General features: G+C 40.4%; 2 protein-coding genes and 1 pseudogene across 2 annotated transcripts; 2 read left to right on the top strand and 1 right to left on the bottom strand.

Moving 5' to 3' along the window:
- The first annotated feature begins 25,622 nt into the window (after positions 1 to 25,622).
- On the top strand, positions 25,623 to 57,318 carry LOC149018642 (uncharacterized). Its single transcript, XM_089152800.1, has 4 exons — positions 25,623 to 29,369; positions 55,743 to 55,883; positions 56,157 to 56,235; positions 56,306 to 57,318. The coding sequence occupies exon 1, from the start codon at positions 25,973 to 25,975 to the stop codon at positions 28,997 to 28,999; it is 3,027 nt and encodes a 1,008-aa protein (XP_089008926.1). The 5' UTR covers positions 25,623 to 25,972; the 3' UTR covers positions 29,000 to 29,369; positions 55,743 to 55,883; positions 56,157 to 56,235; positions 56,306 to 57,318.
- A 3,444-nt stretch (positions 57,319 to 60,762) lies between these two features.
- On the top strand, positions 60,763 to 61,890 carry LOC149018641 (protein IRX15-LIKE pseudogene; annotated as a pseudogene).
- Positions 61,891 to 62,893: 1,003 nt separating this feature from the next.
- LOC149018640 (uncharacterized) lies at positions 62,894 to 63,322 on the bottom strand. The gene has a single exon (XM_089153932.1). The coding sequence runs from the start codon at positions 63,320 to 63,322 to the stop codon at positions 62,894 to 62,896; it is 429 nt and encodes a 142-aa protein (XP_089010058.1).
- Between the last annotated feature and the right edge of the window lie 8,767 nt (positions 63,323 to 72,089).

Genomic DNA, 72,089 nt, shown 5'->3' with positions numbered 1-72,089 from the left:
ACCAATCAGGATCGCAAGTCCAAAATAGGGAATTGAAGGCTCAGATCAAATCCAAACATAAAGGGGTTTTGCATACACACCAAGTGACTTACCTAGTAGGTAGAAATGCCTTCGAACCAAGCCAGAGAGTACTCCAAGTCTATCAACTAATTATTTCTTCATCAGGGTGTAGTTTCCATAAATGGAACATTGTCATCAACTCTCATGGATTCAAAGCCAAACACCAAGTCTTCAATTAGGATGGCCCATAGTTGACTTCTTGCTTTACTTTGGGTTGTCGGACCTACAAACAACAGGATTTCCGGGTCAAGGTTAAGGCTGGGTTTAACAAAAAGTCCGACAATTACCAGAATTTCCAAAATTGACCATTATAACCCTGTTGGTCGACTGGCCAATCGACCAACCATAACAGCAACTCCATAATTGGGATTTGATGAGCCTAACTTCAATATCTTTGGATGAGCTTCATACCACATCTCAAACAACTTACCTAGCATTGAGGGATGTCTTTAAACCAGGTCCAACTAGGCTTTAGGCCCTTCAACCAAGTTCTTCTTCATCAATGTGCAATTCAACTCCAAATCAAGTAAGGTTTCCATAAAGGAAAACCATCATCAATATCCATGGGTTTCAGGTCAAACACCATGTCTTCTACTGAGATGGTCAACAAAGACTTCTTCCTTCACTTCGGGACTTTGGGATCTATACTAAGGGAGATGTCTGACTTGACTTGCTAGGACCTTCCAAGGATAACAACATGGTACTTAACGTCCAACTTCAAGGTCAAACATTAAACAAGCCCTTCTTCACCCAAAACAGATAGGGTGTCCAGGATAGGTTTGGGCTGGATTTCACAAACATGTCAAAATAAACTATGAATTATGCTAACACATATTGATAGCTATCTGATTAAGAAATTGAGTCGCTGCAAATCATAACTTAATAAAAGCACAATATTACAAAATGAATATTGAAGAAAATAAGAAAGTTATGATTAGACAACATAGATGATGATGCGTCCAAAATCTGCTCAGCCCTTGGATCTCCACGTAGTGTCCTGCAAAACAAAAGCGTCAGATGTGGTCCGACCGCTGGGGTCGGGAGTCCACCTCCGAAGGCTAAGTCGGCTTGATGAACTTAATCACAAACGGCTCGCTAGAAGCACGGAGCTAATGAATGAAGAAACGGGAAAGGTGATCTAGATAGCAGGACGCTGATAGTTGAGGTCTATCAGTATGTATCTGAACCTGAGTCTCAGATAGTATTCTCCTTGATCAATTGATCCGTCCCTCACCTTGTATGGTAGTGGGGTTTATATAGAGTGTACCTTCGAATCTCCTTCGTTGGATGCACTCGAGCCTTCTTCGGGTAGTCGTTGGATCTTATCAATAAGATCCGTTGAGCGATAGACTTCTACTGGTTTGGGCTAGTAGAGGACTCCTGAGATAACTGATGAACACATTTATGTGTGAAATCTTAAGGCATAAAGCATGCATTTTATACACTTAGAATGGAGTTACCTTGGGTTTTATGTTGTTTTTGCAGATTTTAGGACTTTTCAAGACTTAAGCAAATATTTGGAGTTTTGGGCTTGAATCATGCTATTTTACTCGTCAAGAAGTCCATTCAAATTCTCAAATGCGAAAATGGGCCTGATCTGGAGCATGATGGGCTAGAGATGTGTGATTACGGGCCAACTCCGAAATATTGAAGAGATAAAGAAGGCAAATTTGATCTACGGCTGAGATTTTAAATCAAATCTACAGAGATATTATTGAGAGAGTCCAGATGGAAAAGAGTCATTGCATACCTCAATATCTTATTTTCTATTTAGGATTTGATTAAAGAAAGAAAAAGAGGAAAAAGAATTATATTCAGATAAGGATGAAGCAAAAATCCCGTTTTTGAATGCCTCAGTCCAGTTTCGATCAAACCCTTCATCGAACGGTCATCCGATGTCCGATCGTGCTGATTTTTGGAGGAGAGCTTCACGACTACTTAAACCTCAAATCCAACGGTGGGATTATGCATCTGATCTCTCTAAGTCGGCGCGATTAGTACGTCAAAACCCTAATTGGATGAGTCGATAGAAACCCTGAGTTTTATTCAAATTCAGCCGTGCTTCATATCTCATGTAAACTCTATAAAAGGAGAGCCTACTCCATCAAAGGAGAACGTGTCTTAGAGCTTAGTAGAAGCATTCTTTCTTCTCTCTTCAGTTTATTTATGTTTTCTCTAGTTTTCTTTGCTTGCATTAGTGAGATTTAAATTTCTAGATTCAATGTTTAGGTTTAATCTTTTTATGTAATGCAATTCAAGTTCAAGCTTCAAGTTCAAGATTCAATTTTTTTAGATTCGTTTTTCTCTCGGGTCTAGCAATTGCAGATTTAGATCATTCTAGATCTAGATCTGGTTGTTAGGGTTGGTTGAGATTCGAATCGTTTGTTCAATTCGCAAGTAAGTAACCTTCTTTATTAATCTTCTCTCCTCCCTCCATTCCCGCTTCTATCTACCCCTCTATATTCTTAATTTAGGATTTACTTTCAGCATTATCATTATTTATTGTTCTGCCTATTCATTCATAATCTCGGACCACATAACCGGAGCAAGCCTACAGTCGTGCCTCTGCTTCTGGTGACGGGTGGTGTTGCATCTGCATTTTAGTTATTTCCTTTTCCTTTTATTGCTTTGTTTATTGCTTTGTTATTTATTTTCTGTTATTTACTTTCTGCCTATTCATTCATAATCTCGGACCACATAACCGGAGCAAGCTTACAGTCGTGCCTCTGCTTCTGGTGACGGGTGGTGTTGCATCTGCATTTTCCTGTCTTTTATTTATGCATTGATTGTGTTTAATTTATTGTTCGTTTCAATTCGATTGCATTAGACGTATAGATTAGGATCGTTTAGTTTAGTTAATTAGTTAACAAAAATTGAATCATTCCACTCTCGCATTACTATTAAGAAGTTGAATTATAAGTGGCATATCTCCCTGAGATCGACCCGTTAGCTACACGATACCGTGCGCTTGCGGTTACTTTTAAAATTCACAAACAATAACCGTTAGGTTATGCGATAGTTATCCCTTTGATGATGATTATCCGCAGCCGTCAGTTTGAGTCTGCTGTCATCAGGGTGATTACCCTAATCCATAAGTAAGATTAGGGCACGCTTGCAACAGTATAATCTTTCTTCTTCAGCAAGCCGTCTTCTGGATCCGGTTCGCTCGGAAGCGATTCGGTTCTCTCCTTCTCGACCGGGGTCGAGGGTCGGACCAGGTATGAACCCGGTCTGATCATAAACTCTCCATATCACGAGCCCCCCAGACCAAGCGTTCGGTCGATCCCGAGGGCTTGGTTTTTAACTGGGTTCGTCGTCAAGTGATGATCTCTGCGTGCTTCATTAAATGTCATATCACATTTAATGCGGTGGTCACTTTTCCTCGAGCGTTGTGAGTGTAAGGCCACATGTCTCCGTTGCAGTTGATCTGTCGTGGCTCACGTCATCCAAGCGACGGTTTCCGAACGCCTATTTCGGATTCGTGAGTTCAAACTTTCAAAACGTCTTTGAATCTTGATCGTCAATTTTGCATCAATCTCGATCGTTCAGATTCCCGAACACTCGTGCGGGAGTTTTAAAAGCGGTTCGTTGTCTTCGTAGGTTTCATTCTTCCCGTCTGGAATTTGAACCTTTGTCGTCTACTTCGCGCCTTCCCGCTCTCAAGCTTTCGTCTCACCGAATCGGTAAGTTTACTTGGTCTTTTCTTTTTGTAGTTTATCAAACGAGTAATGGCGGACGATAGGGCTTCTTTAGTACCCCATGTTGGTGATAGCAAGTGATGCTTTTGCTTATCCTCGCCCCCGAACAATGGATAGTGATAACAAAACCCTAACCGTCCTCTCGCAGGAGTTCGCTGAAGTTTCTCAAAAAGGTTTTGAAAGAAAAACTGAAACTTCTCCCGTCCTTGTCGAGTCCGGATCTTCCAAGATCGTTGATTCCTCTAGGCAACCTCAAACCTCCGGGTCCAATAGTGGGCACCGGCTCTGTTCCCTCCATTTATAATGGAGAAACTCTTCTTTCCGCTGTTCAAGATTTTGACCTTCCTTCCTCATATCGGTTAGGGCTCCCCACCCCGATGAGAGGGTTGATTCATCCCTTTCGGGTGAATTTTCTCGTACATAGATGCACCGGAAAGCGGGGTTCGCTTTCCTTTTTTAATCCTTTATTTTCCGCAGCTTTTGAATCACGGGAACATTTGTCCCGGAATGCTCCTCCCCAATAGCTGGCCTCTCATCGTCGGCTTCTTGGGTTTGTGTTTTGAGCTTGGCATCACGCCATCTCTTTCTCTTTTTGTACATTTTCATGTTCTTTCTATCTCCCATCCTCCCGGATGGGTTTTTCTTTCCAAACGCAATAGGGCTGAACTTGATTGGAGGGGCAGCATCCTCGCCAAAGGAACTTGCCCTTCTAACCACAAAAGATGGCGCGAACGATATTTTTTCTGTCGAGCGCCTCCATCAGATCTTAACTTCCCGACCACCTGGAGGAGGTTTACTTCTTCGTCCGAAAGTAACCGGGGCCTTCCCTTATCCAAAGAAGACGAGGCGGCCATCTTGAAGATCAAATCCATTCCGTGGTATCAAGAGATACATGGATATGAAATGGAGTATAACTCCATCCTTCAAGATCTTGGGGCTTGGCTCATTGTGAGCTTCTAACCATCATCCTTTGATTTGACTCAAGTGAAATGTCTTGAATTCCGATTCTTGTCCTTCTTCTTTGCAAGTGCCTCCCGTAACGAACCCCGAAAGCTCATGGGTAAAGGCCGCTAAAGCCGTTGTGACAGCCGAACAACGATCGCCCAGGGTCTTGACTGCAGATCAAAAGGCTTCTCTTCCCTCTCTCGACCCCTCTTACAGGGGTATTAGGAATATCAGGCCTGTAGCTGATGTTTCGGGTAAAGGGAAGAAACCAATGGTGGAAAGGGCTACCGTCTCCTCCTCCGTCCAAACCAAGAGGAGGCATGACACAATTGATGCTCCCTCCAACAAAAAATCCAAAGCTTCGACGGATGGTGAGGAAGTCTTCCTTCCCCGGTGGACCCCGAAGATGACCGACAGTGGTCACTCGGGATCCCGAGAAAGCTGCAGAGTGGAGCTCTCTCAGTCTTGCTCCTTCTGATCGCCAGGAGTTTGAAGCCCTGGATGACACCTCCCTTGTGAGTCAATCCACAAGGTAACGGTTTTCTTGCTTATTTATGTTTTCATAATTTCTTATGACTTCTTCTGATATCTTCTGTCTTCCCAGGAATGTTGTGTTGAGCTTTTATCAACACATGGAAGCATTGAGCCGTGTTGGTCGCACCAGCTCCTTGCTACAAACTTGTGAAGAGAAATTGGCCAAGGCCAATTCCGAAATAGACCACCGACCGCAGCCATCTGAGAGCTGCAGAAAAAGTATGAGGAAGAAGTGACCTCCCTCAAGGAAGCCCTTGAAGCTTCAAGAATTCGTGTCTCTGCTGCCGAGTGCGAGGCCAGGAAGCAAAAGGCAGCTGCCACGTTGTTTGGTGACCGCCTTGAAGTTAAGAGTAGGGTTCTCGAAGATCATCTGAAGTTGGCAATCCCTAGCAAGCCTGAGCATATCAAGCCAAACCTTCGGAAGGAGTGCATCCGGAAATACCTGAACAGCGTACCTTTCTCCGAATTGCTAGGTTTCTACAACATTCAAAGCTTACCGCATGGGGCAGAACGACGTTTGGGAGCAGATCTTTGGAACGATCCCTGACTTCGACACTGCTCCTTTTCGTGAGGTATGCCACTCAGAGGTCTTCGGGAAAGTTGGTATGGATCTCCCAGACTGGGCCCAGGGAGTAGATGATCTTTTTCCAGCTGACCCTCAATATGAGGCATATCTAGATGACGAGCCGGCACTTCCAGAGGAGAAATCACAAGCCGAGTCTCAAGTTGTTGCTGTAGAGGATTCAGCCGATGATATTCTTGAGGAAGGCTCTTCTCAGGATCCTGAGAAAAGTCATCCCGACCAGGGTCCCTCGGGCAACAATGAAGAAAAGGCTTAGGGTGTTGCTCTTTTGTAAAGATGTACCCTCATTTTAATGAATAGACATTTCTTTACTCATGTTGGTCTCAAAATTTCCCCATCTCTTGCCGAAGTATTGCCTTGAATATCAAAGTATTAATGATAAAACATATCACTTAACTCTTCATTCCTCGCCGAATAATGATCTTGTAGAAATATTGTGAAGATACGTTTCGGGAAGATGCGTTAATCTTCCCCACTACTTCATTTATTGCAAAGTCCGCACGTTTCCCTTCTGCGAAGTTCAAACGTCTTCTTGCTTTTGTGTACCATTCACTGTTTCCAATGAATCGGAAATACCTCCATTATTTTAATGGTAGTGCGACGATTGGAGGTTTCTCTGCACCAGGTGCTCGCTTCCACATGTTCCCAGGTGGCATCCCTTCAACCGTCGATCTTGCTTTTTACGGATTTCGAAGCGTCAATTCGATCTGGGTCGTCGGTTGTCCTTAGCCTTCAACCTTCGTCTTATACCTGAGGCTATTTAAAACCTTCGTGGGTACTCTCCATCTATCCTGACTTCTGCAAGATAGATTTGCTAAAGTGCCAAAGCAACCTTTCGTCCTTCGGCCTGCCTCCGTATTCCTCGTACTTCGACGACAGCTCTATCCATTTCTGAACAAGTGAATTTTTTGATTTCTCATCTCTTTCCCCACTTCCCCCCGAAGTAAATTGCATAGTAGTTATACTTGGGGTTTAGTTTTTGGTCTGTCAGATGCTTTAGAAAACTAGGGTTTCCCCATTGTTGCTGTCGTTTTATTTCTCGTACCGATACGGCTGTTCGTTTTTTGTATAGTGGCTCCCAAGATCAACCCGACTTTATCGAGCAAAATCTCGCAAGAATAGCGTTCCGTCGGTGGTGATTGGGGCCAGTGCGGTGGTTTCAGTTAGTGAATCCTCCAAGCGTAAGGCGATCACTGGCGGTGAATCTTCAAGTCGATTCCCGCAGCTTCGTTGATGCCGTCCCCTGCGCCTCCATTGCCCGAAGTGACCGCTTGTCTTTCCCAGGAAGATCTTGATCACTCCGTTGCCGATGGTCCCGGCGGCAATCCCGCTGGTGAGCGTCCTAGAGCCTGTTGGTGCACCCCACCCCGAAGGAGACTCTTCGGGCATCCGAGGCAACTATGTTGGCGTCCGATGAAGGTGTGGCCCAGCAGTGCTGCTCCTATTTCTAACTCTAGTGCTTGTTTGGCATCCTCCTCCTCTCCTTCCGAGTTGGAGGATTTTGCCACCAGGAGCGCCGTCGGATGACAAGTGATGCAGCTCATCCTTCTCTTGGTGTAGTTCGTCCTTCTCTTGATGTAGCTCATCCTTCTCATCCTTCGCTCGAATTAGTGTCAAACGAGTTTGACAAAGCGTTGGAATGGTGTACCGCTGCTCGAATGACTTCCGAGAGCGCAGCTTCTTTCCAAACTTCCGGATGAAGTCTTTACGAAGTCACCGGTGATGTAAGTCTTTCTTCATTTTCCTTTGATTTTGAAAAATTACTTTTCTCGCTCCTCGCTAACTCGAAAGTTGTTTGCAGGAGTCTTGTTGGTAACTTCCACAACCAAGTGGAAGCGGTTTGCTAGACTCGGTAGGTTGAGCAATGAAGTTTCTAGGCTTCGGGGAATCTCTCGAAGCTAAAGATGTTGAGATTGCTCGCCTTCGGAATCTAGCTTGGGAGGTGGCAGGAGAAAAGAATTCGATGATTGGTCGTCTTCGGTCAGATTTGGATGATGCCGGGGAGAAGATCCGGCGACTGAACGGACAGTTGGAAAGTCGGGGAGCTAAAGGATCCGAAACATTACCCGAAAGGCAAGCCGTCGTTCCTTTGCCCGAATCCCTTCCAACCGATGTTCGCAGAGCCTCGTGTCTTCAAGTATTTACACAAGAAAGCCTTTTATTGATATGTTGAATGCTTACAACTTGCGGGTGTACCGGGATGGTGAGAATGAAGTATGGGAATCAATACTAAGGAAAGATCCTCATTTTGATACTACTCCCTACAGTGTTGTTTGCCATCCGAAGTATTTACCAACCTGGGTATTCCTCCTCCCGACTGGACCAAGGATAAGATTGATCCTCCACCTTCCGATCCGGATATTATGCAATATCCGGAAGATTCTCCTGTTTATTCTCCGCTGGAAGAAGTCAATTATGACGAGCTTGTGCTGAATGCGAGTTTGGTCGAGGACCATTCTTCTCCTGGACAAGTGGGCAAAGAGTATGAAATTGCAGAGGATTTTCCGAATATTGGAATATTTTTGTAATCCTCATTTCTTCTCCTCTTTCTTTGACTCCTCTCAATGGTTGACTCATATGTTTGTTCTAGCAAAGTCGCATCGATCTTGTATAACTTGTTAACAACACCTGTAATGACCTTCTTCTTTGATCGAGAGATTGTATCCAGCTCTTGTAATTGTTTTGATACTGGCCTCTTTGGATCTTCCCAAGAAATAAGAAATTACTTTATCTTGAACTTTGCTAGCCACTTGAATCGTCGTTGTATTAGGTCTTAGTTGTCTGAAACAATGCCTACACTTAAGGATTTCCGGAGAAATACAATAAGTCTGAGAAGGAACTCACTCGGGTTTTAAACCGATGCCTTATACTTAAGGATTTCCGGAGAAATACAATAAGTCTGAGAAGGAACTCACTCGGGTTTTAAACCGATGCCTTATACTTAAGGATTTCCGGAGAAATACAATAAGTCTGAGAAGGAATTCACTCGGGTTTTAAACCGATGCCTTATACTTAAGGATAATTCAAAAATTCAATAAGTCTCGAAGGAACTTACTCGGGTATTAAACCGACGCCTTGCAAAAGGAACTCACTCGGATTTTCATCCGATGCCCCGACTTAAGAAAGTTCGAAGATTTTCCATAAGTGTTGAAGTGTTGAAGGACCCACACGAATTTTCATCCGATGCCTTATAGTTGGATCTTGTTTTTGAATGTGGTGTATGATGCCCCCCAATCAAAAAATAGTTTGTTGAAAACCAAAAATTGCATTGATTGAGTTGAAAATGATTACATCACGAACAAAATTGAAATCATCTTCAAGGATAAAACTTTTTGAGATGCCTAGCATTCCACGAACAATCCAATTCTTTTTGGGAATCAATATTCTTCAGCTTGTAAGCTCCTGAACCGACCGGTTTCACAACCATATAAGGTCCTTCCCAGGAAGGGTCCAACTTTCTTTGGTGACGCGGGTCAGAAGCTAAGGTGTTTCTCAACACCAAATCTCCGGCTAAGTACCGACGATTCTTCACTCGAGTATTATAATGAGACGCTATCCTTCTTTGATAATGTTGAGTTCGTGCTATTGCCTTTGCCCGAACTTCATCCAACAAATCAAGACTATCAAGCAGTCCTTGTTCATTTGCTTTTTCCTCGAACTCACGATCCCTTAACGTCCCTGCCATTATCTCCACCGGTGCCAATGCTTCGGATCCATATGCCAACCTTGAATGGAGTTTCTCCTGTAGGTGTTCGAACCGTAGTTCTATAAGCCCACAAGACATTATATAGTTCTTCGACCCAAGAAGCTTTGTCGCCTTCGAGTCTTCTCTTTATTCCTTCCAGTAGCGTTCGGTTAGTAACCTCTACCTGGCCATTGCTTTGGGGGTATGCCACCTTGAGGACATACGATGCTCGATCATATATGTTCCACGGAATTGCTCAAATTGTGGACAATGAACCGAGTACCATGGTCGGTGACAATTATCTTTGGAATCCCAAAGCGATATATGATTGATTCAAGCACAAATTTCTCCACTTTTTCTCGCAATTGTCGCCAGCAATCGGCTTCTACCCATTTTGTGAAGTAATCAATTGCTACTATCGGATATTCTCGTCCGCCCGATGCCTTGGTGAATTTGCCCATGATATCAATTCCCCACATTGCAAAGGGAATGGGATTTAGAATTGAAGTCATAATCTCCACCGGGCGCTTCGACATCTGTAGCATGAATTTGACGCTTACTACATCGACGAACGTAGTCCATAGCAGCTTCTTGGATCTTAGGCCAATATAACCCCAATCTTAGAATTTTGTGGGCTAGGGCTCGCCACCCATGTGAGCGCCACAAATTCCTTCATGAACCTCAGCCAAAGCTGAGTTTGCTCCTTCGGGGCCTATACATCTCATAAGGGGTCCAGCATAAGATCTTTTATATAGTCTCCCATTTTGAATGACAAATCTAGCTGATCGAATCTTGATCAACCTTGCTTCCACTGGATCCTCAGGTAACTTGTCATCTCTTAGATATTCAATTATTGGATCCATCCAAAGAACGTTCGCTTCAATATAAGAAATTTCTTTCTCATGATAACTTGGAAAAGTTACCTCTTCAATATAGACCGAAGGGTCTAGATTCTTTTCCTTGGCATTGGCTAGTCGAGATAGCTCATCTCGCCACCGAATTTTCATTCCTCGAAATCCGAGATATCTTCAAATTCCGAAATTGGCTCGAAATGCCCGCACTATCTCCCGATATTTTTGCAAGCGTGGTTCTTTAATGCCATACTCCCCCCAACTTGGTTAACTATAAGCTGAGAGTCACTATAAATAGTAACATCTGTAATAGCTAATGCCTTTGACAACCGAAGTCCTGCTATTAGGGCCTCGTACTCCGCTTCGTTATTACTTGCATCAAATGCGAATCTCAAAGCATATCGAATAATGAATCCTGCCGGACTTTTTAATAGAATTCCAGCGCCTGCTCCATCTTTATTACTCGAACCATCGACATATACCTCCCAAGTGGTTGGTATAATGGGATCCTCAATAGTGGGTTCCACTGGTGCAGTAGTTTTTACTACAAAGTCGGCTAATGCTTGAGCCTTGATTGCAGTCCTGGGCTTAAAGCTCACTTGGAACTCACTTAGCTCAACCGACCAGGATACCATCCTTCCGGACAAATCAGGTTTGTTAAGAACTTTACTAAGAGGAAAAGTTGTAAATACCTCAATTGGATGAGCTCGAAAATATGGCCTTAGCTTCTCGGCGGCCATCATGAGAGCCGAGCCGCTTCTCAATCTGCGAATATCTCGTCTCCGCATCCAAGCAACACGTGGCTTACATAGTAAATCGGCCACTGTTTCTTATCTTTCTCCCGAACAAGTACCGCACCGACCGCGGAAAGGGATGTCGCTAGATATAGCTGTAATATTTCCCCCTTCTCCTGGTCCGGGACAGGATCGGTGGTTGTCCAAGTGCATCTTTTAATTCCTCAAAAGCTTTCTCGCACTCTTCAGTCCACTTTGCTTCCTTACCGCCCTTCAGGTCTTTAAATGCCTTGAAGAAAGGCAAACATTTTCTCCGGACTTGGAGATAAATCGATTTAAGGCAGCAAACTCTCCCCTCAAACATTGTACATCCCGAACGGTTTTGGGAGCCTCCATATCAATCAGAGCTTGTATTTTGGCAGGATTTGCCTCAATTCCCCTTTGTGATACCATGAAACCCAAGAATTTTCCCGAGGAAACTCCAAAGGCACATTTTTCGGGTTCAACTTCATTTGATGTTTCCTCGATCGAGAAAACCTCACTCAAATCTGCAATGTGATTTGCTTTTGTAAAGCTTTTCACCAGCATGTCGTCAACATATGCTTCAACGTTCTTTCCTATCAGCTCTTTGAAAATCTTGTTGACGGCCCTCTGATATGTTGCTCCTGCATTTTTCAAGCCAAAAGGCATGACCTTGTAATAATAGCTTTCACGATCAGTCATAAAAGCCGTATATTTCTCATCTTCCTTATTCATAAGGATCTGATTATACCCCGAGTAGGCATCCATGAAACTTAAAGTTTCATACCCTGCAGATAGCATCTATCAAGAGGTCAATCCGAGGCAACGGGTAACAATCTTTTGGGCAAGCTTTGTTTAGATCCGTGTAGTCCGTACACATCCTCCACTTCCCATTCGCCTTTTTCACCATCACCACGTTGGCCAACCAAGTTGGGCACTCGATTGGTTCTATGAAACCAGAATTCTTAAGTTTTTCAACTTCATTCCGAACGGCTTCATACTTTTCAATAGAGAAATTTCTTCTTTTCTCGTATCACGGTTTCACCTTAGGGTCTATCCGAGTTTGTGCTCTCGCAATGGCCCGATCGATCCCGAGCATGTCCTCAGCAGACCACGCGAATACATCTTTATTCCGTTGAAGAAATAACTTTAACTCATCTTTAAACTCTTCCAGCTGTTCAGACCCGACATAAGTAATCTTTTTCGCATCCTCGGTACACAGCTGGATTTGCTCTAGTTTCTCCACTGGTTCGGGCCTTTGCATCTCTGTCTCTTCCCGATCATCTCGAACTTCTATGGGGAGGGCAGTAACCTTCTTCGAACCCTCCTTGTCTTTTAAATAGGCAACATAACACCGCCGAGAGATCTTCCGGTCGAGGAGACTTGACCGATTCCCATATCAGTCGGGAATTTTATCTTCAGGTGTTTTGTCGAAACAATAGCACCTATCTTAGATAAAGATGGTCGCCCGAGAATCATATTATAGGCTGGTAGTTCTCGAACTACCAAAAAATTGATTCGGACAGTTGTTTCCTTAGGAAAACTTCCAATGGATAAATCCAACTGAACCGATCCTTCCGCCACTGCAGATGACCCTGCAAAGCCATATAGGTGTGTTGATGAAGGTTTCATCAAATCTTGATCCACCTTCAATTTTTGATACACTTCGTAAGAAATTAGGTCAGCTGCAGACCACGTATCAATCAATACTCTATGCACTTCCCGCCGTGCAATCTCTACCTTGATGACTATAGCATCATCATGAGGTAAACAAACATCTCTCTCGTCTTCTTCGTTAAAGGTGATAGAATCTTCACCATTCAGCTTCTTCCGCTTCTGCGCCTCTCCGGCTCCAACAAATTTGGATTTGGTTTTTAAACTCCGGAATGATTCAGGCTCTGGACCCCCGAAGATGGTAAGGATCGGTGACCGAGTAGCAGCTTCAATCACCTCCTTGCCTTTTTTGGACTTCGGGGTCTCCCTTGATCGTTCCGAACTCGACCGAACGATTCCTTTTAGGGGCAGCCGCAAGTGGCCCGCGTGGCTCCTCCCTTCTTCTCGCTAACAAAGCGGACAGATGTCCCCGAGATATCAATCTCTCAATATCTCGCCTTCGTATGACGACGATCATTAGTGTAATGACCATAGTCCTTGTGGAATCGGCAATACTTTTCCCGATCCTGCTGCTCTCCGGGTTTCAAAAGAATTTTAGGCGGCCACTTCAAAATATTTTTTCTTTTGAGGATATTCAGAATATCGGCCCGAGGAGCATTCAATGGAGTGTACTCACTTCTGCCGGGGGATCTTTGGCGCCAAGGTTGGGATCTTCCAACCCGATCACGAACATTCTTCTTTGGCTTCTTCGCTTCGCTCAGAGCCTTTTGTTCCTTATTGGAGACTTTATTATCTCCTTGGCGCGCATCTAGAATCTCCATGACTTCAGCCTGCTTCTGGCATCTCTGTACCAACTCAGCATAAGTCGTGGGTATATCATGTAGTAATAACTCCAGGAGTTTCCGATTTATGAGTCCTGTGAATAGAGCGGTTACGCTACTGTTCATCCAAGTTTTCTATCTCCATCGTCACTTTGTTGAATCTTTTCGAAACTCTCCGATCGATTCGTTCTTTCCCTCGTTTGACAAGAAACAAGGTTTCTTCCGTTTTCTTGACCTGTATCCCACTCTGGAATCGCCCTATGAATTGGCGTGCCAATTCGTCAAAGTTTACGATCCTTCCCGAGGGGAGGTTGGAAAACCACTTTTGTGCCGCTCCAGTTAGAGATGATCCGAAAACCCTGCATAAAATTTCATCAGAATTACCTGAAACTGCCATGGTTTGTTGGTAATAGCCAATGTGAGTTGTTGGATCTCCGGAGCCATCGAATGTTGAGAAGGTAGGCAAACGGAAGTTATGGGGAAACCGATATCCAGCGATTGGCTCAGCAAAAGGAGTCTTCCGAATGACTGAGTAAATATCCTCAGTTATTCTTCCCTTAGCCAATTGCCCTAACTTCTCATTGATGTTGGCCAATTCTTGACCAATCTGGGTCGGGTGGTCTTCAGCAATACGATCACGACCTCGATTAACACGATCATCACGTACTACTCGATCATCACGAACAGCCCGTCCTTCACGAACGTTTCTCTTGTCACGAACTGCTCGATCATCACGAACGGTTCTTCTAACAGTGGGTGAGTGAGTTCTTACCCCAGAATCCAACCTTGTATTTGAATCGGTTGTACTCTCTTGCGGTCTATCGAACCGATCGCCTCGCCTTAGTTGATCATCAATCCTCCGAAGTCCTCGATCTCCTTCACGAAAATTCTGATCAACATTCCGGTCTTCAGCCATTCTTTGGTCACGTGGCAATGCACGTCTCCCCGAATCGTGTTGATCAGGTTCTTGTGGTAAAGCCACTCGTCTGGTGAGCAAGCGGAGTGCTTGGCTCACCTCCAAGAGTTGAATCTTTACCTGATCCAATTGATCTTGGATTGTATCAGGAGGATTACGTCCTCCCTGGCCCTTATCCACTTCGAAAGGATTTTGGCTTTCCGGGGAATATCCGGATTATTCACCCCGGGTCTCCGAACACCGAAATTGCGTTGTGCGGCGGCTGCTGATCTAGTCACCATGGCTTTTTCAAGTCTTTCCCACGAGACGGGCGCCAAATGATGCGTCCAAAATCTGCTCAGCCCTTGGATCTCCACGTAGTGTCCCGCCAAAACAAAAGCTGTCGGATGTGGCCCGACCGGCTGGGTCGGGAGTCCACCTCCGAAGGCTAAGTCGCTTGATGAACTTAATCACAAACGGCTCTGCTAGAAGCACAGAGCTAATGAATGAAGAAACGGGAAAGGTGATCTAGATAGCGGACGCCCGATAGTTGAGGTCTATCAGTATGTATCTGAACCTGAGTCTCAGATAGTATTCTCCTTGATCAATTGATCCGTCCCTCACCTTGTATGGTAGTGGGGTTTATATAGAGTGTACCTTCGAATCTCCTTCGTTGGATGCACTCGAGCCTTCTTCGGGTAGTCGTTGGATCTTATCAATAAGATCCGTTGAGCGATAGACTTCTACTGGTTTGGGCTAGTAGAGGACTCCTGAGATAACCGTTAGGTTATGCGATAGTTATCCCTTTGATGATGATTATCCGCAGCCATCAGTTTGAGTCTGCTGTCATCAGGGTGATTACCCTAATCCATAAGGAAGATTAGGGCACGCTTGCAACAGAATAATCTTTCTTCTTCAGCAAGCCGTCTTCTGGATCCGGTTCGCTCGGAAGCGATTCGGTTTTCTCCTTCTCGACCAGGGTCGAGGGTCGGACCAGGTATGAACCCGGTCTGATCATAAACTCTCCATATCAGATGATTACATAGATTATAAAATTGAAGGCAATCTTTCAATCACATGAGTCACATAAGAGAAAAGTATATCAAAAACAGTGGAAGCTCTTTCAAGAAAATCTGAATTTCAAATGGTTTATGATAGTGTAATGTGAGAGGATAACCTGCAATTAACAAGCCAACAAATAAGCATTCTTTATGACTCACAGGAGGATATCATTGCTAATAACTCATAGAAAACACCTTTCTGATGCTCATCAATAGTTAACAATTAAACCAACAAATTGCCTCAAATGAAAACAAACCATAAAGAAACATCCAAACTTTGCGATGAGATCAAAGCAACGGACAAAGTAACTTAAATCCCAGTCTCACAAATGATGCATCATTTCCGACCGCCTATCATTGGTTTAAAGCATTTACTTTGTCTGCCATCAACAAAGAAAATAAAGAATAAGCTTTGGTGATGAAGACAATAATCTCTTTAGAAATACAGTAAGTTCTTCACCCCCAAAAAAAAAAAAGCACATGCTCTAATAACAAAATAGCAAAGCAAGAGAACAAATCCTTTCATGCAATGTGATGTTCCCATCCTGCAAGTCAATAATTATTATTTCAAAGATTTTTTAATTTACATTGATGATACATACATATATATAGATTGACATTTAATTTTGTTTTGTTTTTGGCTATATACCTGTAAAGTGAAGGCTATGACAATGATGGAGAAAGCAACAGAACCAGTCTTAATGATGTTGAAGTCAAGGTCATTTTAAGACCCATGATGCCTGCAACCAATACAGTGAAAGGAACCTAAACCATATACCAAATATATGTTGGCTGAGAGATTGGAATGACTTATGTTTGGTGAGTTTGAAAGAGATTGATTAACATTTAGAGATTATTAATCTTACCACAGAGATAGAAATTTGTGTTGCAGACCCTAGAGCAACACCCAAAGATATGTCTTGCATCATGTCAAAAACCAAGTCAAGTTCCATCAAACAACTATGAACTTGATCTCTAACTAATAATTCTTAAGAGATCTTCAATCACTTCACTTACCAACTTCTTGTTGAAAGCCAATATGATTGCTCCTATATGTTCTACTACATATCATTTCTATATCATTTCCAGCCTCAGTAGTGGATACAGTAGCAGTGCCACCAAAGAGGCGGTCGTACTTGATATCATAGTCCTTGTTGTTAACTCCATCTACTTCTTCTTCATTAGGGTAAGGATGGAATCTAACATGTTGTTGGGGTTAAGAAGTTACAGAGTTAATCATCAATATCATCGGACATGTCACACAAAACATCGACTTTTCTCTTTTCTGCATCTCATGTACAAAGCAAGATCACTATCTGTCTCTTCAAATATATATAAATCTACTGTCAAAATTCTGCAATCGTCAGGGTGTTAAGATCAAATTTTGTGATGGCTCGTGTTTTATAAAACAAATTAATCTACTAATTGCCTAATGTTTGTAACATTGACAAATGGCCCAATACAAATTTGCACTCTCCACAGGCACATGGGCAACACTGCTAGGTGCTTCTTGGATCCAAAAAATAAACTGAAATTAAGAAAGTTGGTAACAATGACATGAATGAACAGATTATAAAATCTAGCTCCATATACTTTGGTATGAAGAACACCTCTGAAAAACTTATTGTCACAGAAAAATATCGATATCAAAAAATTTATGTGAGAGAAGGATCCTAGCTGTACAATATACCACTTAAACACATTAAGCATTAGTTCAACAGCAAGAGTGATTTTCCAATTCAAATGAGATGAATTTATCTTTACTTTTTGGTACAATCTACTAGGTATTCAGTAATAGATTCAACAACAATTGTAAAATCTCATGGAATCAATGTTTCAAGATAGTATTCTAATCCATTTGCTCCTCAGCTATTGTTGTATTTGTAAATTATACACTTCATTCGTCAGGCTTCCATCAGACATTGATTCAGAATGCTTGTGGTACGCAGACCTGGGTTCAGTGCTGGGCTGATTTTATGCTTGTTTCTGTATTCGTTAGTATGAAAGGATTTTTGTTTTGAGCCTCTTCTTCTTGTTTATCGCTAACAATATCAAAGATGTAATTTACGAATGGTTGAGAGTGATCTGTCTGTAGTTCAGTTTTGGCTGAAAATCTCTGCTTGTCTGCTCTAATTGTAGAAAGGCAAAAATTCGTGGGCTGCATAGAGTTTGTTCATGCTTCCTTGTTATGCTAAAAAAACATTTTTTGATTCTTTCAGAATGTGCATTCCTGTTAACAACAATATCCAATACTTGAGTCAAGAGTTGACAGTAATGGAAATTTGGTAGGCTGAGGTTGCCTACCCCACAGTTGACCATGGACAACGCATATTCATTCTTTTAACATTCAATATGGACAATGCATGTCCCATGCCTGCCTAGCTAGTCCTCTGTCAACACAAAAACTAATCCATATTCAAAATAGGCAATGGAGGATCTTTGTTTCTATAAAGCTGGGAGAAAGTCTCTCTTATTCAAATTTCTCAAGGGAGATATGTATACTCATCAATAACGAACTCTCACCCTGCAATATCAACCACAAGTATATCAATCTCTGGGCATCTGGTTTTCTTTTCCTACCAATAGTCCTTGCAGGTACAAGTTCTATTTTAATAAAAGAACATCAGTCACTTAATAATAGAATGTTGCAGTTATGATGTTTTCAAGGTTATACAGAATTTGGAAGGGCTTATCCTCATCAAGCTTCAACAATATTTACTTTGTCTAAAACTAAGGATCCTCCCACTATACAAGTTTCTAAAATAATCTACTTCACATGAACTTTGCATTTCCCTACACATAAATGTAACCAAGCCATACACACTAGCTAAACACCAGTCAGTTCCCAGTCATATCTGAAACCCCTAATTCATGAATCCATATAGTGAAAACAAATATTACAAATAGGAATACCAAATTATTCTGTAATTATTCTCTTTAAATTCAAATATCAGATGATGTTCAAACCTTCCGAGAGGAAAAAAGAGTAGCATAATAGTTCTTTTATTTGTGATCTGTGAAATCCTTCGCCGGAGATTTGTGAAGTCGGGAAGAAACCTAAATTCATGACATAAAAAAAAAAAAAAAAAAAAAAAAAAAAAAAAAAAGAAAAGAAAAGAAGAAAAGAAAAAAGACCACACCAAAAGAAATCAGATTTTTGCAAACGTTGAGAGATCGAGAGAAATCGAGAGAGAAACCCTTGTTTGTACCTCTTTTGAAGTTGGATCATTACAGTAGAAGTTGGGAGAGATCGAAAAATCGTGAGTTAGTTCCATTTTTCTGGGAAACCCTTGTTTTGAAGCTGAGAGAGAAACCTTTGTTTGAAGCTGCAAAATCAGAGTTTTGTTATATAAGTTGAGAGAGATTAATAATTGATCAGCTGGAAGTGCAGAGGAAGAGATAATTTTTTTTTTTTGGTAGAAAAGGGTCTATATATTAACGCGTGACCCACGCAAGGCATCAAGATTACAAAAATCGAGAAACCAAGGATCAACAATAGGCCAAAGAGTCCGGCACGCTACGGACACAGCCTTACCAGCAAGGAAGTCAGCTACTGCATTACACTCCCTTTTAACATGATGAAAAGACACATTTTGAAGTCGAGAAGCTAAAGACACAATATCTCAGACTAGGTTTTGGATGTCCACTGGAATCAAGTCCTTCATAGTCACGAACTTAATGGCTTCCAACGAATCTGATTCCATCAGGACATTGCAAAACCCCTCCTCAACAGCAATTAAGATGCCCTCTCTTAACGCCAGAATTTCCCCTTCAAGAGCTGATTCAAACTGGGCCGGGATCATAACTCCTTTGATGGGCCTACCCATAGAATCTCTACAAACGATGCCCAGACCACTGCCTTCACCATTAAGGGCCGCATCCACATTAATTTTAATGAAGCCCATCTGAGGACAGATCCAAAAGTTCGAAGAGTTAGGATCGAAGCCCAATTGAGTCGTCTCCTCAGATCTACCCTGAACGACGAAAACCCTAGCATACTCGTCGGCGTCTTTCACAGCCTTCTCTGCAACTTGCTCCGGTGACCACTGCAAGCCTTTGAAGATCATATCATTCCGAGCAATCCAAATCCGCCAGCACATATACGCAATGAGGGAAGAGATCTCCTTGAAACGTTGTTTATCAGGTGGTAAAGTCTGCTTCCAACATTGAATTGCTTCACACAGTGACGGATTCGAGGGAGGAGAGAAAGCCAGTGGAGAAGCAAACCAAGCTCGTCGGGCGAAATCACAATCAAGTAGTATGTGATCGATCGACTCCAAGTTACCACATCTACTGCAACAGGGATCAAAATTATCAAGTCTCCTGGAAAGCTCCTCAGCCACAGGTAACGCCCTTGCGCACGCTCTCCACATCATATTTTTGATTTTTGGTGCAGCATGGCATGTCCAAATGTTCTTCCATACCATCTCATTTACTTTCACCCTACTTGAAGCCGTAGAGGAAGAAGGTTGAAGCTGTCTTTCCTTCTCTCTGAGATTAATGAGGTGGTGGTAGGCTGATTTAACTGAGAACAAACCATTTCTTGCAGGCCCCCAAATTCTGCGATCATCCCTAGTAATTAGGCTTAATCGAATTTTAAGAATCGCCTCTGCATCTGCACGATCAAATGTGGCTTTAATCAGCTCCTCTTTCCAGGTTCTAGAATCCTCATTGATAAGATCAGAAACCCAAATAATCCCCCTCTGATCTCTATTACAGCTTCTAATCTTGAACTCAGGATTTGATATAATCCACTGATCCTCCCAAACTTTGATGGAAGAGCCATTCCCCACAGCCCAGACTAAACCAGATAAAAGAATTTTCCTCCCTTCTAAGATGCTTCTCCACGCCCATGAAGGATTGGAACCTGCTGTGGTAGATAAGAACTCAGAATGAGGAAAATAAATTCTTTTGAGAAATCTAACCCAAAATGCATCAGGATTGCTCCATACTCTCCACGCCAACTTACAAAGCATTGCCAAGTTCTGAAGGTAAGGATCCCTGAGACCAAGTCCTCCTCGATCCTTGGACATACACAGCCTATCCCATGAAACCCAAAGAAATCTTCCTCTTATTCTCTTTCTCTCCCCAAAGGAAGTTTACAGCATCTTTCTTAATCTTGCCATGGTGAGATTTAGGAAGAACAAAGTGAGCTGCAGCATAGTTGTTGATGGTGAGTCCAACCGATTTAAGAAGCACCTCTTTCCCAGCCATAGATAGGAGATGTGCTTTCCACCCTTGCATCCTCTTACTTGTCCTCTCCTGGATGTCTAACTTTCTTTCTTGGATGCTTGGAATTCGGATGGAAGACCCGGTATTTTTTAGGAGGTCCCCCATAAGGAATCTTTAACACTTTAGAAAGCCATCTCTTGAATCTAGGGGCAGTGTTGGGGCTGAAATAGATGGATGATTTCTTTTGGTTGATTTGTTGACCACTAGCAGCACAATAGAGGTCAAGGCAGGCTCTGATATTCTGAAATTCTTGAAGATTTACCTCTGAAAATAGCACTGTGTCATCAGCAAATAACAAGTGAGAAATAGGATCAGTCCTTCCTCTGACTCTCAAACCAGTAATAAATTTTTCCTCAAGAGCAACTTTAAGTACAGCATTCAAGGCTTCATTGCACAAGACAAAGATAGCAGGAGAGATGGGGTCTCCCTGTCTGATTCCCCTTGATGGTTCAATCAGCCCTCTAACAGCACCATTAACAAGAATCCGATAAGAAACTGATTTAATACATGACATAACTAGGCCCACCCACTGGTCACAAAAACCAAGTTTAGATAATGCGCCCTCAATAAAATTCCATTCTAGACTGTCATAAGCCTTCCTCATATCTAGCTTGAGAGCCATAACCTTCCTTTTTCCTTTCTTCCTATGTTTAATATAGTGAAAGCACTCCTGAGCCACCAGTATATTGTCTGAGATGCTCCTATTAGGAACAAAAGCAGATTGAGGTTCACCAATAATTCTGTCTAGAATCCCCTTAAGCCTAGTAGCAATAACTTTTGTAGCTATTTTCACAGTTACATTACAGAGACTTATGGGTCTAAACTGATCAACATTTTCAGGCTGGCTACACTTAGGAATTAAGCATACAAAAGTAGAATTGATTTCTTTTGGTAAGCAACCAGATGAGAATAAGTCAGAGACAAACTTACAGACATCTTCTTCAACTAGATCCCAATAGTGTTGGTAGAATGCAGGAGGGAGTCCATCCGGACCAGGAGACTTGAGAGGAGCCATATCACCCAAAGCTGCCTTGATCTCCTCTTTACTTGGGGGTCTCAACAGCATCTGATTATCATCTGATGTAACCTTTGGCTGAATTGCAGAGAGAGCAATGTTGAGGGAGCTTTCATCAATACCTTTAGAGCTGTAGATATCTTTATATCTAGTTAAAACTTCCCCAAATATTTCCTCTTCAGAACTAGACCAGCTGCCTGAACTCAGTTTCAGATTTGTGATCCTATTGCAGTTCCTTCTTTGTAGAGTAGAAGCCTGGAAAAATTTGGTATTTCGATCTCCAGATTTCAACCATAATTCTCTAGACTTCTGAGCCCACATCTCCTCTTCTTTCCTCAATTCAATCTCCAACAGATTATGTAATTTTTCCTCCTTATTCTCAGATCCTTGTGAAGGATGCTGTAGAATATCTTCAAGTTCCATAAGCAAGTGAGAGATCTTTGTTTGAACATGGCCAAAAGAAGTCTTATTCCACCTGGTGAAGACTTTTTTAACATTCTCAGCTTTAGCCACTAATTTATCAGCTGAGGAATGCTCCCCATCTATACACCAAGCTTGATTAGCTACACTTCTACATTCTTTGTGTTGGAACCACATTGACTCAAACCTAAAGGGCCGAACACCTGAATTTCTTCCACCCACAATGTCAATTACAATAGGAAGATGATCAGATCCAATGATGGGATGGACCACCACTGTAGCATTCCCAAATTGGTTCCTCCAAACAGCATTAGCCACAGCCCTATCCAGCCTGATTCTAATATTAGCCCCTCCTTTCCTTTTATTATTCCAAGTGAATTGAGGACCATGGGACCCTAAGTCCATGAAAGAACAATCATTCATCATCTCTTTGAATTTATCATTATCATAGTAATTATCCATAACACCACCTCTCTTCTCCTTCCAGGATATAAATGAATTAAAGTCCCCAAAACACAGCCATTGTCCACTTCAGTTGCTAGCTATCCTCCTTAGCATATCCCACACCTGCTGTCTTTTATCCTTATCTGGATCACCATACACCATAGTCATGAAGAAGTGTTTAGCCCCATTAATGGAAACCTCAGCATCAATAAACCTCTTATTTGATTCTAATATCTTCAAAGAAGTAGAGTTACCATGAAGGACAGCCAACCCCCCAGCCTTGCCAATTGGATCCACAGTAAAGACATTGTTTAACTTCAATCTTCTTCCCAAACTTCTCAGCTTCTCAGACCTATTTTTTGTTTCCATAAGAAATACAATATCAGGTTGAACTTTCCTAGAGAGGTTAACAAGAGCTTGAACTGTCAGTGACCTCCCAACACCTTGACAGTTCCAGCTGATAACTTTCATGGTTTCAGTTGGTGTTGATAACCCCCAACATCCAAGGGGCCCTCCTCTAAAAAATGAAGGGAATTAGGTAGAGACTTCAAGTTGTCTTCTTCACATTCATTACTTTGCTCATGTTCCTTCAGCTCTTCTAAATGAATCTGCTTACATTTCTTGTGTGAAGACTGATCTTCCTTACTAGAACTGGGTCTCAGAGTATATGGTTGACTAGAATTTCTTCTCCTGGCCAATTTCTTCAAACTCCTATTCTCACTTCCATTAAAAATGCCACGAGTAGTATTGCTCCCTTGCTGACCTTGAGCTCTCCTCTTGTAACTACTTATCTCTCCTTGCTGACTAGACACTTTACTGTCCATTAACTCAACACCTACATTTGTTGCTGCTGGAAGGTCCTTAGGATAGGGCTGCTGAGTCACATCAGAGAAACATGGCCTTTTATCTCCTCGGATGGGGCTTGCTAGGTATGGGTTTGGGTTCAGCTGAGAGACAAGTTGGGTGGCTGGACTTGTGATAGAGAAGTTGGACAATAGAGGTAATAAAGTCAGCAGATTTGGTGGGTTGTCTTGAAACTGCTGCATTTGATTTTGAAAAGCCGCAAGCAACTCGTAGTGCAGAGAGGTTCATTGGGAGAAGCACTATTCAAAAGGAGATTATTACTCTTAGAATTCCCCCGCTTAAGAGAAGAAGTTGCGGGGTAATGCCTACAGCCAGCTCGTAGCCTCATTGTTTGACTTTGGGGTAAAGAGAAATCAGAAATTTCGGATATGTCGGTCTCTCTCTTGAGTCCCGCGCATGTCAGTAGATTTGACAAGGCAAGGAGATGTAGACCTGGGCATGGGTTTACTGATTTGTTTAGCAGAACCAGTCATGGTGGCTGCAACAGGGTGATTCCGGTGACTGGCCTGAGGTTGTTGGGAGGGTTGAGCCATTAGTTCAGGGTGAGAGATGTTAAGAAAGCTTGCCTCCTCAATCATACGTTGACTAGGCATAAAAGCTCGAATGGTGGCAGTATAAGGAGGAGGAGGGAACAAAGAACAAGTAGATGCATTTCTACATTTATGACTTACTTGGTGGTTCCTCTTAACTTGAAAGTATTCTTCACACTTGTTGTCTGCATGCCCCAAGATTCCACAGAAATAACATAATGTAGGGAGTCTCTCATAGCTAACAACAACAGGAATAGCCTCTCCATTCTTCCTTTTCAGCCCTGTGTCTTTCCTTAACTTCTTACTAATATCCACCTCTATTCTGCACCTTAGGAAAGGCTTCTTGACACCATCTCTGCTTCCCTGAATAAGCATTACCTTAATAGGAACACCCACCTTAGCAGCTAGCTGTTGACCCAGCTCCAACTTAGTAATCTCTTTAGGAATACCAGTAAACTGAACCCAGAACTCCTGCTTTACTAAAGTCCCATTCCTCTTCATCATTCCAATGCCTTAAGACTATGAGATTACCTGAAACAGCCCAAGGGGAGCCTTCAAGGACATTCTCAACATCTAAGGGGTGTTCAAAATTAAACCTGAACATGTAGGCATTAAGCTGCTCAACTTTCACACCATGCAACAAGTTCCAAGCTCTGACCAATGCTTCATTAACAGCTTGCATCCTAAAAGGTCTTCCTTCTAATACCTTGCCAATCAGAGTACATTCAGGATTAACTTCAACATGATCTTCATCAAGAGAATCTGCCACCGAAATATAGTCCTCCTCATCACTTTCTTCTGATTTCCTTGATGTTTCAGGATCTTGTTTAGAGGAAGGTAGTAACAGAGGAGAGGATCTTTCCATTGAAAGCCACAAAAGATCCGAAAGAGGGAAGAAAAAACCAGGAAAACACAAAGGAGAGACAACCACACTCAGCAGAAGAGCAGCAGCCAAAGAGCTAAGAACAGCAGAGAAAAGAAGAGGAGAAGACTAAGAGTAATAATCAGGTGGGAAGGCACTCACTCATGGAGGAAGAAGACACTCACCCATCCGGGGAGGAAGAAGAAGAAATTTTAGGACTGAATTGTTCTGATATAAGGAAGAGATAATGTGGGACGATTAAATTGACAGAATTGGGGAAAAAAGAGAGGAGCAATAGAAGAGAAGATATAATGTGAGAAGAAGAGAATCAACAAATCATTAAAAAAAATAAAAAATTAGTACTAAGCTTCAGGTTCTAGTACTGACGATTTCTCCCTTTCTTTGTCTCGTTTTAGGTTTCAAGTTCTAGATTCTTCACCCTAGTTGTACTTGCAATGGTTTCCTCTATAGAGATCGAGAGAAATAGAGAAAGATCCAGGGTAGAAATTTAAAAGATGATTTTTGTGGGTATATATATAAGTATAAATTATAATATTATTATAATTAAAATGTTAAAAATATTGATATAAAAATAAATAAATAAATTATACAGCACAAAACCAAAGGTATTTCAAACAATAAGAATGACATAAAATGATTTTTCGCTAAACAGGTATGATATGATATAAAGGAGCGATGAAAAATAAAAAAAAACAAAAGAAAAAGAAAAATCATTATTATGGTAACTACAGGTTGCCGTTACGGCGTTACTATTGCCCTAGCCTTGGGCGGCCAGGGAACTCAACAGTCTAACACCATTGTTACCCGCCCCAGGCGCGCAAACTCAGGTTGAGTTTCTAGCTAATTGGGTTCCTCTCTGCTACTCTAGCTGAATTTTGTTTAAAAAAATTCTCTTTTTACTTTTTTCTGGTAGAAAATCCTCTTTATACTTGAAACATAATCTTGTGTATTCTTGTTCTTCTGCTTTCATAGTTTCATGCCATTCATTTTCAGGTTTTAAAAATTCTTTGATTTTTTCAGTTTAGATTTTTGGAGTCATGTTGTATTCTTTGTAGAAGCTTATGCAACTTCACTGATCAAATATGGCATTGAAGAGGCCTCGTGGTCTATGTACTTTATTGTCCTGCAACGAGAACAAAACGCTCAGAAGACCCACAAGAGTATTAACGACATGTCCTCTTCGTGATGAACCAGAACCTCTAAGCTCAAGTCCTTCATCACTGATTGAAGAACACATAAATCTTTGTTTTTCGTTAGCAGAACAGCTCAATAACCGAGGCCTAGTTTTTTCCGCACAGAGGGTCCTCCAGCAAATCATCAATCAATCAATTTCCAAGCAATTTTTAATAGACGCTATTGACTTGGCGCTTTTGCGTGGGTTGGAGTTTAATGGGCAAAGTTATAGCTTGGTTCTCCAGAAGTTCTTGTCTTTCGGTCAGCCAAAATTAGCGGCAGAGTTTTTCATTAATAAAGTGATAAGCAGAGGTATTGTTCCATCTTCGTCAATGCTAAACTCGATGGTTATATGTTACTGTAGGTTAGGGAAATTAGAGGAAGCAAGGAAACATTTTCACCAACTTATTGGAATGGGTTCTTTCCCTTGCAAGGAAGCTTCCAGTTTGTTGCTCCGTCAGCTCTACGTCAGGTCTCCACTGGAAGCATTTGATCTTTTAGTCAAAATGTTCGAGTATGGACAACATCCGGTCTTTTGGACCTATAATTTACTGATTGACAGGTTGTGCCTTAAGGGAAACTTAGATGAAGCCCTTCGAGGATACAACTTAATGCTCAAGTCAGGAACTCCTCCCACAGCTCATTTGTACAAATCATTACTGTATGCTTTCTGTAAGAGTGGTCGAATTAAGGAGGCGGAGGAGTTCCTGTGCCGAGAAATGCCATTATGGGACCTCCATTTAGATCGTGTGATGTACACCTCTCTTATTTATGGTTATTGCAGAGACGGGAACATTGAGAAGGCTCTGGATCTTTTTAAAAGGATGCAGGAAATAGGCTGTGAACCTGATGTTTATACTTACAACACATTAATTTGTGGTCTTGTTAGGTCAGTCAATGTTGAATCTGCATGTGACCTCTATAAACATATGAAGGCTAGTGGATTACAACCTGATGGGGTAACTTACAGCATTTTGATCAGTGGTTACTGTAAGGATCGGAAACTAGATTGTGCTATGGCCCTTCTTGAATGTATGCATGACCCTAATGTACACTGCTATACATGCCTAATTTCTGCTTTCTGTAAGGAGAACCGGCTAGAAGATGCAGGTCATTTATTCGATAAGATGCTGGATAAGGGCATTACTCCTGATCATGTGGTGTTCTTGTCTTTAGTCAAGAGCTTCTCAAAAGGTCATGAACTCCATCTATTTGACCAAAAAAAAGAAAAAATACTCCTTCTGGCTTCAATGATTTTGAAAACGATGGCTAAAAAGGGGTGTAATATAGACTTTGATAAGTTTTCAAGGTTTTCTACTTCTAGTCCAAGCAAGGATATAGAGCATGATCTTGAGCTTCTATTTAATGGGATCTTGACAAGCGGCTTTTTCCCTCTGAATGTGGCCTTTGGCATTCTCATCAGTGCCTTTTGTTTATGGGGGAGAATTGATTCTGCAATTTGGTTCATGAATAGGATGCTCAATCATGGATGCAAGCCTTTACTTTCTTCTTACAATTCCTTGATCAAATGCTGTTTTCGGCAGGGCAAGGTTGAGAATGTGAACTACATCATTAACCTCATGCAGGATCAGGACTTATCTCCTAACCTAGCTACTTATTTGATTATGGTGAATGAGCACTGCAAGCGTGGGGAATTAGTGTCTGCCCATGAGGTCTTGGATCAAATGGAAAAAAGGGGACTGACTCCAAGTGTTGCAATATATGACTCAATCATTGGTTTTTTGTGCAGAGAAAATAGATTGATGAAGGCTGAGACTCTTTTCAATGAAATGCTTGATCGTGGTGTGGAACCGGATGAACATGTCTTTACCACTATAATTAATGGATTCTCTAAGAGTGGAAGAGCAATTGATGCTTGTCATTGGTTTGACAGAATGATCAAAGAGTTTGATATTCAACCTAGTTCTCATTCGTACACTGCGCTAATAAATGGGCTGGTCAAGAAAAACATGACTGAGCAGGGATGCCTATATCTTGGTAGAATGTTGCAAGATGGTTTTTTGCCAGGCACAGTGCTTTATACTGCTCTAATCAATCAGTTCTGCAGGAAAGGAGATATTGTTTTTGCTCTTATGTTATTCGATCTCATGAAAAGAAAGAATACTAAACCTGATCGCATCACATATATTTCATTGATCAGTGGTGTTTGCAGAAACATCTCATTTAGGGGTAGAGGATATATTCTCCAAGATAAAAGGTTCCAAAAATCTACGGTTTCGCTGTTCTGTTTGCTTGATCACTGTGATTCTGTTGAACGAGTTAATTACATGGCATTACGGAGGCTGGACAGAGGGGTATTATGGGGGGTGGACAGACTTATCAGATTAGCATTCAAGCTAATACAAGATATGGAAATTAGTGGGTTAGTTCCCGATTTGTACCACCATAATGGTATCATAACTGGTCTTTGTCGGGCAGGTAAAATGAAAGAAGCAGAACATCGGCTTGAGTTGATGCAGGAAGGTGGCCTAAAACCCAACCATGTGACTTACACCATATTAATTGATGGATGTATCAGATCTGGTAACATGGATCTTGGTACAGAATTATTTAATCTGATGAACGCGGATGGTTTTCTTCCTGATAAGGTTTCATATGACATGATGATTAAGGGTTATTGTAGCGAAGGATCTGAAGGAAGAGTACTTGATGCTTTAGCACTCTCTTTTTTAATGCGCAAGAGGGGCTTTGTACCAAGTCAAGCTTCGTATCAGAAACTAGTATACCATCTTTGTCTCAAGAGTTCGATCAATCTCGCTTTCAAGGTATTTGGGGAAATGTCCTCCCATGGCTATGTACCTTCGCCCTTTACTTGTCACTGCTTGTATGATGCCTTGTGTGAGGAGAACAAAGTGAATGAGGCTTGTGAAGTGTCTGATATGATGCTTAAAAGAGGGAGAATTCCAGATGAATGAGTATGCATACGGTTTGTTGAAACATGCTATCAGTGAGCGGAACTTGGCCTCGCTACCGTGGTTGAGGGAAGTTGCTTATGATGATAAGTGCTATATTGTCAAAGATGGTGCAAGTCTTCCTCAAGAATTGGCATAATGCAGTATCATCGTGGTAAGTCATCAATTCCTTTTCTGTGATCATGTTATTTATCTATTCTTTGTGCTGTCTAGCTGATGTCATTGGATTTGTACAGTATGAGTTGACATCGACAAGTATACTGCCGTGGTTGATAAATGGTAATTGAAGGTCATGGTTGGTGCATCAGGCAAGTGCTCAATTGCTGAACACTTTGTCAGCAGTTTCAAGTAAACAGCCTCTCTTAAAACACTGGTAAAGCTGCTACATCTGACCCTCCCATAATCCTGCTCAACACATGATCTTTTCCTTTCTAAATTAATGTTAATTGAACAATCATTGTGTCTATGTGATGTACTCAAATTCTTTTCTTGCTCCTCAGTAATTCTTTGTGATTTATTGTTAATTAGATTCAATTAAGTGTCGACAAATTAACATAATTGGGTCCATTTCAAATTCTTCTACACACTGGTGGAGTCATGCATTTTTCTGCTTGATTTCTTTCTTAATAGTGGATGCTATGATAATGGCTGGGGTAGTTTTTTACTTTTCTTAAATGGAAGTCCTCTGTGTTTTAGATTACAAAAGTCACGGTTTTTACAAATTTGCTTGTACTTTTTCTTTAAAATTTCTTTACAGCTGCCCCAAAAGTTTTTCTTTTTGAGTTTCGGACTAAAAGTTGTGGGTGGATGATATGGGAAACCCTCTCCATTCTTGATTCCCTTTCTTTTTCACCACTGCCATTTACTTGCAGACTGAGAGAAACTTTATCACCCTCTTGGCTCTCTCATCATTGTAAGGGTTTAATATAAATGCTATTCTCAGACTGAGTGGATGGTCAAGGCCTCAAGGCTGACGGAGGAGAAGATCAATGACAAGGTGAAACCTTGGAATTAGTCACCCAGTGACATGAGACTTCAGAGAGTAGAATAACACCCACTTTCTCAGGTCTCAGTGTCTGCTGCTTAGGATGTCAGGTAACCCACACACACACACAGAGTGAGAGGGTTGTATGGGTGAAACTGGAAACACTTTCCGTCTTATGACACTCACTCATTATCATTAATTGTGAACTTGATCCTTCTCATGGGCTTTAACTCTCTGCTAATATGATGTTCTGCATGGCATATTCAGGTTCAATCAAATGACTGAAGTTTTTTGGTTTTTCTGCAAATTCGGAATTGAGCTTACTTTTCTTCCCTTTCTCCTCGCAAGCCTTATCCCACCCACCTAAATAGGCCTGCTACATCAATGTTGCTCTCTGTTAGAAAAGGGCAATTTAGGAAAGGATTGATCCATTGAGAGTTAGTGCTTTGTGCTAACTCTCGATAGGAAATAGTGGTAGGAATTAAGAGTTTTATACCAATTGAAATTGGTTTATGCTTTCCTATATAGAATAGACTTGTAAATTAACCTATATATAGTAAAGTTACTTTGAGGAGTGCTCATAAGAAATATTAGAGCCTCCACAACTAAGTCGTGGCTTCCATCCTCTCCTCTCCCTCATTCCTCACCCTATTCTTTCTCAAATTAACATGGTATCAGAGCTGTAGGTCCTCTTATTCCTTTCGATCCTAAGAATTACTAGTACAAACAGTTGATTCTATAGAAAGGAAAGAAATTGTACCTGGTGTGAGAGTCGTTTCTAGAAATTAAAGGGATGCAGCACCTTACGCTGCACTTGTTGGTGATTTATTTGAAGATTGATGCAGCTTGTCTTCGTTGAAGATCTTGTCCACGATTGATGTCAAATCTGCATTTTTCAGGTACAAATAAACTGTGATTTACTGAGATCTTTTCGTTTTATGATTTGAGGCTGAGAATGTCTGTCGAATCTGCTGTCCCTGGTTCTTGCTGTGGGTGGGAAACAAATTGAAGTTTTCACCTAGGTTTTAGATCAGAAAGAGAGAGTGAGAGAGATTGATCGTCTTGAGACTTCGAGAAAGACCTGCGATCGATTGTCTTAGAAAGAGAGAGTGAGAGAGATCGATCGAGAAAGAGACTTTGAGACTTCGATCGTTTGAGTCTTCGAAGAAAGAAAGCAGCGATCGATCTTTCGTTTGAGACTTCGAAGAAAGAAAGCAGCGATTGATCTTCTTATGACTTAGTTTATTGGTTTGGTTTGGTTTTAAGTTGGTTCAAGTGGTCCAATTGGTTTATTTATGTTTATGAGAATAATCTGATTCTGAGATTAAACTGGGAATAATTCTGATTCTGGTTTCGATTTCGATTTCGATTTCTGGGATTTGATTTTAAAATTGTTTGGATATGGGAGAAACTTCAAGTAAAAATACTATGACTGAAATTATTTCTTCATCCTCTCATTGGTTAACTGAGAAGAAATTGGAGGGTGGATCAAATTTCCACCAATGGAGGGCTATAGTTAAAATTTTTCTTACTGGATGGGGACAGATAGATCATTTGACTAAGATTGTACCCATAGATGATGATACTTGGGCAATTGTTGATGCACGAATACTTGGGCAGATGTTTAATTTATTGGCCGATAATATTATAGATTTGGTTACTCACTTACAAACTGTGAAGGAATTATGGGAGTATTTGAATGTGTTGTATTCTGGTCAGAATAATCTGGCTAGAATCTACGAATTGTCCTAGGAATTTTATCGAGTAGATAGAAAAGGCAAAGATATTACCCAATATTTTGCAGATTTTAAAAGAATGTATGAAGAACTAAACTCTATTCTACCTATCTCCTCTGATGTCAAAACTATGCAAAATCAAAGAGAACAATTAGCTGTTATGGGTTTCTTGGGAGGTCTTGGAAAAGAGTTTGAGGCAGTTAGAGCACAGATTCTTGGTAGTGATCATGTACCCACGTTAGCTAACACATTTTCAAGAGTTCTTCGTGTTGCAAGGGAGAGTACCAATAACTCTACAGAAAATTCAGCTTTGGCAACAGTTTCTCGAGGTACTTATGGTGGACAGAATATAGGACGAACTTGAGGAAATAATACTGGAAAATATCCAGGTTCACACAACTCTACTGACAGCCCAGGACAAGTTAAGACTTGTCATCATTGTGGTCATCCAGGACATATTCAACGATACTGTTGGAAGCTTCATGGGAAGCCCCCACACATGGCAAATGCAATTATCACTTTTGAATCAGTGTCTACAACTACTAAAGTTCATCCTGAGGGTAAGACTGTAAAGATGACTGAGGAAGATTATATTCGTTTCACTTAGTTTTAGGCCACTCAACCACAATTAGCCACTGCCACCCTTGTTCAGACAGGTAATGCTACTGCTTGCCTTTCAACCACATCTCGCCCATGGATCATTGATTCAAGAGCTTCTGATCATATGACCGGGGCTACATGTATATTTTCCTCTTTTGTTCCATCATCCTCTTTGGTTACACTTGCTGATGGCTCTCATATCAATGTTAAAGGTGGGTACAATTCAACTCACTCCATCCATTACCCTACCCTCAGTTCTTTACGTACCTAATTTGCCATTTAACTTATTATCTATTCATAAATTTACTTCCACTAATAATTGTTTGGTGAAATTCTTTCCTGGATATTGTTTATTTCAGGATCTTATGACGAAGAAGATGCTTGATAGAGGCTGTATGTCTGGGGGTTGTATCTATTCGAGGAGATATCCTCTACTGCTTGTTTTAGTATTTCCATCCCCCATCAAATACATTGTTGGTTGGGGCATCCCTCTTTGGAAACCCTAAAATTGGTAGATAAAAGTTTTCATTCTCTCTCAAAGTTGGATTGTAAGTTTTGTCAATTTGGAAAACTTCATCGTGTGAGTTTTCCTCGTATAAATACCAGATCAGACCACCCTTTCTCTCTAGTTCATTTTGATGTGTGGGGACCCTGTCTTGTTAGTTCTACTTCAGGTTACAGATACTTTGTTACATTTGTGGATGATTTTTCAAGAGTCACTTGGCTTTATTTTATGAAAAACCATTTAGAATTATTTGACATATTTTGCAATTTTGTTATTGAAATTCGTACTCAATTTGGTGTTCCTATTCGTACTTTTCGTAGTGATAATGCCAAAGAATATTTCTCTGATCCTTTTTGTAAATTTATGGCTTCTAATGGAATTCTTCACCAATCCTTTTGTGTCGACACTCCTCAACAAAATGGTGTTGCAGAAAGAAAAAATAGACACTTATTCGGAGGTCAACCGTTCTCTCTTATTTGAGATGAAGGTTCCTAAATCCTTTTGGGCTGATGCAGTTTCAACTGCTTGTTATCTTATTAACAGGATGCCTTCATCTGTCTTAAAAGGTGGCATTCCTCATTCTCTCTTATTTCCTTCATCTCCCTTATTTACTTTGCCTCCTCACGTATTTGGTTGTGTGTGTTACATTCGTAATCATCGCCGAGGGATCTCTAAACTTGATCCTCGTGCACTTAAGTGTATTTTTGTGGGGTACTCTCGCACTCAAAAGGGATATCGTTGTTATTCTTCTGACTTACGAAGATATTTTGTTACTGCAGATGTGTCATTTTTTGAGTCAACTCCTTTTTCCATTGAATCTCATGGTTTAAGTGACCTAAATGATGATCTATGTATTTTTCAAAGTGTCTCCACAGGGTACAGTTCCTTCCCCTCTACCTCTGCCAGACATCACCAAAGTGTACATGCGCCGGCCAAAACCACTAGCTCCCCCCTCTGCACCTACGGTCTCTACCTCTGTGCCGACTTTGTCTGTTGATCCTACGGACGTTCCTGGCCAAATCTGACCTTGATATTCCCATTGCTCTTCGGAAGGGTACTTGTTCTTGTGTTCAGTATCCCATCTTTAACTTTATTTCATATTCTACTTTATCACCTGGGTTCTCTACTGCTCTATCTACTATCGAGACTTATCCTATTCCTAAGAATGTTCTTGAAGCCTTGTCTAATCCTGGGTGGGTCAGTGCAATGAACGAAAAATTACAAGCCTTAGAAGACAATCAGACTTGGGATCTTGTGCCTTTACCCTCAGGAAAGACAACTATTGGTTGTAGGTGGATATTCATTGTGAAAGTAAATCCTGATGGTTCTTTAGCTCGCCTGAAAGCTCGTCTCTTTGCCAAGGGCTATGCTCAAGTTTATGGCATAGATTATGTTGATACTTTTTCGCCTGTTGCCAAACTTACTTCCATCCGTATTTTAATCTCTTTTGCCGCTACATACAAGTGGCCCTTGTTTCAGTTGGATGTGAAGAATGCCTTCCTTCATGGAGATCTACATGAGGAAGTGTATATGGAGCAACCACCTGGGTTTGTTGCTCAGGGGGAGAAGAATAAGGTTTGTCGCCTCTGCAAATCATTACATGGTCTCAAGCAGTCACCTCGAGCATGGTTTGGACGATTCACTACTGTCGTAATAGAATTTGGGATGACTCATTGTGAAAGTGATCACTCTGTATTCTTTAAAAACTCTGATGCAGGCAAGATATTTCTTGTAGTTTATGTTGATGATATTGTCATTACAGGAGATGACAATTAAGGAATTGATAGGTTAAAGACCTATTTATAAGAGAAATTTCAGACCAAAGACTTGGGCAAGTTAAAGTATTTTCTAGGAGTTGAAGTTGCTCAATCAACAAAGGGCATCTTCTTATCTCAACGGAAGTATGTACTGGATTTGCTTTCTGAAACAGGAATGTTGGGATCAAAACCCATAGACACTCCCATGGAATGTAACTTAAAGTTAATGCCAGAAGATGGAACCATTCTTGATGATCCAGAGAAGTACGAAGGGCTTGTTGGGAAGCTGAATTATCTGATTGTGACTAAACCTGACATTGCCTTTCCTGTCAGTGTAGTGAGTCAATTTTTGTCTGCCCCACGAACATTACACTGGGATGGAGTTATACGAATTCTGAGGTATCTTAAGAAAACACTAGGACAAGGGCTTCTTTACACTAATCATGGACATAGAAATGTAGAAGGATTCTCTGATGCGGATTGGGCTGGATCACCTATTGATAGAAGATCGACTAAAGGCTACTACTGCACATTCATTGGAGGAAATCTTGTATCATGGAAGAGTAAGAAACAAACTGTGGTAGCAAGATCAAGCGCAGAATCTAAGTATCGTGCTATGGCATAGTTAACATGCGAGATGGTATGGATAAAACAATTACTCCAGGAATTAGGAATTATTGATGACACACCAATGAAGTTATGGTGTGATAATCAAGCTGTGGTTCATATAGCATAAAATCCAGTCTTTCATGAACGTACCAAGCATATTGAAGTAGATTGCCACTTTGTTCGTGAGAAGTTACTACAAGGCATAATATCTCCCAAGCATGTGAGGACTAGAGAACAACTCGCAGATTTGTTCACCAAAGCTCTAGGGAATACAAGGGTTACCTATATATGTAACAAGCTGGGCATGAGTAATATATATGCTCCAGCTTGAGGGGGAGTGTTAGAAAAGGGCAATTTAGGAAAGGATTGATCCATCGAGAGTTAGTGCTTTGCGCTAACTCTCGATAGGAAATAGTGGTAGGAATTAAGAGTTTTATACCAATTGAAATTGGTTTATGCTTTCCTATATAGAATAGACTTGTAAATTAACTTATATATAGTAAAGTTACTTTGAGGAGTGCTCATAAGAAATATTAGAGCCTCCACAACTAAGTTGTGGCTTCCATCCTCTCCTCTCCCTCATTCCTCACCCTATTCTTTCTCAAATTAACACTCTCCAATCAGGTCTATTTATATGATACAAGTCCTAACTCATATGCTATGCATGTCTTACCACTTCTCCTCAGGTTAGTTTAGGCCTGCCCCTAGCTCTTTTAGTTCTTTAAATCTTCTCACCTGCACTCTGCTGGGTGTTAATTTGTTGTCATACCACTGGTTGCATTAGGTATGACAATTTACTTCCTGAGTCCCATCTTCTCTTTTCTCCCCTCCTTGGGTGTTTGTATTTTTTGATTGTCGGGATTAATTGTTTCATATTCTAAATGGCTACCTGTTTGGTTTATTGCTTCCTTTTTATTGGTGTTGACATGCAACTGCACCCTTAATGATCATACCTTTGATTCCCCCTTGTTATTTTGGTGTTGAAAGCACAGTGGTGTAGAAGCAGTGAAAATTTAAGATGAGGAACCATTGAATTGATTTTTCAGAGTGACCAAGAGGACAAGCATTTCCTAGTGTGATCCTTGGTAATTGACTAATAGTTTGACTCCAAGGTATCAACTATGAAAAGTAGATGTGGTTTAGGAGACGTCTTGGAGAGGTCGACTCCAATGCTATTTATGTCATTCTTTTAATTTTCATGTGGCACTTAAAAGTTTGATGTTACAAGCTTTAGTAACACTTTTGAGTGATTTATTCCAGTTAGTACCAGAATATACTTCTTTAGGGATATTATTAGTGCCATCTTCTGAGGTTACCCCTAATCCTAGATTCTTAATGCCACCTTACTACGTAGCCAAATGTCAGTGAAGTCACACCCCTACTCTTAGTGAATTTCTGTTAGCTAGTGATGTCAGCAAGTTATTTTTATTAGAAGACAAAAATGCCCCTCTTCTTGCCCACTAGTATTTCTCTCTTCTCCCTCATGTTTCTTCAACCATGACCTCTCTGCTCCATCAGCACTGCAGGGATGTCGTGGGTTCTTTTTTTTTTTTTTAGGGGGGGGGGGGTTGGTAAAGAAAGGAAGAAACCCTCTATGGATTGCTCTCTCTTTCCCAATCCACTAGAGCAACAGTAGTGCAATGGCAACTGATTGGAACACACCTTATAATCCCACTCTTTTCCCCAAGAAATATTCTTGAGTACTAAAACTCCAAAAGACAATGATGTTAGAGAAGCAATCCATCTTTTTGCATAACCTGACTATTCTGCCTAAACTCAATTGACGTGTAATCCCATTTCCTTCTTTCTTCCTCCACAGGTCTGGTTATATCTGCCTCGTTATTCCTCTCAGTCTTTGTTCTTTTATTTCCACATGATCTTTTGCTAGCCTATAGGTTCCTAAGCTCTTCCATACTTCTATTGGGCTCCTTTTACTTTGGACATCATAATTCTTTGTATAAATATTCGAAATTGGATGCGCTGATTTTTGGTGTAATCATCTATGTCATGGATACTTGAACTATGTTCATTTAGTAGGCTAGAGAAATAAACTTCCCATTTCTTCTTGATGTCCTCATTATGTACTAGTACTTTACCATCTTCACTTTTCATATATCTATAATGGTTTAGATCTCTATTCTTCCTATCCATTATTTTAGCTATCTTATAAATAGTTTTTCCTCATTTCTTTGTGCGTGGCTTATTACATAAATCCTCATACTTCTTCACCCTTGCTTTTCGCACAATTGTCTTGTCTTCATTTCTAGCCATCATACTTTTGTAAGTCTTCTACATCCTTAGTCCTTTGCCATGTCTTAAAGCTGGCATTCTTATTTTTAATGCTTGCTTGAACCTCAGTATCCCACCACCAAATCTCTCTATAAGAATGGTGCTTTCCTTTTGATTCACCTATAACATCGTTGGCCATCTTCCTAATACGCGTAGCCATCTCATTTTACATGAATTAATGTGCCCCTCAAATTCCCACTTTCCTTGTTTGACTACTTCGTTAGTGAAAGATTTAAACGATCTCCTTTGAAGTTCCACAGTTTATCTTGGGAAGTTAATCTCACACCTTTTATTAGTTTGTGGAGTGAGGCCCACATCCAAGACCACTAGTGTATGCCGTGCGGTTAAGTTTTACCCTGGTATTGCCTTGCAATCCTTACACAATCATCTATCCGATCTTCTAGTTGGGAAGAATCTATTTGGATTCCATGTGTCCACTTTCAAAGGTAACTAAATGCTCCTCTCTATTTTTGAAGTAAGTACTTACCATAGATAAATCAAAAGCAACAGCAAAATCTAAAATTGACATTCTTTCCTCATTCCTCTCTCCAAACCTGTATTCTCCATGTACACTTTCATAGTCTCTTTGATCTTTCCTGTATGTCCATTTAGATCACCCCTTATGATAATCTTTTCTTGTTGACGAATTCTTTGCACTAATCCATCCAAATGTAACACCATCATTGAATAATACTTATCGGACTTGATACACATGATAATCCGTATTGGCTTAGTATTTATTATTAGAGTCCTATTTCAAATTTAGTTTTTATTTTGATTATAATCAGGAATGTAAGTGAGAGTCTATAAATACAAGCTGTGCATTCATCATATTTGAGATCAATAAAAGTTTGTTTATTGCTGCCTAAGTATGATTGTGAGACTAGAGCTGCTCCATCACTGGTAAGGAACCTTCAGGTGATGGAGTTAGCAATTCGTGGGGATTTTACTTGACGGTTCTCTTTTGGCTTTTCTTGTATCCTGCTTCTAGATCAGTCCATTCCCATACATTACAAGACTTGTACTCCAGCTAAGGACTAATCCTGCAGGTTTCTGTCCATCTTCTACTCTATTTAATTTCTATGTTGAAACCCTAACCCATTTGATCCCTTCTCCATCATGTATTCCGTATTCGTTATACTCCATATCTCTCCATACCAGCATCAGAATTTTACCACATTCCATATCCACATCCTTCTATCTCCATTAACTCTTGATCCCAACTGAAGCCCCTTTCAATCATCCAAAACCTAATTCCTTGTTGCCCGAAATCCTTAAAACCCTAACATAGATCCTTAACCCCCTAATGCTAAATCATTAAAACTGAATCCTAAGATCCTTAACAGTCTAACCCTGAATCACTAAATTCCTAATCCTAGACCCCTTACATTCCCATCCGAAACCTTTAAGACCCCAACCATAGGCCACTTGAAGCCCTAAGTTGAGACCCTCAAACCCCTAAGCCTAATTCCAGCATACCAGGGTATTATTCGAGCATTTGAGTATCTAATTTTTTTTCAGAAACAGAGGTCTTATGATGTAAACCCAGGTTTAGGGTAATCTTCAGGATCTTCTAGTTAAATTCCAACACTTAAATGAGGTCTCTGAAGGCTTTGGTTGATGGGTTTAGGGGTCTAAAACCCTTCTGGAATGGGTAAAGAGAATTGAAGTATGGTGGTTTTCAAGTTTCAAATTTGAATTTTGAAACTTGGGGTTTTGGCATGGTTGGGAAGGGGCTAGGGCTTGGTGACTCTGTGGCTGTTAAGGCTGTTTGATGGTTTTCCGTAGTTCAGAATTGATCTAAGAAGAAAGGGATGGGAATTGGGAAGTTTCAGAATTTTCCAGAAATTTAGAAATTTCGAAATTTCTGCAACTTCTCAACAAAGAAGATGAAGTGAAGAAATTCCCAAACTCAGAAAAGAGGGGCTGGCTAGGGAAAAGGAGGTTAGGACTGGCTTCTATAGGCTATTGCGACTCTAGGGAGGGAAGTAAGGAACGTTTGGGGTTGGGGATCAGCAAATCCTAGGTGGATTGGGGGGAAGTGGGTTTAACAGTGAGGGAGGGGTGCTGATACTGCAGGAAACAGTAAGAGGGGAGGGGAAGGCTATGTTTGGGTCTGGAGTACTAGGGGAAGGTTGGGTGAAGGATTGTACTTACTTGAAGTTGGTTGCTGTACAGGAGCTGCAGAAGTGAACTTGAAACTTTGCAGGAAACTCACCAAGCCAGCCGCAGGTTTCAAGGGAAACCCGACCCTATTTCTCAACTTTAACTCAGTTAATTTATCTAGACTGGAAAAAAAACTTACACTAGAAAGGCTATTTATAGCTTGAACAATAGACTCAAACTCCTACTGGGTTACCTAGACTGCTAGGGTCCCACCACAACTTAGCTTGTACTCTAACAAAGGTATCTAATTACTATGTGATTCAGCCCTTGGATCTGAGATCACACTTAAGTCACCTAATACTAATTAGATAACAAACAAACAGGCCCAAAAAGGAATATTTTTTCTTCCCTATTTTAAGTTATTCTTAAAAGTAGGACTTCTTAAAAAGGAAACAATGGTTTTACAACTCTATGACTCTCTTCAAAGCAACTGACTTGACTCTCAAGACTTCAAAGTAAACTAAATTACTGAACTTTGGTCTTTGTTATAGCTCGATCCAGGGATAGGGACTGACCATTCTACCCCTGGGATGGATTCAGCCTCCCTGACTCTAGTTGGGCTGGGGCCGTTTTTTTATGTTTGGGGGTGGGGTGGGGGGGAGGTCCAACTCTGGACACATCATCTTAATTAAGAGATCAGACCTGATTTAGGACACTGTTTTGACCCTAACAGAAGGTTGAATCAGTCCTCATTCACTTGAGGCTACATTAAGATTAGTTTTCAGGCCTAAATCTTGATTTCGGTTATGGTGTATGTGATGGTTTGTGAATGAATTATATGATTGGGTTTGGAGTGCTGGACTTTGAATTCTAGGGTTAGGGTATATGGTGGGGTGTTGGTTTTGGAGAGAAATAGAACAGTGGGATGGGGTAGGTTCTTCAGATATAGGATGGAAAGCTTATTGGAATGGGCCAAAACTTGGAGGGAATGTAGTGAATAAATATGATTCCCAAAGTTTGGTTGGGTTTGATGGATAAATTGGAAGATCCAAGGGTTCTTGTTTTGGTGGTTTTAGGGAGTAAAAAATATTCATGAAAATATCTATATCTTGAAATTGGATGGTTAGAATGGGCTCATTTTGGTATCTAAGGTCATTAGGGTTGGGGAAGCTGATGTACCTAAAGTGTTGGACATATCTAACGATTACATCGATGTAGATCTGACCTTGAATTTTGGGTCTCTTAACATGATGTAAACCAGATCTACGATTAAAGGGTAAATTGGTAATTTCCTAAACTTAGGGCTTAGCCCAGGAGTTTCTAGCAATTGTAGAGGGTTTTGTGGGGTTTTAATACTGCTCAAGGTATGCTGTAACTGAAGTTTCTAATCTGAATTAATATTGGGGTTAAAATTCAGATTTGAAAAGTCAAATCCTAGGCCAAATAGTACTGGGTTAGGCTTTACAGAAGTTTTGGCCAGTGGTTTTTTGGGCTCTGATTTTTCTGGTTTTATGTTTCAGATTTAGGACTCAGGTTTTTGGAAAGGTTAATGGGGTCTGGAAGTTCTGGTTTAGGGTTTTATGAAGTTCCTACAAATTCTGCAGAAGTCCAAGGTTGACGAAGACTTGCAGAAAATTTCAGATTAGCGGAAACAAGGTGAGATGAGGCAATTGACTTGGGGTTTCTCTTCTATGGCTAGGTGCGACTCTAGAGAAGGAGAGGAGGGTTCAAGAGGGGCTGGAGAGGTGGGTTTAATGAAGGAAAGGTGCTGCTGCTTGCGCAGAAACAGGGTAGGAAGGGGATGACTTACTATTGATGAGGGAGAGGGGCTGGAGCTGCAGAATGAGGAAGGGAAGCTGCTAGGGTGAATTGTGACTAGGTTGGGGTTGATTCTTGGTTAGGTAAGGAGGAAAGGGCTGGGGAATGTTACGGCTGAAGGGGGATGGAATGGGAAGGCTGTGGACAGGGTAGGTGGGGTGGAGATGATCTATAACTTACTTGGGAAGTTGAGATGAGACTAGACTAAGTGTTGGAATGCCTTGATGATCTCTTGAAGCTGCTGTAATTGAAGAAGATGATGATAGACAGAAGAATTTCAAACAGAAACACTCAACCAAGGCCCACCAATGAAGGAGACCCTGGTCTTTACTCAACAATTCAATTAATCCTCAAAACTGAAAATAAATTACTCTGATGAGGCCTTTTATAGCCTGAAACAAGGAACTTTGACTGACTGTGGGATTCCCTTAACTGGTAGGAACCTTCTACTTATCAAATTGGACTCTTATCTAATCTAAAAGAGAATCAAAATACTACGCAATCTCAGCCCTTGGATCTGAGATCTCACTATCACACTTTAAGTCATGTAATTAGTCACATGCTAATTAAACAACTTAACACCTAAGCAACCAAATTACAATAAAAAACAACTTTGACTCAAATACTCCAAACAACTTCAACCTGGACTCAAACTGACTCAAATAAAATTTGAAATAAATCCTAATTTAATTTCAGGAGTAAATTGAAGGCCAAAATACCCCTCTTGTAGGGTTCAGCCAGCCTGTGGAGGCTTCCTGGGGCCATCCTGGGCCTCCACTTGAGCTTTTGGCAAGGGGGTCCTTTGTTCACATCAATACTCCCCTTCTTAAAAACATTCATCTCCTGATGAATGTGTTGCGCTAATGCTCTTGGATCATGGTCCGGGTTTGCTTTTGCCTGGGCTGGTGACCTTTCCGATGTTGCGATGAATCCCTTGGTAGTCCTTGGTGTAGACCCTTACTTGCATCTTGTAGTGGGGAAGAATTAGTAGGTAGATGACCGCCAATACTGCTCCTAGACAGAACTTTGGAAGGATGTATCTTTGAGGTATGCTGCTCCTAGACAGAACTTTGGAAGGATGTATCTTTGAGGTATGTGGTCTTCAAGTCTAGGAGTTTCTATATCAACAAACCAGAAGGTTGTAACGAAGTAGCTGGTGAAACTTCTGGAGTCCTTCTCTGCCAACACTCTTATCATGACTGTGGCTATGGCTTTGAGATGGTGGGTTGCATATTTATCAAGAACTTGGATATTTAAGTGAGGGCCAGTATGGTGCAAAGGAGGATCTGGTGCTGATTTGGACTTTAGGGCCAGCAATTTTGGTACTTCAACTTCGAGGCCACTGTACTTTTCAATTGGAGGCATCTTCGTAGGCATGTCCTCTGCTGCTGTGCTTGCCTTGATCATGTCACTGTACTCTTCTTAGAGAGACTTTTTTTGTTAATTAGGGCTTGATCTTCAAGGGCCTTGATCTCTACCTAATTCTTTATGACTTGGGCTTCCTAGTCTTCCTGGGACTTCCCTGTAATTTCCTTATAAACCAATGACTGTGCTGGTGGGTAAATTGATCATGTTCCTGTTGCCTGTCCAAGTGTCCTCTGTCAGAAAATTCTTCTAGGTCTGCTTCTAGAGGTGGACACTATACTTCCTCTGGAGGAGTTGGCGGATGGCATTGGGAGATTGGATCTCCCCTTCTTTGAGAACACTGATTGCCTGGATAGTCCTGTATTCAGTGGTTAGGGCTGCTGCTTCCCCAATTTTCTGTCATGCATGGTATTTGCCTTAGTCATCTGAACAAGTACCTCTTGCTGGCCCTTCTGGATTTGGCTCAGCCGTATACTTAATTCTGATTATTGTGAATGCATCAAGGTGGTCTAAGGCCGGCTGGAATCCTTTCTCTGATACCAATTGATGTAAACCAGGTCTAGGGTTAAAGGGTAAATTGGTAATTCCTTAGACTTGGGGTTTAGCCCAGGAGTTTCCAGAAATAGTAGAGGGTTTTGTGCGGTTTTAATCCTGCTCAAGGTATGCTGTAACTGAAGTTTCTAATCTGAATTATTATAGGAGTTAAATTTCAGATTTGAAAAGTCAAATCCTAGGCCAAATAGGACTTGGTTAGGCTTTACAGAAGTTTTGGCCAGTGGTTTTTTGGGCTCTGATTTTTCTGGTTTTATGTTTCAGATTTAGGACTCAGGGTTTTGGAAAGGTTAATGTGGTCTGGAAGTTTTGGTTTAGGGTTTTATGAAGTTCCTACGTATTCTGCAGAAGTCCAAGGTTGATGAAGACTTGCAGAAAATTTCAGATTAGGAAAACAAGGTGAGATGGGGCAATTGACTCGGGGTTTCTCTTCTATGGCTAGGTACGACACTAGAGAAGGAGAGGAGGGTTCAAGAGGGGCTGGAGAGGTGGGTTTAATGAAGGAGAGGTGCTGCTGCTTGCGCAGAAACAGGGGAGGAAGGGGATGACTTACTATTGATGAGGGAGAGGGGCTGGAGCTGCAGAATGAGGAAGGGAATCTGCTAGGGTGAATTGTGACTAGGTTGGGGTTGATTCTATGGTTAGGTAAGAAGGAAAGGGCTGGGGAATCCTACGGCTGAAGTTGGATGGAATGGGAAGGCTGCAGACCGGGTAGGTGGGGTTGAGATGATCTATAACTTACTTGGGAAGTTGAGATGAGACTGGACTAAGTGCTGGAATGCCTTGGTGATCTCTTGAAGCTGCTGTAATTGAAGAAGATGATGATAAACAGAAGAATTTCAAACACAAACACTCAACCAAGGCCCACCCATTGAAGGAGACCCTGGTCTTTACTCAATAATTCAATTAATCCTCAAAACTGAAAATAAATTACTATGACGAGGCCTTTTATAGCCTGAAACAAGGACTTTGACTGACTCTGGGATTCCCTTAACTGGGAGGAACCTTCTACTTATCAAATTGGACTCTTATCTAATCTAAAAGAGAATCAAAATACTACGCGATAGATCTCACTCTCCCACTTTAGGTCATCTAATTAGAGACATGCTAATTAAATAACTTAACACGTAAGCAACCAAATTACAATCAAACACAACTTTGACTCTAGATAAAATACTACAAACAACTTCAACTTGGACTCAAATAAAATCTGAAATAAATCCTAATTTAATTATAGGAGTAAATTTAGGGCCAAAATGCTCAAAATTGAGAGCCATCCTTGGGGGCCCACTTGAGCTTTCAGCTAGGGGGTCCCCCTGTTCACATCATAACGAGTCTAAAAATTTCATGAAAATTCAAGAAAAATAAAAGAAAAGGATGATATGATTAGAGATTTTTACCTAGGGATGTGGGTCCAAACAGAAAATAAGAGAGAAAGGAGAGTGGGAGTTCTGTAGGAAGCCACTTCTACTTGACTGGAGCCTTATGGATGCTGCAATTCACCAGAAGATGGAAGTTGAAGGCCGTCCTATACAGCCACAGTCAAGCGTCTAAACTTGATTACACTTAGAATCTCTTAAGCCTTGGATCTTCAAAATTTGACTTGATAGAACCAGATCTTAATGCACAAGAGATGCTTGAAGGGAAGTTTTTTATATTCAATGTTCAAAATTTGATCTTTCCCCATCGAGTGGAGTGTCTATTTATACAAATTATGGGTTGGAATTCCTAGTCTGATTTGGATTCTCAGCCTTATTCTAACTGACTTCTAATGCTAAATACTTTGAGGTCTTTATGGTTAGACCTGCACAAGAACTGACTTAAATAAATAAACACATTCTTAAAAAATATAAACTAATGTGCATAACACTCCTATTAATTGGACAAAATATAATTCTTGAGATATGGGGTGAAACTTGGAAGGAATGTACGTAATAGATATGATTCTGATAAGCCCCTTGTATCACGAGTCTATAAGCGAAAGCGTGGCAAGCAAATCCCCTAAATCGGGTGGAAGATTTGAAGAGTCATATTACATTCAAGTTACTTCTTAGGATTAGATTTGAAGAGTCATATTACATTCAGGTTACTTTTTAGGATTAGATTTGAAGAGTCATATTACATTTAGGTTACCTTTTAGGTTTAGATTTGAAGAATCCTATTCGAATTGGGATGATTCTGTTGATTAATACTATAGGAACGAAATTGCTATAAATAGGGGGAAGGAAGAGTAGAGGAGACAGGTCTTTTGAGTTATTGGGTGAGAGTTATTGCTCTTGGGTAGCCGTAGGATTCACCTACTGCTAGTAGTGTGTTTTGTTTCTCGTTCAACTTTTATTCAAAGTCCATTATTGCTATTATCTTCTTGAGTTATTCCATCTTTGTTAAGTTGCCTCATTTGGGTACTTAAGAATTGGTATCAGAGCTGTAACAATCCAGGTAGGTGATGGCACTACCTTCGTTTTCTGGTGAAGGAGTTCAGAGATGGATTTTAGAGGTTCTTCTCTTCTATTGGGAGAACCAGATCGAGGAAGAGCAGTGGTTGGGGGTGGCGATCCAACATCTGGAAGGAGAGGCACTTGACTGGATCTATCGCAAGAATTGGACGGCATTTTCTTGGACAGGATTCAAAGAAGCCCTGAAGTGTGAGTTTAGCAACGGGAGACAACCGAGATCAAATTTGGAGATAGACACCAACCAGGTTGGATCAGAGTATAGTATCAATGTGACTGAATCGCCAAATCGGGCTATAAAGAAGGCTAGAAAGAAGTATTGAACGGAGGATGAAGTTCTGCCGGCTACAGAAGTCACGCATCACCAAACGTGGAATAGAAAGACAAAGATAGGATTGAGTGAAGATACCTACCGGACCAGAGTGGAGAAGCAATATTCAGCGATAAAATCAAGATGCAGTGAAGTGAAGAAGCATAGAAGGAGGCTAGGTACAGTCGGCGGCAAGTTGCAGGCGGCGAAGACTTCGGTTTGCAGGAAAGGAAGAAGACGATGGAGTTTTAGGGGTTTTGGGGTTGGTTCAGTTCACCTCAAACCGGTTCGTGGGTTTGGTCCAATCCCTATGAGCCAAAGATTATGTTATTTGGGCCTCAATCAGTTATGTTTCGTCTCAAACTTAAGGCCCAAACAAACCCAACACAAAGACTGGGCCGCTAGACCCCCCAAAGAAACCCCCTTGGGTCAAGCCCACTCCATTAAACCCCAGCCCATCTTATTTCATTAACCCAATATCCAACCCATATTCCTTAATCCACCATTTTAAGTGCTTAGGCCTAACCCATTTAAAAGACCACCCTTGGGCCCAACCCATTCCATTAACAACAAGCCCATCTCGTGTCTTTAATCCATATTTCCTAACCCGTTCAAAAGAATTATTTTGGGCCCAATACCATTTCATTAACCCAAAACCCACATTTTCTCATTATTACTTTGGGCCAAATTACTCATACGAACCAAGCCCCCAACCCAAGACCAAGCTGACCCAACCAAATACCAAAGGAGCAGTCAAACCGAACCAGAAAATTGGGAGCCATTGTCTTCAACCTCTGAAAATCAAGACGGACAGCGAGGCGGCAATATTGGGGTTGCAGTGTTTACGATGGGTGATGGCTTCGTTGCCGGCGACAAATCGAGTGTATCGAGTTTTTTTTTTTTAGCTCACCCCAGAAGCCTTGCTCAACATTCGTTTCTCTAGTCAAGGGATGCTGGAGGTTTTGATTCAATGGAAAGGACTGCCTCCTTGTGAAAATACTTGGGAAATTTATGATGAGATGCAGTCCCACTTTCTAGATTTTCACCTTGAGGACAAGGTGAAACTGTTGGAGGGGAGTATTGATAAGCCCCTTGTATCACGAGTCTATAAGCGAAAGCGTGGCAAGCAAATTCCCTAAATCGGGTGGAAGATTTGAAGAGTCATATTACATTCAAGTTACTTTTTAGGATTAGATTTGAAGAGTCATATTACATTCAGGTTACTTTTTAGGATTAGATTTGAAGAGTCCTATTCGAATTGGGATGATTCTATTGATTAATACTATAGGAACGAAATTGCTATAAATAGGGGGAAGGAAGAGTAGAGGAGACAGGTCTTTTGAGTTATTGGGTGAGAGTTATTGCTCTTGGGTAGCCATAGGATTCACCTACTGCTAGTAGTGTGTTTTGTTTCTCATTCAACTTTTATTCAAAGTCCATTATTGCTATTATCTTCTTGAGTTATTCCATCTTTGTTAAGTTGCCTCATTCGGGTACTTAACAGATTCTCCAAGTTAGGTTGGCTTTGGTGGCTAAATTGTGAATATATGGGTTCTTTTTTTTTTTTTTTTTTTTTTTTGGGGGGGGGGGGGGGCAGGGATGGGGTGTGTGTTTAAGGAGTACAAAAATTCAAGAAAATATTTATATCTTAAAATTCAATGGCCAGAATGGGGTCAAACTGGGATTTAAGTTCATTAGGGTTGGAAGGAGGAGAAAAAAAAGGGGGGGGGGTTAGTGATGTACCTAAAGTGTGGGGTAGACATAACTGTTAGATTGATGTAGATATGACCTTAATCTCTTGAAAATTAAGAAAATTCTAGAAAAACAAAAAAGGGTGATATGAGAAGGAACCTACCTACGGATGGGGCTCCAAACAGAAAATAAAAGAGAATGGACAGGGTATTCTGTTGGCTGCCAGTTATACTTGATTGGAGCCTATGGATGCTGCCATTTACCTAAAGAGTTGCAATTCTCCAGTAGATGGAAGTCAGAGGCTGTTCTATACAGCCATGGTCAAGAGTCTAAGCTTGATTTCGCTTATAACGTTCTTAAGTCTTGGATCATCAATGCCAGTTTATAGAACCAGATCTTAACACGCAAGAGATGCTTGAAGGGAAGCTTTATATTCAATATTTAATATCTGATCTCTCTTTACTGTGACTGACTTCTAATACTATGAGGTCTTTATAGTTAGACCTATAAAAGGACTGAACTAACTAAATAAACACAGGTTTTAATAGAGAACTGAACATAAATAGAAAATAAGCAGCTGGGCAGGAGCCCTAGGTGCTGGGAAGCCATCCTACAGGGATGTGTTGGCCATTGACGTGGTTTTGGACTAGCAAAACTCGTCAACTTTCCAGCCCTACTTACTCTATTGTGGTGCTCCCTTCTTTTTCCTCTTATCTCCTCACAACATCTTTAGATAAAGTTGTTCTTTCAGGCTTTCTCTCTCCTTTTCTTGGTTTCTGTTTCTTACGTTGTCTGGCTATTTCCTTCTCAATATTGCTGCTACTGTGGGCAACAGCCTCCACTCCCTGTGGTTTATATTTGGTGCCCTAATTCCCTGTTTTTTTGTTGTACTGTTAAACATTACAGTGATTTAGAGATTATTTGCACTGATTACTTTCTGTTCTCTCATTTAGTGGATGCATGTTTCGAGGTTTTATTCTTGGCATTGATTATTTTCAGGATCATGAGTTTATAGACTCAATTAGGTATCATGCTCCCTCATCCCCCTCCTCATATTCCCCTACTGAATGCTTTGTTATGTAACTGCCCTATAATACGGAAATTATAGCTCATCACTTTAGTTTAACTTTTTTCACTTCATGTTGATCATATACTTATGCTGTTCCTAGTCTATATTCACCTCCCACTTCCTAAGATGTTACCTTTAATAAAGCTTTCCTGACCAGCCCCTAATCACTAGAGTTCCCTACAGCAGTCTTCATATCAGAGCCTGGTTCTAGGTTTCTTGCTTTTGCTGGTTGTGAACCTAAGTATCATTGAGTCACCTTTTGCATGTTTACCCATAGTGATGAAGTTTATCCAAATGTCTACCCGAATGCCCAAATTATACCGACCAACCACTATATTAGATTGCTTCAACTAGATACTGATCTCTCTATGCTAATCAAGATTTTCTTAAAATTGCACATGAGGAGCTGACGGCACAGGCTGGTAACCCCTAGTTATTGAACAAATGTCCAAGCCCTTATAACTAGGGTGTCACTGCTGTGGATGCAGAGGGCTGGAATACTCAAGGCAATGGGCAATCTAGATAGAAATGATGCAGATCCAGCACCTGTTTAGGCTTCTAATTAATGGAATATAACTACAGCTGGTTACCTAGGTAATGGTCATTTGATCCTTCAGTGGTGTCAAGCTCAAGGACAAAAAGGATGTTTACTTAGTTTTTTTTTCTTCCCATGGTTCAATTGGTCAGTTAGGTATTACGTTGAGTCAATTTAAGTTTGGGCAATTATGTCTTTTATCATGTACTTAGGTCCATTCACGCTCCAAGCGAATAGCTGCGGCTATGTTCTGTTTTGCTTTTTCTCATTTTCAAGTCCTATTAGTATTAAGATTTTCTTGTTAAGGCTGTTGCACACTAACATTCCTTTAAAAATAACACCCACCAAAAGAGAGGGGGGGGGGGGGACGTGGAAGAATAGATTCAGATTTGATATTATTATATTTTTGCTTGTGAAAAGTGCTGCCATTGCTTTTGCCTACTCCATCCATCCAAGCCTGAAACTTGGGTAGTTGCATCCAAGTCAGGGCTTCTTGGTGAATCATATCGAGGTTGCTGTTAGGGGTATTGTGGTATAATGTCAAAGGCCTGTTGTGACTGAGGAGCCTGTCTTCATTCATCTTATGAGCTGTTAAGACTCATGGTTGTCAAGGCTTAGGGGACACCTTGTTGCCTTGGTTTTTGTTGCCCTCTATTGCCTCAACCCACCTTGAGAACCATGGTTAGACTGAACAAACACTGAGGTCAGCCTGCAGGTCCTCTCATCACCAGACCTTTCTTTCCCCTTCTTTTTAGTTTCTTAATCACCCAATACCCTTTTGTTGAATTTTAGACTCCCAAAGACACAAAAAAGCAAAGTCAGATACCAATCTAACCATGAGATTCATCCCAAACTTCATACGCATCATTCCCCTCAACCCCACTGACCGTGAATCCAAACCTTATCTAATTCTGAACATCCTAACCCTAGAAACCACGAATTCTTGAATTTCAAGATTTGAAACCCTAAAAATCAAGAAACCTAGTATCTTTTTATCTAGCCAACCAAAATTGCAAATTATCTTCTACTTAATAAATCCTAGGTTCGGTCCATGTCTCACCCAATTATAATATCCAAAAACCCAAATTTCTAATCTTAACGATTCACCCCTTGTTACTGATGTGAACCAAATCCTAGGGTTCAAATATTGGAATTGTCCCCCTAGAATTAAGCTCACTCTAGGATCCTCTCTCTTATGAACTGGCAGTCTTCTAGGGTCAGAATGCCTTCAGTGGTTGGTGTTTGAGTGATTTTAAGGTTTGCAAGGGTTGGACAAAGGCCTAGAAAAATTCGGGCAGGCTCAGAGTTAAGGGACTTCAAGATTTTTAAACTTGAAACCTTTCTGTAATGTTAGTTTCATATCTGAATTTATGTCTTGGGGTTAGGTTTGGGAGCTTAGGGTTGGATCGAAAGATACTACGGTTTAGCTGCTGCTGTTTAGTATTTCCATAACTGAACTTTAAAGTTAAGGTTTAGAAAATAGGGTCTTAGGGTTTTGGTTAGGCTAGGAATGGAGCAGTTGTTGTGGTTTTCTAATTTCAAGCTTAATCCTAATTGGATAGGATTTAGTTGGAGGTTTTCTGTTTGGAGTGGGACTCTTAGGAAAGTCAACTAGGGTTAGGAGTTAGGGCTTGGAAGGGAAGGGGAAGTAGAGTAGGTGTAGGAAATGATAAATTCTATAAGGGTTTGAAGTTTGGTTGGGGGATTTTGGAGTTATAGAGATTTTAGTATTACTAGGGTTTAGGGTTTCCAGAGGTTGGGTGTAGGATTTTCTAAAACCTAGGGTTTAGGGTTTAGGGTTTAGGGTTTAGGGACTGGCACCATTAGAACCAGTGTTGCTGTTAGTTTCTTTCACTTCAGTAATTGAATCTTATTAATTTTGGTATTCAATTCGCGGATTCTTATCAATATCAATCAATTCCAATTCTTTCTTTTTCTATTGGTTCTTTTCCAATCGGGATGTATGGATCGATGGATCTATGTGTTTATATAGATCCTGTTCATGGATTAACGAGATTTGTGTACCCCCAATGTCACATCCATCAGGCCGGTACCCTACCTGGCATACCCGAGTGTGTGATCCACAGCCCCGAAGATCAAGTATCGAGGAAATCATCCTCCCACATAAGCAACAACATAATTAAGAACATAAATAATCAATGTGCAAAGTATAAATGAGAGATCTAAATAAGGAAGGAAATAAATCATATATCATCAGAGTACGAAAGGTAACAATAATGTCAAAATCATAAAGTAAAGTGAGGCGGAAACTCACTCTACCAATCACAGCGGAATAGTAGTTCAGAAAGAAAAGGAAAAGAGATTAAAACTAATCCCAATAACAAGTGCAATGAGTAACTAAATCGTTTTCAATCTTATAGAGAACATCTCTATAAGTGTAAATCTCAAAAATAGCACAAGGGCGCTTCCATTCTATCGACGGACTAAGCATTGTACGCAGCATGACCACCCGTGGAATTTTCAAGGTAATCGTCGTAATCGTAATCACCTTCTTGGAAATATGTCTCCTCTCCCTGCGCTTTTTCATACGTGCAGTCATAATATTTGAGCCTGTAGAGTAATCTAACAAGACGTAGTACAGAAGGAGTGAGTTTCAAAAGAAACCCAGTAAGGCAGTTAAATCCATAATAATATAAATGGCAGGATTCCAAAGCAAAACGTAAATGCAATATGGTATGAGACAAACAATGAATGTATGAATCTAACTCTATGTATGCTGGTCTCTATTGGCAAACATGCTTTAAGTCATAGCACTGTACTTCTTTAGGAGGGTCTCATCTCACAACGCCGGTTGGTAGTGGGTCCTTCATCCTTCGGGACAATCCATGGCTGGGGGTATAGGTCACCGCTCTCTCACATCACCATTAGTCTAAGTATTGGCGCATGTCAGGGTTAAAGCCTAGCCAAATGCGAGTCTTCTACTTAGTTACATCAACTCAGATCCAGATACGTCCATTCCTCGCCCCTGGCGATCCTTTCCGGTATCCTTCACACTAGAGTCCTATAGTCCCTAACTATGGATTCATCAACTCTATTGGTTATCCACATATGGTAAACGGGAAGCTCTCATGTCCCCTCACGGGTTGGTTACCGGTCTTGAGCGCCCATGAGCCCAAGTATATCCATATGCAACCCTACCAATGAATGGCCCCCATAATGTGATTAATGTCCTCTCACGGGTTGGTTACCGATCTTGAGCGCCCATGAATCCCCATTGCTACCACGGGTTGTTCGGTCTCAATACCCCTCCGACTAGGGTCTGATCTAACGGGGACATCCTAGCCAAACACTGCTAGACAATCCTAAGTATGACAACCAATAGTTTAGGAAGGTGTCAAAGGGCATCTCCGGAAATGTCCCATAATATTCCCGTTGATGTCCAAGGACAGAAGTGTTAAAAGGACACCTCTCCTTTCTAAACCATACCTAATCAGTCACAATCATCAATCAATCATATCACAAATATAGTAACTCCCCATATGGAAAGTAATCAAGAACATGATCCAACTCATATATAATTAACAAGTAAAGTCATACATAAACTAAATAATATAAACAAGTAATGCTACTGTAATTGGAGTAGTTGCATCAGTAGTACATCAATATAAGAATCTATTTATGGAAATAAATCAGAAAGATTTAAATATGGAAACTAAATCATGCAATCTATGTAATTAAAGAAATAACTATCCTTACCTTAAATAATTCGCAAAGAATCCCGAGAATCAAGGAAGATCTTTTCTAAACTTGGAAGGGGATCCTAGACAATGTACATACCTTATTAGCGAAGATCTCCAGTGAGATAGGAATCAAATCAACCAAAACAGAGGCTATTGTCTTTATTGGTCGATTGATTGGTCTACTGACTCAGTCGACCAATCAGTTGACCAACAGAGTCAATGACAGACAAAATCAGAGATTTCTGATCCAAAATCCAAATTTTATGAATCGAATTGCCACCAAACAAGAAGGGAATGCTATGACAGTGTATTGGTCTAAAGAGAACTTCAAAACCCTAACAACATCAAGTCCTAAAGTCACAAAATAGGAAATAAAACTTACCATAAATAGGTCAGTTAGGGTTCTTAGAGAAATCATGGCAAATTCATGGAGGGGAAACTAAAGAATGATAGATTACTAATCTGATAGAGAAATCATAGAAAACATGTATAGAATTTCTAGAAAAACAGATCTAAGATTGAAGAACTTTGAATCCAAAAAGAGAAAGAAGATGAAGACATAGATTCCTTCAAAAGCAAGTGATGATCTTGATTAAGATCATCCGTCAAGCCTTAAATCCTTAGGAAAAGGTAGTGAGATGAGTAGAGTGATGGTTGCAACAGAGATGCAACATCAACCCCATTGTTCTTAGTTAGAAAAGGAAAGAAAAACTACAGAAAACTAAAGATGGAGATGAGAGGAGGATGATCATATACCTTATGATGCAAAAGCCAGAGAAATGACGAAGATCCAATAAGAAAACCACCAAGGATGCAAAGGAGATGACTTGGGAGAGCTCTGGTTCGTTCCAGGAAGTTTGGAGGCACAAAAGACGAACTAGACTTGAAGTTGGGCTTAAATAGAGCAGCCAAGACCTGATTGAACAAAACAGATCTCATTGGTCGATTGATTGGTCGATTGGCCCAGTCGACCAATCAGGACAGCAAGGCCAAGGTAGGGAATTGAAGGTTCAGATCAAATCCAAACTCAAAGGGGTTTTGCAAACACACTAAGTAGCTTACCTAGCATGTAGAAATGCCTTCGAACCAAGTCAGAAAATACTCCAAGTCCATCAACTAATCCCATCTTCATCAGGGTGTAGTTTCCTTTTTAGTCCTGAACAAGTTTCCATAAATGGAACACTGTCATCAACTTCCATGGATTCTAAGCCAGACACCAAGTCTTCCACTGAGATGGCCCATAGTTGACTTCTTCATTTACTTCGGGTTGTCAGACCTACAAACAACAGGGTTTCCGAGTCAAGGTTAGGGCTGGATTTCACACCCAACGTTTAAAAGTTGAATATTTCACCAACAATGGAAAAGGAAGTTTTTGTTCTTGCACTTTGGGGGTTGTCTGTTTTTTCCATTGGGAATTTGATTTTTCAATTATTTTTATTTGGATCTAATATAGGGTATTTTCTTTATATCATAAGGCAATGAAATAGCAGATATAAAATTATTTCAATAGGATGATATTAGGGGTTACTATGGGCAAAGGAGTTCACTGCCAATAAGGTGGCCACTGCCTAGACCACCCAAATTCTACTTGGAGGCATTTGTTGCACCTTAACAATTATGTTTAAAAAAAGTATTAGTCCCTGCATGGACCTGCCTTGGTAGATGGGTTGCACGTTATCAAGAAAATCACTGTGTAAATACAGGTGTACTTTGGATTTGTGATGTTACACGTTCCCAATTCTTTGATGGTTGAGATAGCATGCATCTCTCTCTTATTTCCTTTCAGTTGAAAGTAATTACAATGGGACATTGATTGAATAATATATAGAAAATAAGTTGCCTTCTGAGATACTCTCTCTCTCTCTCTCTCTCTCTCTCTCTCTCTCTCTCTCTCTCTCTGTGTGTCCCTAGACAGGTAGTATTTGGCATCACTGAAGGAAAAATTGAACCAAAAACAATCACCTTGCTTAGTCAAATAACAACTAATAATGATGAAAATTTTCTTTCAGCATTTCTTGCAATCAACTCATTTGGCGCACCACTTTGTTTACATGCAAATACTAGCGGGTGTCAAACTATGTGGATTTGAGTCGGGCCTGTGTTTGAGATGTGATGATGCCTCATATGTTATGATTTGTTTGCCTAATGTTCTATGAGAGGGGTGTGAGAGAGATCCCTTAGGCTTGGCTTGTTTGCAAGATAAAAGGGGTGGAAAAATAAATAGGTGGGACCAGCTAGTAGTGGGGTGGGGGAAGAGGAAAGAAAAGGAAAGGGTTTTGTTGAAAAGTTGAAAATGTGGGTCCCATTTTTATCATTTTCATCCCTTTCCCACAAAGTCTCACTACAAATGTAGGACTTCTAAAAGAGATGGGATGGGGAAAATGTGATGCCACATTAGTAGACAAGCTTCCTTAAATAAGAAAGCTTGTCTACTCATTTCCCCAACCCATTGAACCAAACAATCTACATTCTAAAATTTTGTGGAATGATTTACTTTTACCACCCCACTTCAAATTCCTTAAACGAATGGTACCTTATTGTATATGACTTTATGAAGCAGATGCTACTTGCCATTGTAGTTTTGTTACTGACCTTAAATTGTTATTGTTATTAGTACTGGGTGGCTTCTTTGATATGTTAATTAGTATAGAACTGTCTTTGCAGGGACATTTGCAACATCCTCAAGAAAAAGTTGCCACAACCCCAGTATTGTTAGATCTAAGATTCTAAAGCACAAACTGGAAGTAGAGGTTGAGCACACTGAGTAGTTAGTTCAAAGAAGAGCTCATCTACTTTGACTCTAAGGTAGGCCTTTCAACTCTCTGTGTCAACACTTTCAAACTTAAATTTCTACGTTAATTAGATGAGGACACATTTTTTGTTATCTGAGCACTTGATTGAGATTTCCAGTTTGAGTATTCTGATTATCTTATTAAATTCCTTGGACAGTATAAACTCTCTCTTTCAAGTTTATACACTACAAAGCCCACTTGCTGTTTCATGTTTTGTTGAAGATAAATGATCTGGATGTGAAATTAGTTTCCTTTACCACAATTAACATTTGTGTTTGATCGGTAGGCCCGATGGAGATTTGAACTCATGACCTCTTCATTAGGAGGCCCTGCTCTCGCCACAATTACCATAATCACTAGACTTGGTAAGATTACAGAAGACTCTCCATCTACTTGCAAAACAAAGCTGCTGTGTTAACATTTTGTTTCTGATAGGTAGTCCTCATGCAGATTCAACTCATGACTTCTTCATTAAGAGGTATTGTTCTCGCTAGAGTTACCATGTCAGTAGGCTTGGTATGATTACAGAAGACCCTCCATCTACTTGCAAACAAAGTTGCTGCATTTTGTGGTGATGCACTGAAATATACACCGATAGCAGCCTTTAGTGTCGGATAGGAAACAGATGCTGGAAATTTGAGAGCCCAACCATCAACTTCGAAATCAATCCCGGGGCTAAACAGCAAGTAAATATGTGGAGCATATGATGTTGTATTTTTGTATTAGAGGTTGAGATATATTTGTACAGTTTGTGTTTTATTTGATGCAATAATGTTATCCGAATTTGTATATAGCATTTTGGGTTTTAAGGTTAGTCAGAAATTTTATATTAAAAATTTAAAAGTTCATAATTATGCATAAATATTATTCCCTGTGCTTTGCATCAGGTTTTGAAGAGATGATTTGAAGAATTGGGATGCATGCCATGAGTGTTGTTTGTGTGTTATTGTGGCACTCATATGGTAATAGTTAGATCGGTCCTGATGAACTCATTTTCAGGGCATTTTCCATATTCTTATATCTAGACACAAGAGCCACGCAGGTCATACAAATAACAATCTTCCCAAGATGGGAGGCGAATGTATGGATCCATTAATCGGATATTTAAGAAGATTTGATTTGCTTATTCGTTATTTCTTTAGAAAGATTGGAGCAAATCCAAGCCAACAAATGGTTGCTTAATTGGTAAGATCAACACCTCTTGGTGAAGGGTTAATGATTCGACTCTTAAAAAACTCCCATCCACTACAAGGAAAAAAATAAAAAAACACCGGACAGTTTGCCAAAGGTTTCGTATGAACACAAGAACTTGACACTAATGTATTAGCACTCAAGGTCTATTAAGAAACAATCTCAATGGGAAAAATAGTTGAATGATTTCATATGAGAGAACTTCAAATATATAGGCAGCATACATCCCATGCTGTTAGGTAACTATGAATAATAAAATAAAGATATAAAACATAGAAATACAATACATGGAAATGTTTGTATGGAAATGATTTAATAGAGAAACCTAATCAAGCCAAAGCCAAATTAGGATATTGATGAAATGGAAGGATGAGATGGTATGGAAAGAATTCAAATGTAAAGAATGATGAATGGAAGGAATTCAAATGAGAGGAGTGATGAATGGAAAGAATTCAAATGAGAGGATGAAATGAAATGGAAATAATTCAAATGAGAGGAATGATGAACGGAAAGAATTCAAATGAGAAGATGAAATGATATGGAAAGAATTCAAATGAGAGACAATTAGGGAAAGGATGAGAAATCATCCTTATCACGCCTAATACTCCCCCTTAAGTTGGAGAGTGAATGTCAAGAACTCCCAACTTGCCTCTATGACTGAGAAATAAATCTTTTCCAAGGGCCTTGGTGAAAATGTCAGCAACTTGAGCAGCACTAGTGGTGGAGGTGGGTTGAATAAGACCATGTCGAACCTGATCATGAACCACATGACAATCAATCTCAATGTGCTTGGTGCGCTCGTGAAAGACTGGGTTCGCAGCAATATCCAGTGGTAGATCTTCGAGTCATAGGGCAACTTGCCCAATCTGAGTCACAATAAGCACGAAGAGATAACTCACTATCAGCAAATAAAAGAATCCCTTGTCCTGGAGTGCCCATGGAGGTAACGAAGTAAACGATTAGCAGCATCCATATGAGGTTTACGAGGCTCATGCATGAATTGACTAAGAACATTCACAGTGTGAACAATATCTGGATGGGTAATTGTGAGATAAATAAGTCTTCCCAATAACCGATGGTATGGTGTTGGATCAGGTAAGGGATCACCATCAGAAGTAGTTAACTTGAGGTGTTGTTCCATTGGAAATTGAGTCGGATTAGCACCTGTGAAACCAACAGCAGTTAAGATGTCCAATGTGTATTTTCGTTTGTTGATGAAAATACTTTTCTTGGAACATGCCACCTCGAGACCAAGGAAATATTTAAGCAATCCAAGATCTTTAATTTGGAAACGTTGCTGAAGAAGTGATTTTAAGTTGGAAATCACAGTTGTGTCAGACCCAGCAATTAAAATGTCATCAACATAAACAAGTACAAAGGTAGATGAAGACTCTGTAGGTAGAGAAAATAGAGAGTAATCTGCCTTAGATTGTGTATATCCAAGATCAATAAGGGCACCAGAAAGCTTGGAAAACCAATTACGGGATGCCTACTTAAGCCCATATAATGATTTGTGCAAGCGACAAACCAATTTCTCCCCCTTTCAATAATAACCAGGTGAAAGTGTCATATATACATCTTCATCAAGATCGCCATGGAGAAAAGCGTTGTTTACATCCAATTGATGCAAGGACCATCCTTTGATGGCAGCAATGGCAAGAAGTGTTCTGACAGTAACCAACTTAGCAACTGAGGCAAATGTCTCATGGTAATCAACCCCCTCAATTTAGTATAACCCTTTGCCACCAAACGCGCTTTATAACGCTCAATTGACCCATCTGAATGCCGTTTAATTTTGTAAACCCATTTACAACCTATTAGTTTCTTGTTTGGGGCCAAAGGTACAAGAGACCAAGTTTTGTTAAGGTCAAGAACTACAATTTCATTGTCCATGGCCTCCTTCCAATCAGGTGAAATAATAGCCTTAGCAAAGCTTGTAGGTTCAATTATAGCATTGAGGGCCTTGAGATACCTAAAATGGGATGAGGATAATCTATGATAGGATAAAAAATAACTTTCAGGAGTGAGAGTGCCTGTGCATGAAGGAGGAGCTTGGGCATCCATGGCGTAACAATGATAATCTTGAAGATGGGGTGGCGGTCGATGAACCCAAGATGGCCGAGAGATGGTAGTGGATGGGAGGGTGGGTGAAGGAGGTTCTTCAACCGGTTGGGGAGAGGGTGTGGTTGATAAGGGGGGGTCTAACAAGATGGGTAAACTACCAATATCTGAAGCTGCAATGGGTAAAACAGGCAATAATGGGGATGCCAATTTTGAAAAAGGAAAAGAATCTTCAACAAATGTGACATCACGACTAATGTAAACCTTATGTGTTTGTAAATCATAAATCGTATACCCTTTTTGTACATATGGATACCCAATAAAAACACCTGGAGATGCTCGGGGATCAAATTTATGACGAATGGATGAATGGCTATGACCATAACAAAGGCATCCAAAAGTTCGAAGATGAGAATATGAAGGGATCTTGTCAAATAAAACTTGAAGTGGTGACTTGCCATGTAACAGCAAGGTGGGTAAATGGTTAATTAGGTAAGCGGCTGTCAAAACACAAGGACTCCAAAACTTATGAGGTAGACTTGCTTGAAAAGAGAGAGCACGGGCCACATTAAGAAGATGGCGGTGTTTGCGTTCAACAACCCCATTTTGTTGGGGTGTATCAACGCAACTATGTTGATGAATAATACCATGGGTTGTAAAAAAGGCATTTGAATGGTGATTAAAAAACTCACGACCATTATCAGTTCGGAGTTGTTTAATTTGGTATCCAAATTGGGTTTTGATCATAGAAAAAAATTCCCTTAATCGGGACCAAGCATCAGATTTATGATTTAACAAAAACACCCAGGTGCATCTTGAAAAATCTTCCACAATAGTTAAAAAATATTTTGCACCACAAATTGAGGGAACGAAATAAGGTCCCCATATGTCACAATGTATCAATTCAAAGCAAGAGGTGGTAGAAATTGTACTAGATGGAAAAGGAAGTCGAGTTTGCTTAGCTAAAGGACAAATGGAGCAAACACAATCTTTAGGAAAAGAAATATTAGGATCCAAATGTGAAATATAACTAGAAACCTTTAAAGATGGATGGCCTAAACGAGAATGCCAAAGGTCTTTGGCAGGTAAAACAACAGCAACGACAGGATAATCCAACTCCAAATAATAAAGTCCATTGTACGCCTTGCCTAGCCCAATCCTCTCCTTCGTGCGTAGGTCTTGTATCACACAATGATCAGGATAGAAAGTTATGAAACAATGAAGTTGTTGGGTAAGTTGGGTAACAGATAATAAATTAAAAGCAAAAGAAGGAACATGTAATACGTTCGTGAGAGGTAAAGTGGGTATGGGGCTGCAATTCCCAATATGTGTAATAGGAACAAAACCACCAAAGACGAATAGATTGGGTGTGGGGAACAAGACTATCCGAATGAAATAAAGATAAGTCGGAAACCATATGAAGACTGGCACCCGAATCAATAACCCATAAAGAAGATACTTTACCTACAACATTTGCCAATGGTGGAATGTTACTAGATTCCAACAGATAGAGAAGTTTATGGTACTGATCTATGGTGAAAGATGGTGCAACAGCTGAAGGGATCATAGTTGCAGCAAAAGAGTGAACCGTATGAGAGGAATCCATTGAAGACGTAATATTGGTAGCCATTGAAGAAGAGATGGAAGATGAGGAAGAAGAAGACGTGGCTGATGAAGATGTAGAATCGTATGTTAAGCTGATACCATATTAAGAAACAATCTCAATGGGAAAAATAGTTGAATGATTTCATATGAGAGAACCTCAAATATATAGGCAGCATACATCCCATGCTGTTAGGTAACTATGAACAATAAAATAAAGATATAAAACATAGAAATACAATACATGGAAATGTTTGTATGGAAAAGAAACCTAATCAAGCCAAAGCCAAATTAGGATATTGATGAAATGGAAGGATGAGATGGTATGGAAAGAATTCAAATGTAAAGAATGATGAATGGAAGGAATTCAAATGAGAGGAGTGATGAATGGAAAGAATTCAAATGAGAGGATGAAATGAAATGGAAATAATTCAAATGAGAGGAATGATGAATGGAAAGAATTCAAATGAGAAGATGAAATGATATGGAAAGAATTCAAATGAGAGACAATTAGGTAAAGGATGAGAAATCATCCTTATCACGCCTAATAAGGTCCAACTTGTGTCGCTGTGTTGGTGGTTGGCGACACCACAGACACGGTGATTTTTTGAGGGGTTCGATTATTAATGGACAAACCCAGTTCTCCACCAACGTCGTCGATGCCCTCCTCCACTACGCCACCATCTCCAACGCCATTGATAAAATGTCTGCTGCCGAGCTAAGATCCATCGTTGAAGCCCTCTGCAACTACTGATCCAACCCCTGCAATTTCTTGGTATTTGGGCTCACCCACGAAACCCTCCTCTGGAAAGCCCTAAATCAAAATGGCCGCATTGTTTTCCTTGACGAGAACGAGTACAAAATCGCCAAGTTTGAGCAAAAGCACACTGACATGGAAACTTACGACGTGTCTAATGTCTTACACAACCAAGGTTAGCTAGATGAAGGAATTGATCATCTCTGCAAGGGAGCAGATTAGGAAGGAGTGTCGACCTGTACAGAATCTGCTATTCTCCGACTGCAAACTTGGGATCAATGATCTTCCCAATCACTTGTACGAGGTGCCTTGGGATTTAATCTTGATTGATGGACCCAAAGGTTATAGTCTATTGGCGCCGGGGAGGATGTCGCCGATCTTTACCATTGATCGCACTGCACATGGTTGAAACTTGAAAGCAAGGTCCAACATGTCGACCGTTGATGATATATCACCGATTTCTCGGCGATATATCGTTGACTTTTTTTTTTAATCGAGTTGCTAGGGGGTGTCATGGCGCCACTAGCAACACGGCGATATATCGCTGTGTGTCAACGATGCGACATGGTGATATCAGTGATAGATCGCCAACCCACTGTACCTTGATAGCACTGTGATGCTACAACTAATAATTCCAAAATTGAAACTTAGAGGTTCAGCAACAATGCGACGATGGTAACTGACAACTCATGACTGAAACGGAAAAAAAAATGATTACAAGCGTGCACTATCAAGACCTTCAATTAGCCTTTATGTTGATTAATGGTGTCCTATATGGAACTAGATAAACACTCCTAGACGTACATCCACTGGCTAAATTTTTTTTTCTACCAAAATAAAAAATCCGCTACTAAAATTATGATTATTTCAGTTGTGAGCATAGTTAATAATAAAAAGGGTGAAATAAGTGAACGAAACAATGCAAGGAAGACAGACAATGCCAACGAAGGCTGGCCCAGACAGTTTTGAAGTAACAAATTAATATATATATATATATATATATATATATATATATATATATATATATATATATATATATATATATATATATATATATATATAGATATAGATATAGATAATCACATTTTCATTAAGAGACAAGGGTAGGGTGGGAAACTGAACATAATCTTAGTATCCAATCAGAGGAACATGGTCAAGAACTCGTGCCTTGAACCGAGTAGGCCTTTCGTGCTAGGTGATCCGCAACACAGTTGGATCTTCTTTGAACATTAGTGAGCTTAAAGCCCAAAAACATATTACGTATAAATTTGATATCTTCAACGTAGTATAAAGGTGGGGGGAGGGGGTAAAGCTAACTCAGATAAATAACTCACTAGAAGTTGGGAATCAGTTTCTACCTTCACGTACTCAAAGCCATTTGCTATAGCTTCTAACATCCCTGCTCATATATCCTAGGCTTCTCCTTTGATCACATATGAGAATGATTTGGGAATGGATGTTGCCACTAATGTCTTTCCTTCCCAATCTTTAATGACGATCCCCATGCCAACCTTTTTTGTTTTATGTTGCCAAGTTGCATCGGTGTTCACCTTAACAAAAAGGTGACTTGGTTGCTTCCATTCCAGTCTTTCCTCCACATCATTGCAGGTTTCAGGCATGACACTTTGATTCACCTTTTTGACCGCTAACCAAAACTCAGAATGAGCTTGTATCGCCATTTGCATTACTTCAGTTGGTGACTTCAAGGTTTCACCAATTATCCTTGAATTTCGAGCTTTCCACAAGGACCATAAGATGAAGGATATCATGCTCTTCACTATATCTCCTTCCTTCTTCTCTAGAATCTGTAAGTTTTCCCAAGTCTTCATCCAATCGGCCATGGTCATGAATTCTCTATAAGAGCTTCTCCATGTTAATGGGCTCCCAAACCACACTGCTTTAGGAAATTCACAATGAAAAAGAGTGTGAGTGATGGTTTTTTCTTCCATTCCACAGGCCCCACAAAGTTGATCCACATTCATGCCCTTCTTGTTTAGCTCCTTTGAGATGGCTAGACTGTCATTACATGCTCTCCACAAGAAATTCTTCACTTTGGGAAGAGTTTAGCATTCCCAAGTATCCACCCAGTTTGGTGAGTTCATCTCATCCCAGTTGTGCCCTTTTGATGATGAAGGGATTCTTTCTTCCTCTTTCTCTTGGATTTTTTCAAGTAACCTGTAGGTTGATTCAACAGAGAATCTACCATCGGTGCTGGCACCCCAAACTTGAGTGTCTTGGGGAGGGAATAGAGCTAATGATATGCTAAGTATTGCTTCAACCTCATGTGGTAAGAAATACCTCTTTGTCTTCTCTTCTAAGTTCTAACCATGTTCGGCTTTGGGGATGAATGATGTCCGTTACCACATCAATATCACATTCCTCAGGTTTAGAAGATGTGACACTAAAGTTGTCCAAGCCAGGCACCCATCTTGCATTCCATATGCTTACTTGTGTTTCGGTGCCCACCTTCCATATTAATCCTTGTTTGAGAACCTCCCTTCCTTCCAATACACTTCTCCATGCCCATGAAGGGTTGTTCCTTGAGTTTGCTTCAAAAAAGGAACAATGAGAAAAATAGATGATTTTGAGAAACTTGGCCCACTTAGCCTCTGATTGTGAGAATAACCTCCAAGCTACTTTGCATAGTAGATCATGATTGTGTAAAAGAGGATCTCTTAAGCCAATTCATCATTTCTCCTTTATCCTACTCAACCTCTTCCAAAACATCCAAAAAAATGGGATTTTTGTCTTCATTATCACCCGAAAAAAATCTTGATACTTCTACTTTCATTTTGTCATGGATGCTTCTTGTGATCTTGAAGTCTGAAGTGGCATAGATGGTGGAGGGAAGTGCCACGACTTTGAGTAAGACTTCCCTACTAAATTGGTTCAACAATTTCTTCACCCAACCATTAAATTTCCTCCCCATGTTGTCGCTTAAAGAATGAATAACTCAACTTTTGAGACCCCAAAATCCGTAGGCAATCCAAGGTACTTTTGTGGCCCATTTCCATATTTGACTTTCAAGATTTTTGAAAACTACCTTTTAATCCTTGATGGTGTGTTGGGGCTGAAACAAAGAGAAGATTTTGGGAAGTTGATGGCTTGTCCCGATGCTTTGAATACACCTCCACACAATCCTTCAAAGTGTGAGCACTCTCCAATTTAACCTCCGAAAAAAGGATGCAATCACCAGCAAACATAAGATTGGTGAGAGATGATGTTCTTCCCCGGATTTTAATCCCTTTGATTTCTTTTGTAAGCTCCTTCTAATTGATGAGATTGATGAGGCGTTGGGAGCATATAAAAAAAAGAGCTAGGGATAATGGGTCACCTTGTCTTAGGCCTCTCTCTGGAATGATCTCAAATCTTTCCCCTCCATTTTACCAAAAATGAATACTTCACAGATGACAATGTGTTTAACACCATCTCTCTAAACTTGACTCCAAAATTCAACTTTGTAAGGATAGCATCCACAAATTTCCACTCCATTTTGTCATATGCTTTCTTCATGTCTAAATTTAATGCCAACAAAGATATTGTTCCCTTTCTTTTGCCCTTTGAAATAATGAAAGGCCTCATGAGCTTTGTAGATATTATATGAAATCAATCTCCCTTGTACAAAAGCTGACTTTGATGTTGGGATGATATCTAGAAGCACAAGATGATGTCTTGTTGCTAGCACTTTGATTGCAACCTTAATTGCTACTGAACATAGACTGATTGGACGAAAGTCCTCAACCCCTTCAGGATTATCTTTCTTTGGTATCATGCATAGTTGAGTATCATTGCTTCTTCGTGGAAAGAAGCTTGTAGAAAAGAAATTTGATACAAACTTGCACAATTCCTCATGTATTAGGTCCCAAAATGTTTGAAAAGGGGAGGAGGGGGGGGGGGGGGGAACCATCCACACCTAAGCTTTTAAGAGGTCCCATATCAAATAGTATTCTCTTGATTTCCTCCTCCAATGGTGGTGAGATGAGATGTAAGTTATAATCCTTAGTGACTGTTGCTGAGATCCCTTGAAGGGCATCTTCAATATGTTGATCCTCCACCTCCATTGATGTAAAAAGGTCTAAGTAGTAATCTTCAAGCAAATCATAAACCCCTCCTCCTTTGAAGCACACCACGTACCATTTCCTTGCTTAAGTTTAACTACCTTGTTGGATCTTCTTCTTGTCACTATTTTTGCATGAAAGAAGGATGTATTACATTCCCCTTCATTTAGCCACTATATTCTAGATTTTTGTTTCCAAAAAATTTCTTCACACTTCAAGTAAGAGATCTTCAAGTTCTTTTGATAGCTTACTCTCTATTGCTTGGGTTTCATTTTCAGCCTTTTGATTTTGAAGCTGAGCCTACTATTTTTGTAGAGTTTGAATTTGAGTTTGCAATGCCCAAAACATTCTTTGTTCTACTTCTGTAAATCTTCTTGGCACCAACTTAATTATTTGAATAAAATTGATTACTCATTTTCTTCTTCGTCTTAGTTCCGAGCTAGTTGAATAATTGTTTCACAGGTTGGATTACTAAGCCATATAGCTTCGAATATGAAGGGTCTCTTACGTTTTGATACTCTCTCATCTGTACCAATGGTAAGAGGGGCATGATCTGATGCTATAGTTGCTTCCACAAACACTGCTGATTCAAGGAATTTCAATAACCATTTTGGATTAGCCATAGCTCTATCTAGCTTGATCCTTATATTCTCTTTTCCCAATTTTTTATTGCTCCAAGTGTAATGTGCTCCATGGAACCCAAATCAATTAGATTGGAACCACCAACCATGTCTCTAAATTGTTGTACATCTCTGGACCCTCTACATGAACCCCCACTTTTTTTATGCCATGCTAGAAAAAAATTAAAATCTCCTGTGCATAACCAGCTCTTTGTTCTCTCTTTACTTAGCTCAAGTAGTGAACTCCAAATCTCTTGTATAAGTTGTTTAGGAGGATCACCACAGACACAAGTGAGAAAGAAACTATTACCTGAAACTCCCCGGCAACGGCGCCAAAAACTTGTTTGCTTGTGTCTAAAAAATGCTACGCAAGTGCACGTGTCACAATCAAGTAGTAAATAATAAGTAGAGTATCGATCCCACAAAGAATTTTATTGTTAACTATCAATGTAAAAGGAAGGCTAATTTAAACAAGATTAACAAAATTACTTTGTGATTAATAAACTAAATAAACAAAGGACATGTAAATTAAACTAAATGTACTAAATGAAAAGTATGCAATATAATAAATGGTAAGAATGTTGGGGATCAATTTCCCCTCCCCTGAATTTGACTGTCAAAACTACAGCAACGCTGTAGCACAAGGTATATCAAGGAACCTGGAACACAATTGCATACGGGTATCTACCAATCCACATATGCATTAACATCCTATTCAAAACCCTCATATTCCTATGGAGAATTGAACTGAGGATGCAGATTACACCCAAGTTCCAATATTGCTTACGTGAGGTAGGTGAGTATTCCTACCCCACCCACTAATTAGCTAAACCCAAATAAGGATTAGGCTAACTCACGCCATTAAGCATTTATCTAGGTCTAATTAACTCTAATTAACTAAAACCACAGCATTCACTCACGGATGATCAGTCAATAAATAAAATTACTCATAAACTAGCATGCTTAATACATTGATAATAGACTGTGCTACAACAGAGCTACAGAAAACTGGATAATTACAGCTCAAATCACAGGTTCGGGTACTCTTATCATCCCAACACAATAAGAGCTTAGCTCATATTAAAGTTCAAAAGCAGAGAAATATATGCAGTCATTAACACAATTTAGCTAGAGTATGAAGATTTAAGAATTATATAACCAAATAGAAAGTCGGAGATGCTTCCACACTGCTCCAGCTTCCTATCTCCAGCAGGTCTTCTTCATGCACGAGCTCAACTTCCTCTTCTCTCCGGTCCTCTCTGTTTCTTCCTCTTGTTGTCCTCTTATCACTCATCTGCCTCCCTTCTCATTTTCCCAAACTTTCCTCAAATGATAGGGTAGAAATGGGCAATAGGATTAGAACCTTTCCTCTGGTATCAAGGGCTGAGATCCTTCATGTGGTGACAAGAAGAATGTCTAATTAGTTAACCCCTTTACAGTCATTTCACTAGGTGGTACTATGTGAGTTCAATCTGGGAATATTTTACTACGTAATGCTGCAACATCTTTACAACAAACTGAGAAGGCATGTTCTTTGTTCCTCTTTTATGTTTTATGTCATATCTTCCTTTATGATTCTTTTCCTACAAGACCAAGAGAAAGAGGGCTGATCAATTCCATCCATTAATTCAAGAGAAATTCATGCATGGATGACATAAAAGACCTTTACAAAATTAAAAACACTAAGACTCGCTAAAACAAAATTTCATAACAATTAACACTAAAACAAAGATAAAATACTCTTAAATCAAGCTATCTCAAGTATAAAATTACTAGAATTAACTCTATTTCATAGAGTTATCAATAGTGTTACCCAACAATCAATCATTTTCAGTGAAGCTTCCCTAACAATTCATTGGATAGTTTTTCTCCAAAAAATTGCTAGCCCTCCTGCCTTTCCAATTGCATCTACTGAAAAAGAGAAATCCATGTCTAATTTTTGTCTCACTTTCTCAATTCTCCTGCTTCTAGCTTTTGTTTCCATAAAAAAACAAGATGTTTGGACTTCTTTGTTTGGTGAGTTTTGAGAGTACACGGACTGTAGGGGAACCCACCAATCCTCTACAGTTCCAACTTCAAATGATCATTGAGAGCCGTGGTGATGGTCTCCACCATACACCACGGCTTCTTGCATAGTCAATTGCTCCTCACAATGGTCAGAAATGTTTTTCCGTTGTTCGATTTCAATCTCACTATTACGCCTCTTTTTTGAACTGGTTGGGGAAGAAATGGGTGAATGAGGTAGAAGAGAATGGTGAATGTTGCGTGCTAGATAGGTATGGATATGTTGATGGAACTAAGTCCATGTTGGTTGAGGATAGTGGATTTTGAAGGGTTTGGGTTGAAGAGGGGTTGGGAGTTGGATCATTCAGTGGCAATGGGTTTATAACATGAATATTGGGTTGGGTAATGAGAGGTTCATTATGGGCTTCAGTTAGTTGAAGGTGAGATGTGGGCTTGCGGGTTGGGCTTGGGTTTGGGCTTTGGGTTAGATATTGATTAGGGAGTAATGTTGGGGTTTCAAGAGTGTTATTGTGGTTTAAAGTAATGACTGCTAGGTTGGGAAGGAGAGAGAGTAGGAGGTGCTACAGATTCTTGGGAGGTGGGTTAGAGTTTTGGTGGTGTGAGGGTGATGCGATAGAGGGTAGGTTTGCATGAGTGTAAAGTTGGTTTTGCAGGTGAAGGTGTGTTGCCGTTGAAGTTGCGCCTACACTGTGGAGCAATGGCTGAGGTGGATGTTTATTGGGCGTTATTTGTTGTGTAGGAGGAACTGTCACCTGCAAAAAAAAAACTTTATGACATCAGATTTTGTGGTCCCAAGTTGATTGCTTGTTGCAGGTTTTGGAAAACCCTAGCAATTGGAACCGACAAGTTGTCGTTTCCTCCCTGCTGTTGCTAGGTACTCATCGTTCTGCTGGCATGCTTCTTCCATCCTTCGCTGGAAAAATTAAGATTCACCGTAACGGATTTTCTCCGCTCCTTCTATTTGTCGCCGATCTTGTAAAATCCAGCCCTATCCTAACCCTGACCCTAACCCGGATCCATTGTTGTTTATAGGTCCGAAGACCAGAAGCGGTGGTAAAAGAGACTTGTGGACCCTTTTGATTGATAATTTTTAGTCGGAGTCTGAGCCCATGGACATTGACGATGATACCCCTTACTTGAGTACATTGTCGGTGTTTAGTGAAAATCTGCGTATCAAAGAAGAGTGAATCAGTTGAAGTACCTAATGTACTCCCGTGCACAATCCGAAGGTATTTCCCAAAACTAGACTTCTTGATTGACTTGTAGAAGAAAACCCCACTCAATTTGACCCTGTATAGCCCTTTGAATCCCTATCCGAAGTTGCCAAACTATTTCTGGATTTTCTGCTGAAACCTGTTTTGGTCGATCCTCCTTGGTCGATGCCATTGACCAAAGTGTCCCAGACTCGAAATTAATGATTCTTTGGAATATTCCCTATCCTATTTAGACTAGCCTCATGTTTTGAGCCCTATTCTAATCATTATCCCTTCTGAGAACGTGGGGAGAGCTTCCCAAAACATCTCCTAGGCATTGGTGAAGAAAATTCCACCCAAATCATTGTCAATCATTGTTCCTTGTCTCTATCAACAACTACAAGGTATGATTCATCACTCTCACTCTCTATTCTATTCTTTTCTATTCCTTTTCTTGCTATTGAAACCTTGGAGTTGATGTTGCAACCTTGCAACCATCACTCCAAGTGTTCACTCTTGCTTAACCTATGATCATCTTCCATGTTTGTTAATGCTATGCTCTCATTTCAAGCCTAGCATATACATTCCTTGATTTTCTCCTTAACTTCATGCATTCTTATCATAAACTGAGGTATATAGTATGCTATGTATATGTTTATTACTAGCATATGATCCTAATCAAATTCCTATAAGTTCCCCTAGCTAATTCATGCCTTTCCAATGCAAATGCAATTGATTTCAATCCATGCTATGATTCTTGTCTATTGAACTTAGTAGTCTAATTTGGGGCTTTCTATTTAGACCATTGGATTGTGTTAATTTCTTGATTTGTAGTGTTCTTATACTGTTTTTAAGCATCCCTCCAAGTTCCGGATCGATCCGAGCCCCGGAAGACCGAATCTGGACCAAAACCCCCAAAATCCAATATGCAGCCCAATACTGTTTTGGTCGATCCTCCTTGGTCGATGCCATCAACCAAGAGCATCGACCAAACATGTTGCTGACTGCAACTTCACCCAGTTTTGACCCGTTCGACCTCCGATTTTCCCGATTTCTTCTATAATCTCTCATTTGTGTTTGTTTAGGGTCTTAACACTATTATTGGATCATTCCTTTGTAACTCTTGGATCATCATCAACTCAACTTAAGGTAATGGTGGTTATCACCATAAATACATAGGCTATGTACTTATGTCTTGATGCTCATAACTTAATGAACATAGCCTCTTAATTGCTTTTCAATATCATAGGACTGCTATACATGTTTTAGAACAGTAGTATTGTGATTTCATATACTCTTGTTATAATGATTTATTATTCTTGCTACTTGTGTACATGATGGATCATTTCGATGTTATGATTTAACTTCTGTAATGATGATGTATCAAATGTATGCGATACAACGGACTTGAGTATGTGATTGCTTAGGTATAACTTGGGATTGGGGAGTGTCCTATTGACGTTTTGTCCTTGGGCATCGGAGAGAATAGTATGGAATGTTCTCCAAAGGTGCCTATCGACACTTTCCCGGGTTATTGGATGACATACATAGGATTGTCTAGTTGTGTGGCTAGGATTGTCCTTGTCGTGTCAAACCCAAATAGGAAGGGCATTGAGACCGAACAACCCGTGGTAGTGTATGGTTTGATGGGCGCTCAAGACCGTTAACAAACCCGGGAGAGGACATAAACCACGCTACAGATACCCGAAAGGGGCCATTTATTGGTACGGTTGTAGATAGCTAGACTTGGGCTCACGGGCGTTCGAAGATCGGTGAGTCATATCCGTGAGAGGCCGTGAGAGCTTCCCGTCTACTATTTGTGGATGACCAATAGGGTTGATGAGTCCAGTGGGTAATATCTGTGACTCTAGTGTGAAGGATACCGAAAAGGATCTTGGGATGGGAGGAATGGAAGTATCCGGATCTGACTTGATACGACTGAGTAGATGACTTGCATTGGGCTAGGCTTTACCTTGACATGCACCAATACTTAGACCAAATGGTGATGTGAGAGAGCGGTGACCGAAACCCCAACCATGGATTCGTCCGAGAGGGATGCAGGACCCAATTCCCCCCAGTATTGAGTGACTGAGACTTACCTAAAGAAGTATGGTGCTATGACTTAAAGCATATCTACCATAGAGACTAGCATTCATAGAGTTAGAATCATACTTTCATCATGTGTTTCATATCATATTGCATCATGTTATGATTTGTACTTATACGGTTATGAATTATGGAATAACTACCTTGCTGAGTTCTTTTGAACTCATTCCTTTTGTGCAAATGTTTGTTAAATTATCCCGCAGGTATTGAAGACTCCGATGGTGTACCCTACGAGACAGACTATGATTCCACATACTATCCTCCGGGTGGTAGCTACGATGAAGATCAGGGTTATGGTGCCGAGGAGGATTACACTGCGTACCAGGGTTAGCCCCACTGTGGTGAGGGAGCGGCCGTGCTGGGCTTTCTTCGTCCACACTTATGAAGATATAATTATTAAGATAGAAGAAACCCTTGCTTAGTGCCCCATTCCCTTGGATTTTTGTTAAACACTGGGATATGTAATTAACTTTCACTGAGTTACTCTTTAAACTTTGGATTGTAACTTAACTTGATTTTACTACTTTTCTGCTACCATTGAGAGAGTAACTTCCGCTCATTTTCTCTTTCTTATAATCATACTTATACACTTGGTATCATTTATTT

Source organism: Hakea prostrata, chromosome 4 (genome assembly GCF_041222555.1).
Source record: "Hakea prostrata isolate BN-2017 chromosome 4, UWA_Hpros_2, whole genome shotgun sequence".
Taxonomy (NCBI): Eukaryota; Viridiplantae; Streptophyta; class Magnoliopsida; order Proteales; family Proteaceae; genus Hakea; species Hakea prostrata.
Note: the sequence above shows the minus strand (reverse complement) of the source record. Positions and strands in the feature narration are given on the sequence as shown.

What these genes read in the sequence shown, in the direction of transcription:
- LOC149018640 (XM_089153932.1), bottom strand. Translation starts at nt 63,322, where the DNA reads ATGGCCGATTGGATGAAGACTTGGGAAAACTTACAGATTCTAGAGAAG.
- LOC149018642 (XM_089152800.1), top strand. Translation starts at nt 25,973, where the DNA reads ATGGCATTGAAGAGGCCTCGTGGTCTATGTACTTTATTGTCCTGCAAC.